A 72089-nucleotide genomic window follows, 5' to 3' on the forward strand; every position below is an offset into this window, starting at 1 on the left:
TATATATAGGTCTTGTTTTTTTTTTTTTCGCGTCCGTTCAGCCACTCTATATCTTTTGATTGGGGGATTAGGTCCATTTACATTTAAAGTAATTATTGACAGGTTTGTTCATTTGTCGTTTTGTTACTTCCGGTTGTTTTTCTAGTTCTTCTCTTTTTCTTTCTTTAAGTCTCTTCCCTATAGTTTAAGATTTTCTTAAGTATTATATTTACATTTCTTTATCTTTTTTGGGAGTACTTATTATAGGTTTTTGTTTGTGGTTAACATGGGATTCACATCTATCTATCTATGGCTCTATATATTGGCCCTCTAGTGCTTGTTTAAGTTGATAGTCACTTAGGTTCAAATACATTCTATTTTTTTTTAAATTTACAATATTGTATTGGTTTTGCCATATATCAACGTGAATCCACCACGGGTGTACATGTGTTCCCCATCCTGAACCCTCCTCCCACCCCCTTCCCCATACCATCCCTCTGGGTCATACCCAGTGCACCAGCCCTGAGCACCCTGTATCATGAATCGAACCTGGACTGGTGATTCATTTCATATATGATATTATACATGTTTCAATGCCATTCTCCCAAATCATCCCACCCTCTCCCTCTCCCACAGAGTCCAAAAGACTGTTCTATACATCTGTGTCTCTTTTGCTGTCTCACATACAGGGTTATCATTACCATGTTTCTAAATTCCATGTATATGCACTAGTATACTGTATTGGTGTTTTTCTTTCTGGCTTACTTCACTCTGTATAATAGGCTCCAGTTTCATCCACCTCACTAGAAATGATTCAAATGTATTCTTTTTAATGGCTGAGTAATACTCCATTGTGTATATGTACCACACTTTTCTTATCCAGTCATCCGCTGATGGACATCTAGGTTGCTTCCATGTTCTGGCTATTATAAACAGTGCTGCAATGAACATTGAGGTATAAATGTCTCTTTCAATTCTGGTTTCCTTGGTGTGTATGCTCAGCAGTGGAATTGCTGGGTCATATGGCAGGCAGTTCTATTTCCAGTTTTTTAAGGAATCTCCACACTGTTCTCCATAGTAGCTGTAATAGTTTGCATTCCCACCAACAGTGTAAGAGGGTTCCCTTTTCTCCACACCCTCTCCAGAATTTATTGCTTGTAGACTTTTGGATCGCAGCCATTCTGACTGGTGTGAAATGGTACCTCATCATGGTCTTCATTTGCATTTCTGTGATAATGAGTGATGTTGAGCATCTTTTCATGTGTTTGTTAGCCATCCGTATGTCTTCTTTGGAGAAATGTCTATTTAGTTCTTTGGCCCATTTTTTGATTGGGTCATTTATTTTTCTGGAATTGGGCTGCAGGAGTTGCTTGTATATTTTGGAGATTAGTTGTTTGTCAGTTGCTTCATTTGCTATTATTTTCTCCCATTCAGAAGGCTGTCTTTTCACCTTGCTTATAGTTTCCTTTGTTGTGCAGAAGCTTTTAATTTTAATTAGGTCCCATTTGCTTATTTTTGCTTTTATTTCCAATATCTGGGAGGTGGGTCATAGAGAATCCTGCTGTGATTTATGTCAGCAAATACATTCTAGAAGGACTTCATTTTCCCTCCTCAAGCCCTAGGTTTCTTATTTTTGATGTTATGTTTTACATATTTTTACTTTGTGTATTCATTAACTACTTACTGTAAAGTTGATTTATGATTTTGTCTTTTAATCTTCATGTTGGCTTTTAAATTGGTTGATCCACTCCCTTTACTGTATGTTTGTCTTTACCGGTGAGGTTTTTTTCTTTCATACATTTTTGTATTTCTGGTTATGACCTTTTCTTTTCCCTTTAACATCCTTGTAAGACCAGTAATGCAGTTTTATCATTTTTGTTTGTTTTGGAAACTCTCTCTCCCTCAATTTGGAATGATAGCCTTACTCAATTGTAACTTTTTTCATTTCAGCACTTTAGATACATTATGCTATTCCCTTATGGCATGCAGTTTCTACTTTAAAAGCAGCTGATAGCCTTACAAAGCTTCCCTTGTATGTGACTCACTTTTCTTCTCTTCAGTTCAGTTCAGTTCAGTTCATTTCAATCGCTCAATCGCGTCCGACTCTTTGTGACCCCATGAATCGCAGCACGCCAGGTCTCCCTGTCCATCACCAACTCCTGGAATTCACTCAAACTCACGTCCATCGAGTCGGTGATGCCATCCAGCCATCTCATCCTCTGTCATCCCCTCCTCCTCTTGCCTCCAATCCCTCCCAGCATCAGAGTCTTTTCCAATGAGTCAACTCTTTGCATGAGGTGGCCAAAGTACTGGAGTTTCAGCTTTAGCATCATTCCTTTCAAAGAACACCCAGGACTGATCTCCTTTAGAATGGACTAGTTGGATCTCCTTGCAGTCCAAGGGACTCTCAAGAGTATTCTCCAACACCACAGTTCAAAAGCATCAATTCTTTGGTGCTCAGCTTTCTTCACAGTCCAACTCTCACATCCATACATGACCACAGGAAAAACCATAGCATTGACTAGATGGACCTTTGTTGGCAAAGTAATATCTCTGCTTTTTAATATGCTGTCTAGGTTGGCCATAACTTTCCTTCCAAGGAGTAAGCTTCTTTTAATTTCTTCTCTTGCTGCCTTTCAAATTTTCTGTTTAAAATTTTCCATTTTAATTCTGAAATGCCTTGGTGTGGGTTTCTTTGGGTTCATTTTGTTTGGTGTTCTCTGTGATTTCTGGATGTGGATATTTGTTTCCTTCTTCAGTTTAGGGAAGTTTTCAGCCACTTTTTTTGGAGCTGCACAACATGACTTGTGTGATCTTAGTTCCCCTACCAGGGATTGAACCTGGGCCACATAAAAGTGAAAATGGTAAGTTGTAATCACTGGACTGCCAGGGAATTCTCATCAGCCACTATTTCTTCAAATAATTTTCTGGCCCTTTCTCTCTTCTCTTTCTGGGACTCCTATAATACAAATATTAGCATGTTTGATGTTGTCATGAGTTTCTGAAAGTATCTTCTTTTAAAATACTGTTCTTTTTATTGTTTTGATTGGATGATTCCCATCATTCTATCTTCCAGGTCACTTATACATTCTTATGTAGCATATAATCTCCTGTAAATTCCCTCTGCTGCTGCTGCTGCTCCTAAGTCGCTTCAGTCATGTCCCACTCTGTGCGACCCCATAGACGGGAGCCCACCAGGCTCCCCCGTCCCTGGAGTGGGTTGCCTTTTCCTTCTCCAATGCATGAAAGTGAAAAGTGAAAGTAAAGTCGCTCAGTCGTCCGACTCTTAGCGACCCCAGGACTGCAGCCAAACAGGCTCCTCCGTCCATGGGATTTTCCAGGCAAGAGTACTGGAGTGGGGTGCCACTGCCTTCTCCAGGTCAATTCCCTCTAGTATATTATTATTTATTTATTTTTTTACATTTCTGTATTCTTCAGCTCTGGTTGATTCTTTTCTCTATTTTCTAATTCTTTGTTGAAGTTTTCACTGTGCACTTTCATTTTTTCCCCAAGTTCTGTAGATCTTTATGACTGTGACTTTGAAGTCTTTATAATGTAAATTACTTATCTCTGTTTCATTAGGCTTTTTTCCCTCTGGGTGTTTTTGTCTTCTTTTAGAATAAACTCCTCTTTCTCCTCATTTTGTTTGATTTTCTGTGGTTGCTTCTATGAATTAGGTGAAATAGTTACCTCCTCTGGTCTTGAAGATGTAGTGTTGGGTTGGAGCATTCCCTATGTAGACTGTATGTGCTGGGGTCACTTTGGCAGGCCAACTGGGGCTGAGGCAGACATGGGTGAGGGGGAGAGTTGCAGGGTGCACTGGGTTGGATCAGGGTTACCTTGGTTGAATGACTAGAAATGGAGCAGGTTCAGGTTTGAGCTTTCCTAAGGCAGGCCGAAACTACTATCCTGGTGGGATGGCTGGAGCTGCAATGGGCACACTGTGTGCCTGGGCTGCTGCCTTGGAGGGACAGTTAGCACTGGAATGGGTGTAGGCTAGGAGCATGTTGGGCTGGTGGCTTTGGTGGACTAGCTAGAGTGCCAGGCACTTTCCAAACTCCTACCTGAGCTGGAACTTAGAGAGAATGAGTTTATGTGTGAGACCTTTGAAAGTAGAGTCTAGATTTCCTTCAGATCTCTGACCCTCCCAGACTTAAGCCCTATTGTTTTTCAAAGCCAGTTTTATGGGCTCATCTTCCCAGTGCTTGTCCCCAGAGCTGAGGTACCCTATGTGGGACTTGAACCCTTTGTTCCTTAGGGAGTACCTTTGCATTTGTGACATCTCCTTCTGCTTGTGGGTCACTATGCTGGGGTTTGGGTCCTGACTAGATTATGGGTCTACCCTTCCTACCTATCATGATAAAGAGAAACCCATTGTTTTTCTTTGTATCCTTAATTGTAGATGAGCTGTTCTGCTAGTCTTCAGGTCCTTTTCAGAGAGAGTTTTTCTAGAATTAATTAACTGACAGTAATTCTGTCAAAGCAATTGTCTAAATGTAACAGTTTTGGTGTCTGTGGAGGAGATAAGCTCAGGGTCTTCCTATTCTGCTGTCTTGATCCTGCCTCCTGATTCTCGATTCTTACCTTGTCTTCTGAGAAGCTGAATGGACTTTAGTCTAAAATGTGTGCATACAATCCATGCTTTTAGACTTCTTTTCAAGATTTCAATGTTCTCTATTTGGATGTGGGTGTCTGAACCAAATGGTCAGTGAAACTCTCAACTCTGTTGGTCCTGGATCTAGTTGTCAGCCTCAGATGATGTCTCAGTGACTACAGCAAACAAGATGACCTAGACAAGACTCCTGTTTTTGTAGGTGGATCTTGAGCAATTTCTGTCCCCAGGTGCCTGGCAGGAACATTGATTAAGACATCGTTGCATGTCTATTTGGAACCCAGGAGGTTGTGCTGACTGCCAACACTATACACTCATTTGGCTCCCATGGGTGTGGGAACTTCATGTTCTTGGCAGAGGACAGAGAAGCTTTGATTTTCCCTGCAAGTCACTTCTGCCACTAAGTGCAGGGTGCCTCTGCAAGGATGGGTTCCAGGTGGGGAGCTTTTCCTTCCATGTTCCACCTTTAACTATGGCAACCAGTTGTTGTAGGGGTCTGATAAGAGTTTTTCTCTCAACTTTTCTAGCTGTAGAGTGAGATTAATGAGAGTAGATCAGGTGTTGTGCTGATATGGGAAGAGTTGGAAAGAATCTTATGAATCATTATGTCCCACACAGACTTAGAGACAGTAAATGATAGTTCATGGCACAGCTGGGACTAAATCCAGGGCTCTAGATTCCTAGTCTAGGATTGTTTCTGTCTTGCTTTGATCTCTCCTAAGTAACTGTGTGCAGGCGGTGGTGGCGGCCGGCGCACTAAGCATGGCCAAGAGCTACCCTGCATCTGAGGCCAAGGCAGCGACCAGGAGGAGCAACCCCATGCCCAAGGAGTGGTGGCTGTGCGGGCACAGGAGGGCCTAGAGGAGCCATCCCAGTTGAAGGTCAGGAAGGGCGGCGGGAGGAGATACCCCTCATCCAAGATAAGGAGCAGTGGCTGTGCTTTGCTGGAGCATCCCTGAAGAGATACCCCATGCCCAAGGTAAGAGAAACCCAAGTAAGATGGTAGGTGTTGCAAGAGGGCATCAGAGGGCAGACACACTGAAACCATACTCACAGAAAACTAGTCATTCTAATCACATTAGGACCACAGCCTTGTCTAACTCAATGAAACTAAGCCATGCCCGTGGGGCAACCCAAGATGGGTGGGTCATGGTGGAGAGAGCTGAAAGAATGTGGTCCACTGGAGAAGGGAATGGCAAACCACTTCATTATTCTTGCCTTGAGAACCCCATGAACAGTATGAAAAGGCAAAATGGTAGGATACTGAAAGAGGTACTCCCCGGGTCAGTAGGTGCCCAATATGCTACTGGAGATCAGTGGAGAAATAACTTCAGAAAGAATGAAGGGATGGAGCCAAAGCAAAAACAATACCCAGCTGTGGATGTGACTGGTGATACAGGCAAGGTCCAGTGCTGTGAAGAGCAATATTGCATAGGAACCTGGAATGTCAGGTCCATGAATCAAGGCAAATTGGAAGTGGTCAAACAGGAGATGACAAGAGTGAACGTTAACATCCTAGGAATCAGCGAACTAAAATGGACTGGAATGGGTGAATTTAACTCAGATGACCATTATATCTACTACTGTGGGCAGGAATCCCTCAGAAGAAATGGAGTAGCCATCATGGTCGACTAAAGAGTCTGAAATGCAGTACTTGGATGCAATCTCAAAAACGACAGAATGATCTCTGTTCGTTTCCAAGGCAGACCATTCAATATCACAGTAATCCAAGTCTATGCCCCAACCAGTAATGCTGAAGAAGCTGAAGTTGAACGATTCTATGAAGACCTACAAGACCTTTTAGAACTAACACCCAAAAAAGATGTTCTTTTCATTCTAGGGGACTGGAATGCAAAAGTAGGAAGTCAAGAAACACCTGGAGTAACAGGCAAATTTGGCCTTGGAATGCGGAATGAAGCAGGGCAATGACTAATAGAGTTTTGCCAAGAAAATGCACTGGTCATAGCAAACACCCTCTTCCAACAACACAAGAGAAGACTCTACACATGGACATCACCAGACGGTCAACACCGAAATCAGATTGATTATATTCTCTGCACCAAAAGATGGAGAAGCTCTATACAGTCGACAAAAACAAGACTGGGAGGTGACTGTGGCTCAGATCATTAACTCCTTATTACCAAATTCAGACTCAAATTGAACAAAGCAGGGAAAACCGCTAGACCATTCAGGTATGACCTAAATCAAATCCCTTATGATTATACAGTGAAAGTGAGAAATAGATTTAAGGGCTTAGATCTGATAGAGTGCCTGATGAACTATGGAATGAGGTTCGTGACATTGTACAGGAGACAGAGATCAAGACTATCCCCATGGAAAAGAAATGCAAAAAAGCAAAATGGCTATCTGGGGAAGCCTTACAAATACCTGTGAAAAAAAGAGAAGTGAAAAGCAAGGAGAAAAGGAAAGATATAAGCATCTGAATGCAGAGTTCCAAAAATAGCAAGAAGAGATAAGAAAGCCTTCTTCAGTGATCAGTGCAAAGAAATAGAGGAAAAGAACAGAATGGGAAAGACTAGAGATCTCTTCAAGAAAATTAGAGATATCAAGGGAACATTTCATGCAAAGATGGGCTCGATAAAGGACAGATATGGTCTGGACCTAACAGAAGCAGAAGATATTAAGAAGAGATGGCAAGAATACACAGAAGAACTGTACAAAAAAGATCTTCACGAACCGGATAATCACAGTGATGTGATCACTCACCTAGAGCCAGACATCCTGGAGTGGGAAGTCAAGTGGGCCTTAGGAAGCATCACTACGAACAAAGCTAGTGGAGGTGATGGAATCCCAGTAGAGCTATTTCAAATCCTGAAAGATGATGCTGTGAAAGTGCTGCGCTCAATATGCCAACAAATTTGGAAAACTCAGCAGTGGCCACAGGACTAGAAAAGGTAAATTTTCATTCCAATCCCAAAGAAAGGCAATGCCAAAGAATGCTCAAACTACTGCACAATTGCACTCATCTCACACGTTAGTAAAGTAATGGTCAAAATTCTCCAAGCCAGGCTTCAACAGTATGTGAACCATGAACTTCCTGATGTTCAAGCTGGTTTTAGAAAAGGCAGAGAAACCAGAGATCAAATTGCCAACATCTGCTGGATCATGGAAAAAGCAAGAGAGTTCCAGAAAAACATCTATTTCTGCTTTATTGACTATGCCAAAGCCTTTGACTGTGTGGATCACAATAAACTGTGGAAAATTCTGAAAGAGATGGGAATACCAGACCACCTGACCTGCCTCCTGAGAAATCTGTATGCAGGCCAGGAAGCAACAGTTAGAACTGGACATGGAATGACAGACTGGTTCCAAATAGGAAAAGGAGTACATCAAGGCTGTATATTGTCACCCTGCTTATTTAACTTCTATGCAGAGTACATCATGAGAAACACTGGACTGGAAGAAACACAAGCTGGAATTAAGATTGCTGGGAGAAATATCAATAACCTCAGATATGCAGATGACACCACCCTTATGGCAGAAAGTGAAGAGGAACTAAAAAGTCTCTAGATGAAAGTAAAAGAGGAGAGTGAAAAAGTTGGCTTAAAGCTCAACATTTAGAAAATGAAGATCATGGCATCCAGTCCCATCACTTCATGGGAAATAGATAGGGAAACAGTGAAAACAGCATCAGACTTTATTTTTTTGGGCTCCAAAATCACTGCAGATGGTGATTGCAGCCATGAAATTAAAAGATGCTTACTCCTTGGAAGAAAAATTATGAGTAACCTAGATAGTATATTCAAAAGCAGAGACATTACTTTGCCGACTAAGGTCCGTCTAGTCAAGGCTGTGGTTTTTCCAGTGGTCATGTATGGGTGTGAGAGTTGGACTGTGAAGAAGGCTGAGCACCGAAGAATTGATGCTTTTGAACTGTGGTGTTGGAGAAGACTCTTGAGAGTCCCTTGGACTGAAAGAGATCCAACCACTGCATTCTGAAGATCAACCCTGGGATTTCTTTGGAAGGAATGATGCTAAAGCTGAAACTCCAGTACTTTGGCCACCTCATGTGAAGAGTTGACTCATTGGAAAAGACTTTGATGCTAGGAGGGATTGGGGGCAGGAGGAGAAGGGGACGACAGAGGATGAGATGGCTGAATGGCATCATTGACTCGATGGACGTGAGTCTGAGTGAACTCTGGGAGTTGGTGATGGACAGGGAGGCCTGGTGTGCTGCGATTTATGGGATCGCAAAGAGTTGGACATGACTGAACGACTGACCTGTACTGAAGTAACTGTATTCAGAAAAGTGGAAGCCAAAATAGAGCATGGACTGATTTATGAACTCAGAATCTTATGCTTTGCTCTATTATATATGCAACAACTTTCCAAACTGGTCTTTGTGTTTCCTTCCTCTATCTTTCTCTTTAGGCTATTTTCTAGCCATTTTGGGGATACGTTTTCAAATATTTCTGATGTAGAACCTCAGAATTCAGCTTACTTTTACTGTAATCTATTTCACATTTTTGAGTATATTTTCAGCATTATGGAGGTATTTGGTGGGGGAAAGATGAATAAGACCTAGCACCTGACCTGGAAGCATGTACAGTCTAGAAGAGCAAACAAGCATAAATATAACACAGGATGATAGTTGCCATAATAGAAATCTACTTAAAGTATTCAGCAGAGCAATTGTGCTGACTGAGTAGCTTCCGGGAATGGAGCATGGAAGGCACGGAGTTGGAAACTAAGTTGGAATTTGAAGAAAAACAGCAATTGGAATTGATAAACTAACCCACTTTTTAAAAATTGAAATATAATTGATTTACAACATTGCGTTAGTTTCAAGTGTACAGTAAAGTGATTCTGGATATATATATATATATATATATATATATATATATATATATATATATATATATAAAATTTTAAAAATTCTTTTTTCAAATTTTAAAAATTAACAATTTTAAATCACTTTGCTATACACTTGAAACTTTCATAACATTGTTACTCAACTATATTCCAATATAAAATAAAAAGTTTTTAAGAAAATGAAGAAAAAACGATTAAGAATGAAAAAAATACTTTTCCATTTTGGATTATTATGAGATATTGAATGCATTTCCCTATCCTAAACAGTAACTCTTTGTTATGTACCTATTTTATATATGGTACTGTGTTTACATTAATGCCATACTTCTAATTTTTCCCTGCTTCCCCTTTGGTAACCGTGTTTGTTTTCTATGCCTGTGAGTCTGATTCTGTTTCATAAATAAGTTTATTTGCACTATTTTTTAGTTTCTGTGTATTAGTGATATCATATGGTTTTGTTACTGACTTGCTTTTTAATTCATACTTCTACTCAAGTGCTACTTTATTTAGCATAACAAAAATCGTATCGCAAATGTTTCCGAAAGATAACATCCAGACTGGTACAAGTTGAAACTTAGGCTGCATGAAGAACAACTCACCAGGAAAGTTTAGGACTTGGCTCAGAAACTGTTTAAGTAACACATCATTATTTTTAAAAAAATTATTTAGTTTTTAATTGAAGGATAATTGCTTTACATAATTTTGTTGTTTCTGTCAAACATCAACATGAGTCAGCCATAGGTGTACCTATGTCCCCTCCGTCTTTAACCTCCCTCCCACCTCCCTCCCCATCCCATCCCTCTAAGTTGATATAAAGCACCTGTTTGAGTTTCCTGAGCCATACAGTAAATTCCTGTTGGCTATCTATTTTACATATGGTAATATGTTTCCACGTTACTCTCTCCATATATCTTACCCTCTCCTCCCCTCTCCCTGTGTCCATAAGTCTTTATGTCTCTCCATTGCTGCCTTGCAAATAAATTCATCAGTACCATCTTTCTAGATTCCATATATATGCATTAGTGTATGATATTTACCTTTCTCTTTCTGACTTACTTCACTCTGTATAATAGGCTCTAGGTTCATCCACCTCAGTAGAACTGACTCAAATGTGTTCTTTTATTGGCTGAGTAATATTCGATTGTGTATATGTACCACAGCTTTTTATCCATTCATCTCTTGATGGACATCTAGGTTGCTTCCACGTTCCAGCTATTGTAAATAATGCTGCAATGAACATTGGGGTACATGTGTCTTCTTCAATTTTGAAGTAACACACCAGTATTGATGAAGCTAAAGACAAGCACTGCTGTCCCTATAGCCAGAAAACAGGTAGATATGGCTCTTAAGGTTAAATCAGTAACAATTTTAATGTTTTTTGAGCATTTATTGTGTGTTGTACTTTGTGTCTGTTACAAGAACTATATTATTTAATTTTTACACTAATGATATAAAGCAGGCACCAGTATTTTTTACAGGTGAGAAAACAAAAGCTCAGAGAGGTAAAAAAGTAATTTTGCCCAAGGTCAGAGAGTAGAAAGTAGTGAGCCAGAATTTGAACTCAGGAGTGTCTCATTCCAGGGACTGAACACTTAACTCATAGGTATGTGTGCGTGTGTGTGTGTGTGTGTGTGTGTGTGTGCTCAGTTGTGTCCAACTCTTTGCTACCCCATAGACTGTAGTCTGCCAGATTCCTCTGTTCATGGGATTTTCCAGGCAAGAATACTAGAGTGGTTTGCCATTTCCTACTCCAGGAGTTCTTCCTGACCCAGAGATCAAACCTGCGTCTCTTTAATCTCCTGCACTGGCAGGTGGATTCTTGACAACTGCACCACCTCAGGGTTGTATCAATTTCCATCCCTCTAGCAATACATGAGATGCAACTTGCTTTTCTATGACAATACATAGAAATTTGCTACGTTCTTCTTGGTCCCCCCACAGAATGGCTGCCCCATAGTTTAAGTAATCTCTTATTGGTTGACATTTATTTTATTTCCAGATTTTCAGTATTACAAACAATGCATCCTTGAACATTTCATGTATCAGTTTCTGAGTCTCCTTCTAGGAAGTACCTACAAATGGAAACCCTGCTTCAAAGGCTATGCACGTGTAATTTTTGCCACTCTGACAGTTAGATGAAAATGAAAACAGGCTTTGAATGTTTATTTTTTCTGATATTATGTCTTCATATACTTACTGCCTGAAAGGAGTAGTCATTAAGAGCAAAGTCCTGGAATGAGATTGTCTGGATGTGTTCCCAATGTTCTCATTTGATGAGTCTTTGTAAGGAGCCATCTAAGGGCAGATTACTTAACTCTCTCTGCCTCACAGGGCTGTTAGGAGAGTTTCATGGGCCAATACTTGCAAGGTGCTTCTACCATAATTTATGTGATTCTCCAAATTAATTTAATGTCACTGAAGAGAATGTATATTTAGACAGTACATGTCCTGCTATTCATTTATGTGGTGACTTCTCTCATCTTTTCAGTTTCTTTTTAAATGCCCTTTACTTTTCTTTATTTATACTTTACACTTTTTTTTAACCTTACTCCTAAGCTTTTCTGATTACCAAAGAGAGCTGAATACATTATAGTTAAAGAATAAATAAATTTTTAATAAATTAATAAACATTCCTGATATTTAGTTGAGTCATTGTGTTGAGAGTTTATACAATATTACAGATTTCAGGTTTTTTTATTGTTACATTATATCCTAGCACTAGAGCCCACTATCAGTATAATTAGGTCTGGATTCAAATCCTAGTTCTGATTTTAATTAGTTTTTTAATGAGTTTTTTGACTATATAGTTTCACCCTTCTGGGCTAAGTTTCCTTACTAGAAGTAAGGGAATTAATTAGACTATGCTATTTTAAGCTCTCTTCTTACCCTAAAATTTTATTATTCTTTATATTCAAAAGACCTAATTGCCAGAGAGCCTGACCTGTAGGTTGGGGTCAAGTTACACAGTAAAGAATCCTCCTGCAATGCGGGAGACGTTGTTTGATCCCCGGGTTGGGAAGGTCTGGAGAAGGGAATGGCAGTACACTCCACTATTCTTGCCCGAGAAATCCCATGGACAGAGAAGCCTGGCAGGCTATGGTCCATGGGATCGCAAAGAATTGGACAGGACTGAGTGGCTAACACTAACAGTATCACAAGTTCTTTAGAAGGAAATCCTATGAATGTAGGGTACAGTGAATAAGAGATTAAAAATTCACCTTCTCCACAATTCTCCCTAATAGTATGTGTACTTTTTTTGGGGAAATGATTCCTTATTTTCTTCTACAAATTCATGACATACCTCAGAGAGCTAGTTCAAAGCCCTTCTCTGGAAGTGAAGTGAAAATTGCTCAGTAGTGACTCTTTGTGACCCCATGGACTATATAGTCCATGGAATTCTCCAGGCCAGAATACTGGAGTGGGTAACTGTTCCCTTCTCCAGGTGATCTTTCCAACCCAGGGATCAAACCCAGGTCTCCCACATTGCAGGCGGATTCTTTACCTGCTGAGACACAAGGAAAGCCTTCTGTGGAAGGCGCTTTTTATTGGCCTCCTTTGGTGAGGCAAATGCCACACTGAGGGAAAAAAAATCACTGTACACATTCCTATACAATAGAGTGTTGAAATTCATTGCTTTGGGGAAAGATATAGACTTTGATAGAGTTTTAGTCACAGGAAAAACTTGGAGGAGGCTGGAAATAAAATGCCACACTGTATGAAACTTGGGCCAATGACCTTTTTCTGGGGTTAGTTGGTCCAATAGCTACAAATATTAAGTTAACTCAAACTGAATTGAGCAAATGATCTTTAATAAAACTGGCACACTGGAACATCCTCAGATTACATTTATAATGTTGTTTGGATCTGTAAATGGCTACTGTGTAGGGACTGTGGTAGAGAGGCACATAGGAGGAGGAACTCTGGAGAGTAGTGATGAAGCAAGGGTGTGATCCCAAGGTGTATCCCCTACTTCAGAAGAAGAACCTTTGTGTCCCTGGGGAGGAGTAACAAAAAGTTAGTTTCTCTGAAGCTGGGATGTGTTTGGTTTGGCATTTGCCCTGGGCTGATATATTTTCTCTCCAGAGTGGTCTTCAAGCTAGGAAGTTGAGCAGATGGCAGGGACCCAATAAGGTGTCTGAGAGACAGAGAGAATGAAGAACAGAGGTAACAGAGCAAATAGGACCGGCAAGATGAGTCTGGAATGATAAGCCACACCTGCTGAGATGACAGAAGAATGAGGAAATAATAAAACAGCATGTTGGGTGGGACCCACATACTTTTCAATTAACTATATACATGCTTTTCTTGGAGTGGAGACTAGCTGTTAGGTAGTTAGTCAAGTTTTAACTGCAAGCTGGGCTTTCTCACTCCTGCTTATAACTTCCCCTCCCCCATTTATTCACTAAAACACTTCACATTTATATACCATTAGCAATGTATTGTTTAGTAAGATAGAGTCTGATCTTAAAGAGTTTATAGCCATATATTTAACCAACCAGAGCAGTATATAATTTTTCTTGTTATCATCTCTCCTTTCCAAACCCCACAACCTTGTTTATTTATTAAGCAAACTCTCATGTGTGTTGTGCCATGCTTCAGGTAGTTTTCCAGGCGTTACAGATGCCTACACATTTCACGTTCATAAAAACCCTATGGGGTAGGGGCAGCTACTATTCTCATTTTATCTATAAGGAAACTGTGGGCATGGAAGTTAAATAACTCTTCCAAAGTCATATAGCTAGTAAGTGGCAGAGCTGAGATTTGAACTGGTGACTCTGGCTCCAGAGTCTATAGTCTTAACAATTTTACCACATTGCATGGTCTTGATTTTGAATTGGTAGTTGTTCACAAAAAAGAAAAATATTTGAATGATGAACACAGGATCTAATTTTAACCAATTTCCTGTTGTAGAGGAAAAGAATTCATTTTCTTTTTTAAAATAAGAGCCAAAAAAAAAAAAAAAAGAGTCAGTTGCTTCTAAGTAGTTTTATAACCTACATCACTTTTTCACTATGCAAGAAATGACTTGAGAGAATAGGGTGCACTGAGGGAATGATTTAACTGTCCATTAGGGTTTCTTCCAAAGCTCAGGCTATTTCTATAAAGCCAAAAGAAAAGAGGCTGTCCTTGTGTTCACCGGGGCCAAAGTGATTGCCAAATCTGCTACCCTCCAGGTGGTTCTGCTCTTTTACTTATTAAACAGCTGCTAATGGGATTCCACTTATGTGCTGTTACTGGGCCAGATGAGATGGACATCCAGGGAAATACTGAGCTTAAAATTTAAACATGGAGACTAAACACACACACATCATCTTTAAATAACCTTCACAAATCTAGCAGCCTGTGAGCAAGCACTAAAATAAAGATTTCAGGGGTGAAGATCAGTGGGGAAACTTTATGGAAAGGCTGACTTTGAATAGATGGGGAGATGGAATATTAAACCTATATACTTCTGCAGATTCTCTTAGTCTTATCTTGTTCAAGGGCTTTGACCTCTTCCATCTGTCTTCTCTGCCTCAGCTGGGAGCCTGACAAAGTCTGTGGTCTTTGACATTCTATCACCCAAGACTGGCCAGCTCCATGCCTGGACTCTGGTTCCTTCCACAGTTTGAGACTTGTATGATACATCATGCTACTAAGCATGGGCTCTATCTGCCTAAGCAGCTCTTCAGGGGTCCAGAAGACACAACCTAGAAGAGAGTTGACTTGGGCAAAGAGCAATAAGAGCTGGAAAGAATTTGGGCAGGTAAGTACTCTTTCCTTTTCATCCTTCAATGGACTCATCCAAGATAGTTTGTCTGACCAGCCTGTCTGGAGACATTCTGGGTAGCTGAGTAGATGACCTGCTAAGTGACTGAGATTCTTCAAGCTCATAGTGAGGTAGAGGCCATTGCTGTTATGTTATCTTTTATTGCTTGTCATCGTTCCCTCTGTCCCTTTCTTTTTCCTTCACTTTTGTCCCACGATTGCATTTCCCTAAAGAAATATCCCATAATTTTTGCCACAGTTTCTGTTTTCTAGAAGTTTTGGAGTAAGACAGAAGAGATGAAAATCTCTGTAGAGTATAGGATATACAAAGGAATGATCTGGATTGAGAACATTTATGTTGGGAATGCTGCTGTTAAGTCGCTTCAGTCGTGTCCGACTCTGTGAGACCCCATAGACAGCAGCCGGCTCCACCGCCCTTGGGATTCTCCAGGCAAGAATACTGGAGTGGGTTGCCATTTCCTTCTCCAATGCATGAAAGTGAAACCTGAAAGTGAAGTCGCTCAGTCATGTCCGACTCTTTGCGACCCCATGGACGGCAGCCCACCAGGCTCCTCCATCTATGGGATTTGCCAGGCAAGAGTACTGGAGTGGGGTGCCATTGCCTTAGCCACGGTCAAATTTTAGAGGGCCATGATGAGAGACATATAGATTCTTGGAAAGCTTTTGAAAGAGGAGTGCCATAGTGGAAACTGGGGTTCAGGAAGGTAGCTCAGTTCAATTCAGTCACTGTTGTGTCTGACTCTTCACTACACCATGGACTGCAGCACGCCAGGCCTCCCTGTCCATCACCAACTCCTGGAGTTTACTCAGACTCATGCCCATTGAGTCAGTGATGTCATCCAACCAACTCATCGTCTGTCATCCCCTTCTCCTCCCACCTTCAATCTTTCCCAGCATCAGGGGCTTCTGCAATGAGTCAGTTCTTCATATAAGGTGGCCAAAGTATTGGAGTTTTAGCTTCAGCATCAGTCCTTCCAATGAATATTCAGGACTGATCTCCTTGAGGATAGATTGGTTGGATCTCCTTGCAGTCCAAGAGACTCTCAAGAGTCTTCTCCAACACCTTGTTCAAAGGCATCAATTCTTTGGTGCTCAGCTTTCTTCATAGTCCAACTCTCACATCATACAAGTGATGGGGGACTACTGGAAAAAATCATGAAGGTAGATGAGGTTGAAATAAAAACTGGGGTGGTGGGGGTGGGGAGAACTGGAGGCAAGAAGACTGTTTATGATTTAAATGTGAGGATGAATATAGGACCATACTGTAGAAATTAAATGGTGGATGAGGAACCTTAGGAAGGCTTTAAGCTATCTTAGTAAAATAAGAAGTCATTCAGTAGACATGAGTAAGAGGAAGGTACAATGAGAAGATTAAAGGAGGGGGAAATGCCAGTGAGTATGACACTCCTGAGGTCATGCTACTGAGCAGCCATGGTTTAGACTGGGTCATAGTGCGTTATGCTGAGCCTGACTATGTGGCTGTAGTTCTTCCTGCTCTCTGTCAATATACTTCTAGGGCACATATGGGAATTCTCATTTCATGATTAGTTTGTGTACTATAAAAAAAATTGCCAGAGTACTGATGAGATACTTACATGGTCTATTCAGTATGCATCTTGTTAATTTTGTTAATATTATAAATTAATTTTTTAACAGGTTAATATTAATATGTTAAAATTTTGCTAATTAAAATTACTACTATGGAAATTGTTATTTACAGTACTTTTTAAAGAACAAAGAGATGAACCCTGTGGTTGTATATCAGTTGGCTCTTCTTATAAAGCCAGTGTAACCACACAGCACTCATGTAGTCATGACTTCTGTCTAGATCTTGCTGTTCATGAGAAGGCAGAAGTGGATGGAGCAAACCATGTATTCATTCTGGATCTTAAATGCAAATGTGTAAGCTCCATTTTATTAATTTTGTGTAATCCTCAGCTACATTTAAAAATACTTCTGAATACTTTTTGAGTTGTCACGTACTTTATACATTGGCCAGTTATTGAACACTTGAGTTTGTGTCGAAGTTCCTGTGTCCAGGATTGTTTGTTTGCCTGGAAGAGAGAATAATTAATATTCCAAAGCATTACTTGAGGACCGTTTACATGCTGAGGCAGGTAGGCAGAGGTAAACTATATGGCTACCCAGACTCTGAGATAAGGCTAGCAAAGAATCTTTAAGTTAAAACAAACAAACCAAAAAGACTGAACACATGAAGTTTTTGATTTGTTGTGCATGATATTATGGTTTCCAGGGACCTGAAGTGTTGTCTGGCTGGTGACTCAGGAGTCTGCTTTTGACTCAGCTAGTCGGTCTTTCCGTGGTGGCACAGGTACCAAAGCACATCCTTTTTCAAGAGGTGATAATCCAGTAGAGGTGCCCCATTTGTCTTTATGAAAATGTGATCATCATGCTTATGATAGGATCTCGTTTCCTTTGAGCCGTCAAAATCTGTCTTGCAGAGATCAAGCCTGATCCAGAGGTGAGTGTCTCAGCTGCTTTTTTGACTGAGTTTATTGGTAGAGAGTCAGCTGTTAACTGACTACTGAGAATCAGTCATCAGTAACCAACTGGTTTCAGTTTCATCACAGGAAGATGTGAGCCAGAAACAACATTTAGAAATCAACCAAGGGCTTGTGGGAGTCTGACCAGTGTCGTAGGTAGAAGGCTGAACAGTGCTGAGGAAGTTTCAGAAATGGGGGGAATTTAAAAAGTGGAGGGAGTGTCACATTTTGAAGTGATGGGGGAGGGGCAAAAAGACCCAAACCATCTCGACAAGGAAGTGTGAGTACAAGGAACACGTGGAGGAAAGCTGAAGAAGACACAGACTTAAAAAAAAAACACCAAAAAACTGTTATCCTTAGGGGAAAAGATGTGCTATGAGTTAGCTCTGTTAACCACCAAGATCCTTATACCAGAAGATTTGAGCACTGCTTAAAACATTGCTATGAGGTCATGGAAACTCTCTTGGCTTACTTTCTGTCAAATCATTTCCAGTCTTTCTACACGTGAACTCACCTTGGTCCCCAGATGTGCTTGACTGTCTCGCCTTGTCTGGGCTTGGTGGCGTTTTGCTTTGGTCTATTTATCGTGGTTCTGACCTTTTAGCCTCACACAATGTTGCCTGCAATACATGTCTGTTGGCATCATGTGTCTTGTTCATAGGTTTGATGTTTCCTATATATGAGCTGTCCATTCCTCAGGACACAGATGTCCAGTATTTATTGCTCTATCTGGCCTGTTAAGAAAATTCTCTTTCTATGAAAAAAACACAAAAACAAAATAAAACAGAACTTGACCAATAAACTAATCAATCAGCCCATCTCCCCAAACCCCTAAAGATTCAGATGTCTGGAGAGTAATTGCAGGGACCCCAAAGCAAGCTGCCTAGATTCCCAAGGCAAATGCCCACTGAAGAGTCTCCCAGGCTGTAGTCATTGATCCCAACTTCAGCTGTGGGTGAGAAAGTGTGGCTGAACCAGCAGGCTGCTTCACAGATGCTCAGCTGGCCTCAGAGCCTTGCTGATGCCAGCTTTTCACATGACCTGATTATGTCTCTAAATGTACAGAACTGATATCTGAAGGTTGTCTGAGTTGCTCTGCAAAGTGCTGGTATATGCTTTGGGTTCAAGGATTTGCCCTTTTGTGTCTTTTTTTAATATAGGAGAATGAGACATGAAGAAATGTAGCTTCCACCAGCATCTCTTGACAGACAATCAGTGTTGTCCTTGCCAAATCCAATGGTGTTTAATTCTTTTCTAAACTCCTTCACTTTATCTTTCTATACTTTCTTCCTTGGAGACTAGGTTAATTTTGTTCCCAGCTTTCACTTCTGTGAAGAGAATGCTTGCCTCCTTTTCTTGAGCTCCAGATTTTCACCTGAACTCCTAGTACTTATTTATAGCTGCCTACTAGATGCCTTCAGTGTTATGAGATGATTTGGAAATCATTATGTTCCAGGTTAAAGTTACTTTCTTTAAAGTTTCCCCACAGAGAAAGACAAATATATCTCTTATATGTGGAATCTAAAAAAATGATACAAATGGACTTATTTACAAAACAGATATAGGCTCACAGATATAGAAAACAGACTTATGGTTACCAAAGGGGAAGAAGGCAAGAGAGATAAATTAGGAGTTTGGGATTTACAGATACACAGTACTACATATAAAATAGATAACCAACGAAGACCTACTATTATGTTGGTGCAAAAGTATTTGCGGTTTTGCATTGTTGAACTTTGCTGTTTGATATTGGAATGCATTCTTAGATAAATGCGGGTTATGTTATACACCATTTTAATGTGCATTTCTCACTTTATGCTTTTCTGTTACTGACTTATTATTTACTGTTTATTTTATGTTTATTTCAGACTAGGGAAATGATATTAGATGAAAAGCAAATTTGAGCAGTTTTCTTATTCATGTTTAAAATGGTCATAAAGTAGTGGAGACAACTCACAACATCAACAACACATTTGGCTTATGAACTGCTAGTAAATATACAGTGCAATGCTTGTTCAAGAATTTTGCAAAGGAGATGAGAACTTTGAAGATAAGAAGTGTAGTGGCCAGCTACTGGAAGTTGACAATGACAAATTGAGAGCCATCTGCGAAGCTGATCCTCTTACAGCTACATGAGAATTTGTTAAAGAACTCAATGTTGACCATTTTACAGCCGTTCAACATTTGAAGCAAATTGGAAAGGTAAAAAAGCTCAAAAATGGGTGCCTCATGAGCTGACCACAAATTTAAAAAATCATTACTTTAAAGTGTCATTTCTCTTATTCTATGCAACAACAATGAACCATTTTTGATTGGGGTTGTGACCTGCAATGAAAAGTGGATTTTTATACAACTGGTGATGACCAGCTCAGTGATTTGACTTAGAAGAAGCTCTACGTGCAAGGAAAGTGAAGTCGCTCAGTCGTGTCTGACTCTTTGCGACCCCTGGACAGTAGCCTGCACCAGGCTCCGCCATCCATGGGATTTTCTAGGCAAGAGTACTGGAGTGGGTTGCCATTTCCTTCTCCAGGGAATCTTCCAGACCCAGGGATCAAACCCAGGTCTCCTGCATTGTAGACAGAAGCTTTACCATCTGAGCCACCAGGGAAAAGCACTTCCCAAAGAAAACCTTGCGTAGGAAAAAATGTCATGGTCACTGTTTGGTGGTCTACTGCTGGTGTGATCCACTACAGCTTTCCTGGTGAAACCACTACATCTGAGAAGTATGCTCAGCAAATCAATGAGATGCACTGAAAACTGCAATGCCTGCAGCTGGCATTGGTCAACAAAAAGGGCCCAACTCTCCTCCATGACACTGCCTGACTGCACATCATACAAACACTGCTTCAAAAGTTGAATGAATTGGGCTATGAAGTTTTGCCTCATCAGCCATATTCACCTGACTTACCAACTGACTATACCACTTAGTCAAGCATCTCAGCAACTTTGTGCAGGGAAAACACTTCCACAAACAGCAGGAAGCATAAAACGCTTTCCAAATGTTCATCAAATCCTGAAGCATGGATTTTTATGCTACAGGAATAAAACAACTATATCTTGTTGGCAAAAATGTGCTTATTGTAATGGTTCCTATTTTCATTAATAAAGATGTGTTTGACAAGAAATGGTATTGACTTAATAGATGCAGAAGATATTAAGAAAAGGTGGCAAGAATACACAGAAAAACTAAGCAAAAAATATCTTCATGAGCCAGATAACCACGGTGGTGTGATCACTCACCTAGAGCCAGACATCCTGGGCCTTAGGAAACATCACTATGAACAAATCTAGTGGAGGTGATAGAATTCCAGCTGAGGTATTTCAAATCTTAAAAGATGATGCTGTGAAAGTGCTGCACTCAATATGTCAGCAAATCTGGAAAACTAAGCAGTGGCCACAGGATTGGAAAAGGTCAGTTTTCATCCCAATCCCAAAGAAAGGAAATGCCAAAGAATGTTCAAACTACTGCACAGTTGCACTCATCTCACACACCAGCAAACTAATGCTCAAAATTCTCTAAACTAGGCTTCAACAGTGCGTGAACTGAGAACTTCCAGATGTTTGAGCTAGTTTTAGAAAAGGTAGAGAAATCATAGATCAAATTGCCAACATCTGCTGGATCATCGAAAAAGCAAGAGAGCCTCAGAAAAAACATCTGCTTCATTGACTGCACTGAAGTATTTGACTGTGTGGATCACAATAAACTGTGGAAAAATTTTCAAGAGATGGAAATACCAGACCACCTTATCTGCCTCTTGAGAAATCTGTATGCAGGTTAAGAAGCAACATTTAGAACCAGACATGGAAAAATGGACTGGTTCCAAATTGAGAAAGGAGTATGTCAAGGCTGTATATTGTCACCTTGGTTATTTAACTTACATGCAGAGTATATCATGCGATGTGCCAGGCTGGATAAAGCACAAGTTGGAATCAAGATTGCTGGGAGAAATACCAATAACCTCAGATATGCAGATGACACCAACCTTATGGCAGAAAGTGAAGAGGAACTAAAGAGCCTCTTGATAAAAGTGAAACAGGAGAGTGAAAAAGCTGACTTAAAACTCAACATTCAAAAAATGAAGATCACGGCATCCAGTCCAATCACTTTATGGCAAATGGATGGGGAAACAATGGAAACAGTGACATATTTTCTTTTCCTGGGCTCCAAAATCACTGTGAATGGTGACTGCAGCCATGGAATTAAAAGATGCTTGCTCCTTGGAAGAAAAGCTGTGACAAACCTGCACAGCATATCAAAAAGCTGAGACATCACTTTGCTGACAAAGATTTGTCTAGTCAAAGCTATGGTTTTTCCAGTAGTCATGTATGGATATGAGTGTTGGACCATAAAGAAAGCTGAGTGCTGAAGAATTGATGCTTTTGAACTGTGGTGTTGGAGAAAACTTTTGAGATTCCCTTGAACTGTAAGAGCATCAAATCAGTCAATCCTAAAGGAAATCAGTCCTGAATATTCATTGGAAGGACTGATGCTAAAGCTGAAACTCCAATACTTTGGCCATCTAATGCGAAGAACTGACTCATTAGAAAAGACCCTGATGCTGGGAAAGATTGAAGACAGGAGGAGAAGGGGATGGCAGAGGATGAGATTGTTGGATGGCATCACCAACTCATTGAACATGAGTTTGAGCAAGCTCTGGGAGTTGGTGATGAACAGAGAAGCCTGGTGTGCTGCAGTCCATGGGGCTGCAAAGAGTGGGACATGACTGAGTTGACTGAACTGTACTGATAATGATTTAAAAATTGGAGTCCAAAACCACAATTATGTTTGCAGCAACCTAATATATAGCAAAAATAACTATATTCAATATTTTGTAATAACCTATAATAGAAAATAATCTGAAAAATGTATATAACTAAATCACTTTGCTTACCTCTGAGCCTAACACAACATTGCCTATCAGCTATATGTCAATTAAAGAAAAAACCTTTCTTAATTTGCTCCCAATTTTATATTTCTAAGTCTGGAACTGATAGATTATCTTTTAGTCCCTATAGACATTTAATACCTTGTTCTATCAAACCCTATTTTATATAGTTCTTTACTTTGTTTTCTTTCTCTTTAATTTTCATTGCCACCCTCCAAGTCTCATGTTCTTAAATAATAACCTCGACTAATCTTCCTACTGCTAGATGTATCCTCTTCAAACATCATCTTTACTGTGAAACTGTTGCTCTCCATAGCCTACAGTGCAAAGCAAGAACTCCTAGTTGAGTTTGCTCTAATGCAATCAACATACTTAACCTTAACTTTTCCTACTAGGTTTGGGAGAATCTGAATTTTGGGTAGGCTCACAGAAAGGTGGACTTGATAAGGAGGAGATGGAACATGTTGTAAAAGCAGCTGTCAGGTCACCAGTGCAAGTCTGTCAAATTCCATATTGAGTTGGAATATCAATATCACTGTCCTATCAATGTTGGGCATAAGAAATGAATTAGATACCTGGGTGAAGGAGCCTGGTGCAAATTGCAGATACATACTTGGTCTTTCTTGTGCTGATGCCAGATGAAATGAGAAGGCAGAAAATGGAAATGGGGTTATGGTACAGCAGGCTGGATTGGAGTTAGACAAAGAAGAGAAAAGTTACAGTAAATATTTGAATGCATTTAACTCTAGTAGAATTTTTCTGATGAAGATTGTATGTGCAGTAAACCAATGAAGGACTAAATATATTTGCAAATATAAATTCATACCTAAAGTATTGTGGAGAACTATATGCTTTCTGTTTAAGAGTAGACTTACAAAATTATTAGCTGACCAAGAGACTTGGGAGTAGCATGTGAAAGAGAATTCTGGGGCAGTTACTCTGAAAACTAGAGGAATGTGGTATCACTTTTACTCTTTCCCATGGTAGTTGCATTAGGTGTGACAAGTAAAGACTGCCTTCCAAACAGAGGTGGAGCATTTCCCAAAATCTAAGGAGATCAATCTCACAATGATTTCCTACAGGTTGATGTTCTTCCCCCCTTTATCCAGCTTTTAGAAAATGGCTTATAACTTTTGCCTTCAGAGATGTAATGTTTGCTTTCCATGAACAATAACCCGCTAGGCCAGGTTTGGCTTAACCTTCTGAAAGATTCCAGCTATAGCAGAGGTAGAATAGTCCACCACCTAAGGGCACATGAGGCTGCATCAGATTTGAAGAACAGAAGTCAGGAACAATCAATGGGCATGTAGATACTGGGGCAAAGTGCTGATTTGGAAACCAACTTATATGTGGGTGTTCCTGGCCTGGTATAAAGACAGGCCTCCTGGGACAAATTTCATCCTTTTGTCTTTGAAATAAACTATGAGAGAGGCTCTGTGGGTAGCTTCCTTTCCAGACAAAGAGAAGCTGGTAGAAGTTGGGTAGATGACTCTTATGGCCAAAGAGGCCGACAAGTCTGGGTACATGAGTGATGCGAGATGAGGAAAAGCAGGTGCTTCACACACTGAACATCTTAACTCTCAGCATGGGATCAGTAGCTACCTTTGAACCTTTGTCTCTTCCAAATCAAATACTAGCAATTTCACTTTGATTACAAGAATAATTACTTTCTCTTACTATAATCTTTTAAGTATTCAACTAGACTATGTAAAACTGCCATTAACAATCTGTGAGGTCAGTTTGCTGATGCTCAAAGTCTATATATGTGTTCTAGTTTCTAGTTGTTGGATAAGTTGGAACTGATGATAAACTATAAACTGAAATAAACTATTTTCATCCCATTTGACATTTTAAAGATGTCCATTTATCATTCCTACATTATTAAAGTAAGTAGTTTAATGGGGTCACACAGAGTCAGACACGACTGAAGCTACTTAGCAGCAGCAGCAGCAGTTTAATGAGAGGGCAAGATGGGGTCTACAGTAATGCATAGTTTTTTGACTAAGGAAGAAGCCAGCAGTTGATTTCCTCTCATATTTTTATCCTTATGGTATATGATGAAGCAATACATGTTGTGAAATTGATGTGATAAAAACTGGGACACTGTAACATATTTTGAGTGTCTTATATGGATCTGGGTCTAACCCAGGCACAATTTGAATCAAAGATAATAATGTTATATTCTTACTCATCCCCAACCCTCAACTATTCCTTTTTATTGTAACAGAGATTTTTTTTATTTAATAAAAATATTTATTAAACCTCATTTTGATTTTGGGGTTTAACAGCAATTATTGTAGATTTTTTAAAATCCAAAAGCAGGACTCACTTAAATGAGTTAATATATATTTGTTTTTCTCTTTCTGACTTTGTATGATAGTCTCTAGATCCATTCACATCTCTTCAAATGACACAATGTCTTTCCTTTTTATGGCTGGATAATATTCCATTGTATATATGTATCACATTTACTTTTATCCATTCCTCTCTATTCATGGAATGTAGAAAAACAATATAGATGAACTTATTTGCAAAGCAGAAATAGAGGCATAGATGTAGAAAACAAATGTATGGATACCAAGGGAGGAGGAAGAGTGGGATGGATTGGGAGATCGGGATTTGCATGTATACAGTGCTATGTATGAAACAGACAACTAGTAAGAACCTGCTATATAGCGTAAGAACTGCTCACTGCTCTGTGGTGACCTAGATGGGAAGTGAATCCAAGGAAGAGGGGATATGTGTATATGTGTGGTGGATTCACTTTGCTGTACAGCAGAAACTGACACAACATTGTAAAGCAACTATACTCCAATTAAAAAAGAGTTGGATTCACTTGCTTGAACCTGGAATCCTAGGTCAAACTATACCCACTATGTTTTCCATGGAGCAGTCCCTGGGCAGCTGTGCCAAACGAATTCATTTGTTTTACCAAGAATGGAAATGACCCAGAATTGACCAAAGTTTGGACTTGCCAGTCTAGAGGAGGACCAATCTCTGTTAATGCAGAATCTCGTCTCTTTGGCTTTGCTGGTTCTATGATGTTGGGAGAATTTATGAATCTGAGAAAAGAATTATGTTATCCTAGAAAGAATTGAACTTGTTCTTAACCTGCCTCATTAGTATTCCATTCATCAGAAGGTTATATATTTCTCCAAGGCAGGGTGGGAAAAGTTTTCTGAAGGCAGGATGAGAAAGAAACTGGGCGAATGAAGGAAGCAGAGTTTGTAGAGGTAAAAGGAGAAGGACTAACATGCGAGCTGTCTTCAAGAGGAACGAATGCAAAGTATTAGCTTTCTCTGTTGTTTGTGTTTTTCCTTGCAGATACCTCGACTATGAATATTGGTTTCAATAAGGAAGCACAATGAATTCTGACAGGAAGGTTGGGAGCTGTGACTGGCAGAAGAAAAATGAAGCCACACAGCATGGAGGTGTGTCGCTCTTACTCACCGCTGGGTTTTACCTTGATCTACACTCAGTTATCAACATCTTTTCAAAATGCTTGGCACTCATTCGTGAAATAGGACACATGTCCTGACATTGAAGTAATTGATGAGCTTTCAGGTACATTGTATTGAAATAAGCCTCTCGCCTTTTCTTTCCACACTGTGAATTCATTAGTATATCTGTCCATTCAAGAGTCATCCACTGAGAGCTCATTATGTGATAGGCACAGTGGTAAGCACTATAGATTATCAAACACCTAGGTCCTAGAAATGTTATAACAGTAAACAATTTGCTTTTTTAAAAATTTGCTTTTGTTCTAAAATTTGTTTTGGTTTTATGACTCATGCTAAAGGTTTCAAACTAAGAATCCCCAAATGAATAAAGAAGGTGGAGATATTTGTGATGATTTATAGCTTTTTAGATCTGCATTACATTGAACTCATAAAGGCACTACCTTATTCATTGTTTAAAATATTGCAAGCCAGTTATGAGTAAGATAGGCTCCTGACTGACTTCAGAGGTGCCCTAGTTGTTGCTCAGAAGTCAAAGTACTAGCCTTTTTTGTTCTCTCTGTGTTATCCTGTATAACATTTACAGCAAATGAACCCTTGTATTTGTCAGTATGAATTTTATGCTTATTACTATTTATGGTGTAATGCTACAGTAATACCTGCATAAACTCACAGGCATGGATTCAGGAAATGTGAAGGGAAGAGGAGACCATGAATCAAAAAAGAAACCTTGAAATAACACAGAAAAAAACTGACAAAAACAAGAAGTACACATCCTTCGGTGGGAGGATGGAAGAGAAACAAAATTGTAATTATCATTTAAAGGACTCATGAATAAGTTACCCTTTTCATGGTCACAGTGAAAGAAATACAGATGATGAGGGCTTCCAGTGGAAAGGAAGAATTGCAAGGAAGGGTTAGTAGGTGATTTGTCTCCCTCCTGAGAAGGAGGAAGAAGTGAAAACTTGAGCAATGGCAGTCAATGTCAGTGTTAGTAGAGAGAAGAGTTGGTGGTATAGCTATGAGGCTTGAGGAGGATTCTCTGACCACCTTCAAGGCTGAGTGTATGCCATGCAGGAGGGTATTTTATGGAAAGAGTGGGCCAGCTACCAGTGAAGATGTGGCAAATACAAATGTGGGAGGTGTTGGGGATTCAGACTTAATGTCTGATTTCTGTGATAGTTTGGAATTTTAATTAAACACCTTAGCAAAACTTCCTGGTAGGAGGATTTGTCCCATATTTCAAATGTTTCACAAGTGCTGGGAAATGGAAGTTTCCAACTGGCAGCATTTCATAGTTCTGATAACCTGGGGAAATTAGTATAGCAAGTATAGGTTTCATTCTTGAATCACACACTCCCCTTCCCCTGAAAATAGTTTAATCATATGGTTACTTGAGGTGTTAGTTTCAGAGAAGGTTGAGCTGCAGCATAGCCTGTATAGGAATGATGCATTTTGAAGAAATCTAATGTGTGCTCCTATACTCAAGTTCAGAGAATCAAAATAAGGACCTCTTCATTTGTAATAAATAATCAAATCTCAAATGAAGTCTATAGCTGTTTGAAAAACATTCTGCTGTCCTTTCTTCAGAGGTTCATGCTAATAGAGGCCTTGGACCCTCTCTTGACTATGGGTGTCCAATGGTCTTGGAATGAATGGTAATAATAACTCAGCCAATCAGTGCTTTTCTGAACAGTCTCCTGAGAATAGGTACTGTGAAATACAGAAAGCGAGGAAGACTGGGTTGTGAAGAAGGATGAATTTACTGTTAGGAGTAGTTGAATTTGGACAAATACAAGACAAAAAAGAAAGGTCATTCACCTATTCCAGTGATGGGAGAAGAAAAAAGCAAAGTGGGGAAGTGAGGGAAAAAAAACCCAATTACCAAATTGACAAAAAAAACCCATCTAACAAAAACTAGACTGATGAATGACCTTTAGCTGTGGAAAGATACTCTTCTGTTGAAACATGAACTGAAAGGATTTCTTTTGAGGGCTAATTTACATTTTTTCTTTTTCAGTCTTCAACTTATTTGAGTAGATGCGTGGTTCTGCATGGTTAGTATGTTTGTCTCTCTGAAAAAGAAAAATGGATCAGCTTGATGTAGCTTGGTGTAAGCAGTCAGTCAGGTGATCCCTGTGAGAGACATGACTAAAGCCAGACTAGGTCTCGTTAGAAGAGGGGACATTTGGGGGCTTGCCTTGAGGTGGCATTTTATTGATACAATTTATGGAGGGATTTTCCTTCCCAGCTGACTATGCCTGACACTGGTCTTGTTTCAGGGAAACAGGACCCTTCTAAGAGGTGCTGAGGGCATAGGCCCAATATAGTCCAGTGGTACCTGAAGACATTTGTGGTGGGCAAAAAGATCTCCCCAAAGATAGCCTTATCTGAAAACTGTGGATTATACTACTTTACCCGTTGCATATGTGATTAAGATAAGGATCTTGACATGAAAGATTAAGCTAGATTATCTAGGAGGTCCAATCTAATCACACATGTCTTTAAAAGTTGAGAAACTCTCATAGTTGGGTCAGAGAGAGATGTGATGATAGAACAAGGATCAGACTAATATACTGTGAGAAGGACCCATCCACTGTTGCTGGCTTTGAAAATGGAGGAAGAGGTCTGTGAGCCAGGGAATGTGGGCGGCCTTTAGAGACGGAAAAGTCCAAGGAAATGGAGCTTCCAGAAAGAAACATGGCTGATCTCTAAAACAGTGAGAAAATAATTTATGTTGTTTTAAGGCACTAAGTTCACAGTAATTTATTTTAGCAGCAAAAGAAAACCATCTCTTTGTTGTCTCTTGCTAGTTCATTTCATGGATTCTGTCTAAATAATAAAGTGCTGTGTTAGGCTAGCTCCCTAAGGAGAATTTTGACCATAGAATATGATTTTAAAAGCTGAATTAGGTAAATAGGTCTTCCAGTAGATACTTTAATAAGGTAATATAGTCACTCTTTTTACTCATAAATACTTTTTGAGCCCTAATTATCAGCCAAGCATTTTATTAGGTTCTGGGAGTAAAATCTGACTGAAGATAGGCTCTATCCTGCTCTTGAGGAGGAGCTTATGGATTTGTTGGAGAAGACTGACTATCAAACCAGAAATTCCAATGTGTAGAGTGGATAAACTTACTTTTCTTTGTTGTCCTCACTATGGGAATTTAGAGTTCACCTTCCTCTACTAAGTTAAACTAGTCACCACTCCTTCATCCAATTTTCATCTTCTGCAAATTTGTTTAAATCAGGTTTATTGCCATTTCTCTGGTTATTTTTATCTGTTTTTAGGGGGTTATGAGGCTTATATCTTGTGTGTATTATTGGCCTTGATTTTTCCCTCAGGAACTGGTGCAGCATGACCTTGCATTATCCCTCTGGAAAAATAAACCATAAAGCAATTCCTCCTTGCACTAGTGCTGAAGTAGGAGAAAAAAAGAAAAAAACAAATAAGGCTACAGCCTCGATTTTAGGAGGTGAGAGAGGTACACATAGAACTTGCAAATAATTTAGCATTTCTTTCTGCTGAGCTGGTTCAGAATAAGTTGGAACAAATGATGAGCAGGAGTTATTTTATGAGTAAAATAATTCAGGTCATGGTTGTTTGTTGCTACCAATTATTTTCTAAAATTAGAAATCCTAAAGGTGTTGGCAGGTTCTTCTGGTGAAGGCATATCAAGCCACTGGTGATCAGCTCCCTAATTTTGACAGATACATCTGCCCAGGCAAGTACCTGGACCAAGAATAACTAGGTTAGTTTTTCTTCTCGCCTCTCATGCCCCTCCTTTTGTTAACTCTACCAACAAAGGGAAGATATCAGGCAAAGGGAACGATACATCTATTACTAAGCAAAAATGTTTGGAAGACTTATAGATGTAGAGTTCTCTGCCTGTTACCATCTAGTCAGATATTTTCATCTGAAAGAATGGTCTAAACCCTTTCTGTGCTTTAAGGTGATGCCCTTTTAAAAACATGGCCCTGATTCATACAGATTAGTGTTCAAATTGGCCAGAAAAAGAAAATAATAAATGGGTGTTCTTATTTGTTTCTGTTGGTCCTTTATTCATATTTCAGACATTGTGCTTCTGTGGCAAGTCTAGTCTCTGGCCTCTGCAGGAAGGGGACAGTGACCCTGGAAGGGAGTATGCAAAAGTGGCAGATGAAGGAGGGACAAATTACGTTGAGTTAAATCCTTTCAGGGAGGTGATCTGTGACTGTGTGATAAAATGTACAGAGGTTAATTGCTCTTCCTCTTCTCACACATGGTTGCCTTGCTGTCCAATCCTGTCTGTATGTGCCTGCAGAGAGCAAACTATAGCTGTTACAAATTGGAGGTACGGAGAGGGTGTAGTGTGAGAACAAAGGTGTTGGGAGTGGGCATGTGACAAATTGAGAGAAGAGCAGGTGACAAGCCTGGGCAGAGACAAAAAGCAGCATTCAGGCTGTGCTGTGCTTAGTCACTCAGTTGTGTCTGACTGTTTGTGACTACATGCGGCAGATAACCAGAGCCTGAGAATATCACAAAGCTTCAAAGTCAAGGCTGTGAATTGATAAGGAATTTCTCTGTCTTCCATTTTACACATGAAGAAATCATCTTACTTATTCTATAGATTCAGGAGTCTAACGAAAAATTCCATTTGGGTGGGAAAAATGCCAGAATTCTTCCCCACCCTCTACCAGATTTGTTCACAGCAATTTTTATACCAAGGCAATGTATCAGGTTTGGCGCAGATGACCTGGGTCACCTAGGGAGAAATTATTCTCATGATTCAGCCATGCCTGACACATTCAAAATTTATATATATAAAAGTAATAAGGAGCCTGCATGGATATTTAACAGGCAAAAACAGTGGAGTCAAAGAAAAATCATGAAAACAGGTCTCTCATAAAAGACAGGGAAGAGAATTTCATGGAGTGAACTGTGGACTCATGGGGAAAATAGCATAAAAGTGTGAAAAGATGTATCTCCTGGATTTGGAAACATGAACCAGAAGGAAGTCAGGTTAGAATGGGTTTTTCATTAACTAATTCTTGATGTCCACACACATTTTTTTGAGGACTTACTATGTAACATACATTATTCACTGGGTGTTTGAGGACTCATGGATGAGAAAACAGACCTGATGTCTACTTTCGTGGTAACTTATGGAGGGAGGCAAATAAAAAATAAAGCAACAATTGCAAAGGCATGGATGACCTTGGAATATTGGAGGAAGAGAAAAAAGATCATTTCCTCTGAGGCATAGTGATTGAATGGGCTTCCTTGGTAGCTCAGCTGGTATAGAGTCTGCTTGCAATGCAGGAGATTCAGGTTCAGTTCCTGGATCAGGAAGATCCCCTGGAAAAGGGATAGGGTACCTACTCCAGTATTCTTGGGCTTCCCTGGTGGTTCAGATGGTAAAGAATCTGCCTGCAATGTGGGAGGCCTGTGTTTGATCCCTGGGTTGGGAAGATCCCTTGGAGGAGGGTAATGGCAACCCACTCCAGTTTTCTTGCCTGGAGAATTCCATGGACAGAGGAGCCTGGAGTCACAAAGAGTTGGGCACAACTAAATGACTGAGCACAGCACAGCACACAGTGACTTAACAGAAGGGAAGGATTAAGAGAAAACATGAGATGACCAGGGGCCAGATCACAAGGGGAAAGTCTGCTAGATTACATGGTAAGGGACTAAAAGTTTATCACACATGCAGTGGGAAGACTTTAGAGAAGTTTTTACATGGGTGCAATGCTATTTGATTTTAAGAGTGAATGAGAGGTGAGAAAGTGAAGACTATAAGTAGAGTCAACTTCTTCAAGATATCCTGCTGGGTAGTAGTGACTAACACTTATTTAGTGCTTGTCATGACCCAGTCAATATTTTAACTATTTTTATCATCACTAATTTACTATTACCTACTCTTATGATGTACAAAGCTAGTGGGGGTGATGGAATTCCAGTTGAGCTATTTCAAATCCTAAAAGATGATACTGTGAAAGTGCTGCACTCAATATGCCAGCAAATCTGGAAAACTCAGCAGTGGCCACAGGACTGGGAAAGGTCAGTTTTCATTCTAATCCCAAAGAAAGAAAATGCCAAAGAATGTTCAAACTACCACACAATTGAACTCATCTCACACACTAGAAAAGCGTAATGCTCAAAATTCTCCAAGCTGGGCTTCAACAATATGTGAACCGTGAACTTTCAAATATTCAAGCTGGATTTAGAAAAGGCAGAGAAACCAGAGATCAGATTGACGACCTCCACTGGATCATCGAAAAAGCAAGAGAATTCCAGAAAAACATCTACTTCTGCTTTATTGACTACATCAAAGCCTTTGACTGTGTGGATCACAACAAACTGTGGAAAATTCTTAAAGAGATGGGAATACCAGACCACCTGACTTGCCTCCTGAGAAATCTGTACGCAGGTCAGGAGCAACAGTTAGAACTGGATATGGAACAACAGACTGGTTTCAAATTGGAAAAGGAGTACATCAAAGCTGTGTATTGTCACCCTGCTTATTTAACTTATATGCAGAGTACATCATGAGAAATGCTGGGCTGGACGAAACACGAGCTGCAATCAAGATTGCTGGGAGAAATATCAATAACCTCAGATATGCAGATGACACCACCCATAAGGCAGAAAGTGAAGAACTAAAGAGCCTCTTGGTGAAAGCGAAAGAGGAGAGTGAAAAAGTTGGCTTAAAACTCAACATTCAGAAAACTAAGACCATGGCATCTGGCCCCATCTCTTCATGGCAAATAGATGGGGAAACAGTGGAAACAGTGACAAACTTAATTTTTTTGGGCTCAAAAATCACTGCAGATGGTGATTGCAACCATGAAATTAAAAGATGCTTGCTCCTTGGGAGAAAAGCCATGACAAATGTAGACAGCATATTAAAAAGCAGAGACATTACTTTACCAACAAAGGTCCATCCAGTGAAAGCTATAGTTTTCCAGTAGTCGTGGATGGATGTGAGAGTTGGACTATAAAGAAAGCTGAGTGTTGAAAAATTGATGCTTTTGAACTGTGGTGTTGGAGAAGACTTTTGAGAGTCCCTTGGACTGCAAGGAGATCCAATTAGTCCATCCAGAGGGAAATCAGTCCTGAATGTTCATTGGAAGGACTGATGTTGAAGCTGAAACTCCAGTACTTTAGCCACCTTATGTGAAGAACTGACTCATTGGAAAAGACCCTTATGCTGGGAAAGATTGAAGGTGGGAGGAGAAGGGGACGACATGGTACATGAGAGGGAGGGCTGGCCCGACTCGGCTTATGGGGTGTCCAGTCTTATCGAGAATCCTGGCCGGGCTCCTGGAGAAGAGGAAAGCCAACAGGATTCTGCTGAACGTGTGCTGCCCCCGGGTGGGTGAAGATGGACTTGGGGGGTGCTCATGCCTCCAGGAGGGTGGAGGAGAGGGCTGAGACTCCCGTCTACCTGGCCCTCCTGCCGCCAGATGCCAACGAGCCCCATGGTCAGCTATTTTGTGACAAAGTTGTCCAAAACTGGTGAATGCCTGCTGCGGCCCTCGAGGCTTAATAAATGTCTGGGGAGTGAATGAAAAAAAAAAAAAAAGGATGAGATGGTTGGATGGCATCACCAACACGATGGATATGAGTTTCAGCAAGCTCTGGGAGTTGGTGATGGACAGGGAGGCCTGGTGTGCTGCAGCCCATGGGGTTGCAAAGAGTTGGACACGACTGAGCAACTGAACTGAAATGAACTGAACTGAACTCCTATGATGAAGCCGGAGCTATTACTAGTCTTACTTTGCTTACAGGTGAGGAAACTGAAGCATAAAGAGAGGACTCAGAATAAAAGTGGAGTTTTCATTTTTATTGCTTGGTTTTCTTTTGAGAGGGCAGAGGTAGAGGTATCTCATTTTATTTTAATGAGAGAGAAAATGGAAAGTATGAACGTAAATTCAGGTAGTTTTATTGTTCGACAGATGTTATGAGTCCTCCCCCTGATGGTGTCAATTTTCTCAGTGTTCATCAGCTGAGGAAGGAGTTTCCAGGAGGTGCAGGATAAAAAGTGACCAGGGAGGAGAGGTGGATATCAATGTGCTGGGAAATGTTTAACAACTTATTTTCTTATTTTCCTCTAAAAGCTTATCTTTTACACTGAGATCAATAATCTGTATAGTTAACTTTTTAGTGTGACATGAGGTAAGGATCACAATGCATTAGTTTTCAGATGGCAATCCAATTTGCCCAGTACTGCTTATTGAAATGACTATCCTTATCCTCTTCACTAAATTGCAGTGTCACCCTTGTCAATTAGTTTATCTTGTATGTCTGGATCTGCTTCTGGACCCTTAAATCTCCCAACTCCACGGGTCAGTTGAAAACCTGCATTTTTTCACCAACATTTTCAGTCTCTACAATGAAGGTTTAAATAAGATCTCTTGGGTTTGCTTTTACAACTACCAGGAATTTTATTGGGGTCAAGTATGAATATCTACATGTGAAATACAAGGTCCTCCCATTACCTTCTCCAAATACAATATGAGGTAGATAAGAAGAATATGATGCATTACTCAGATTCTCCTATGGGGCAGAAAATTTTATTTATGTAACTGCTGGGAATGCTGTCAACATTCAGCCCTTAGGTGCCAGTCCTCCTCAAGATCACTATATACAATCACCTTGCCCAAAGTCACAGCCTCTTCCTGGGGCGGCCCACATCAAATGGCTGCTCTTATTGACTGCCAATATCATGGAATGTGAAGCTAAAGGGCCCAGGAGGTGGAGGCACTATGGAGATTAATGGGGCTTTACCTGTGTCTGCTGGTGGAGATGTTCCTCCTTGAGGAACTGAGACCTCTAACTCTAAAGAGCCCTGAGTTGCAACAACAGGAAGCTTCTCTGAAAACTTGGGGAAACTCCCCAAGTGGGTCACCAGGAGTGATGGTAAGTGGGACCATGTCTACTTCCACTGCTGAGTTCCTGGACTCATGTTTTCAACCTATTAGTGATCTGTTAGAAATCATATAAAGGTCAATGGTTTTTGAAGTACAATATTCTAAAGGATGGGATTCCTATCCTTGCAAGGTATTGCCTCTGATCTGTCATTTTATTTATTTATTTATTCATTTTTTTTAGATTTCAGTGTTTTTATTTTATTTTATTTTTTTTAATTTTCTTTTCTTTTTATTTATTTATTTATTTTTTAATTTTAAAATCTTTAATTCTTACATGTGTTCCCAAACATGAACCCCCCTCCCACCTCCCTCCCCATAACATCTCTCTGGGTCATCCCCATGCACCAGCCCCAAGCATGCTGTATCCTGCGTCAGACATAGACTGGCGATTTAATTCTTACATGATAGTATACATGTTAGAATGCCATTCTCCCAAATCATCCCACCCTCTCCCTCTCCCTCTGAGTCCAAAAGTCCGTTATACACAGCTGTGTCTTTTTTCCTGTCTTGCATACAGGGTCGTCATTGCCATCTTTCTAAATTCCATATATATATATGTGTTAGTATACTGTATTGGTGTTTTTCTTTCTGGCTTACTTCACTCTGTATAATCGGCTCCAGTTTCATCCATCTCATCAGAACTGATTCAAATGAATTCTTTTTAACAGCTGAGTAATACTCCATTGTGTATATGTACCACAGCTTTCTTATCCATTCATCTGCTGATGGACATCTAGGTTGTTTCCATGTCCTGGCTATTATAAACAGTGCTGCGATGAACATTGGGGTACATGTGTCTCTTTCAATTCTGGTTTCCTCGGTGTGTATGCCCAGCAGTGGGATTGCTGGGTCATAAGGTAGTTCTATTTGCAATTTTTTTAAGGAATCTCCACACTGTTCTCCATAGTGGCTGTACTAGTTTGCATTCCCACCAACAATTTTAGTGAGTTCTCCTTGGTACAGTATGAGCTGAGATTTTGCAATCATGTGCCAACTCCTGTATTTCCTTTGCTGTTATTCTCTTGATATGAGGTGATATAATGTGGGATGCTGGGACAGTGAGTCAAATACCTTCTAAGGTTTCAGCCTGCAAATAGAAACCAATCCTTACCTTGAGTAGTTGCATATTAGTGTCAGAATGAATTGTTACCTTTTCCAAGGTAGAAGGAGTCTAATGCAGTCCACTTGCCACCAGCTGGCTGGTTGGTCTTTATTATTGTATAATAAACCACTCCATAACTTAGTGACTTAAAATAATTCTATTTTGCTCTTGATATCCTGGTTTAAGAAGTCAGGAAGGACTCACCTGGCTAGTATGTTTCTAATCCATATGGCTTCAGCAGGATTATCTGAGGCTAGAGGATTCACTTCTAAGGTGGCTTTTTCCTCATAAGTCTGATGTCTCCAGGTACCTTGGTCTGTCTCTCTCTTTTTGGACATGGTGTCTCATTATTCAGGTCTCTGTAGATGGCTTGGTATTCTCACAGCATAGTTGTCTCAAGGTAGATATCTCCAGCTGCTTGTTGGGCAGATGGTTTCTCTCAAAAAAAAGTTCTAGGAAAGAGCATTCTGAGAGGTCCAGTAACAGTTGTAAGGCTTCTTACCCTTAGCTTTGAAAGTTACAGAATGTCTGTATTTCTACTGGTGAGTCATTAAAGCTCAGCTTGGATCTGTGATAAAGGAGGAATGGATTCTACCAATGGATGGGGGGATGGCATGTGCATACAGGGAAGAGAGGAACTGAAGGTGGCCACACTAGAGACAAACTACCACAGTCTCATTGAGTCCTGTAACAGTGATTTAGGGTTGACAGGTAGGAGATCTAGCAGCAGTAGTAGCTGGATCAACTTTGATAAGTGGGAGCCCATGCTTTTCAGCTCATACAAGGCCTCCATTTCTGCCACCAAGGCTACTTTTTCCATGTGTTCAGTGCAAGGAATGGCCAATGCAAACTAACGTATGTCAACTGTCAAATAATTTTGTCTACCTGTGCATTACTGATTTTTCTATCATAGATTCTCTTTAGGGATTATATGCAATATAAAACCTTTAGACTTTAATCTATTTCCATATGTCAATCCACATCTCATGTTCCTTCTATAGATTTTCTTGACCCAAATCTTTTAGTATTTCTCCTTCTAAAACCTTGATCAGCTGTGCTAAGTCATTTTGTACTGGTCACTTTTTTTTTTTTAATCGCAATCAGATACATATCTCCCAAAGCTTGGCCCAATGGGAAGATTTCCTCTCACCATTCTCTTTCACAGTCACCATTGAATAGGAATATAATTCAAGCTCGGTCTTCTTAGGCTTACACCCACATACTGAGCTGGCCGATCCATGGACCAAGCTTAATCATTTTGCCTTCACAAATATAGTCAATGTTCTCCAGAGAAACAGAACCAAGAGGGGATATATGTGTGTATTTAGGCCAGAAGTTGTTGTAGAACCAGAAAGAGTGGATGCCTTAGCTTGAAGGCCAACAGGCAGGAGCATTCTCATATTCAAGGGAGGATCAACCTTTTGTTCTATTCCAGTCTTGGTTGGTTGCATGAGGCCCACTCACATTCTGGTTGGCAATCTGCTTTACTCAGTCTACCAGTTTAAATGTTAATCTCATCTAAAACTACCCTCACAGAAACACGCAAATAATGGTTGATCAAATATCTGGGCACCCTGTGGTCCACTCAAATTGCCACATAAACTAATCATCATGGTAAGCTAGTCTTAAAGTAGATGCTATGTGGCCATATGTTTGAACTGGTGCAACAGTGGTTGATGACGATGACATGCTGATCTAGCTGCCTCCTCATGGAGCTTGCTTGAACCCTCCAGACCTTTTCATGCTCAATCTCAGATGTTCCAGTTGCATCTCATGATAGCCTATTGCTGGGTCTTCAGACCTTATTGTGATTTTGTAGGTCTGACAGCTTTATGATCAGCAGTTCTAGCTGGTGGTTCACATGATGTTCCAGGAACTAGCTCTCTATCTCTACTATGGTTCAGTAGAACAGCAGAATTTGTTGTTCATCAGATATATGATTTTCCATTGCAGGGGATGTGGTCATAAGATTCAAGAATCAGGGCCACTTGTACCACAGGCTTCGTCTGCTAGCTTTCTCTTCCCTGCTTTGGGCCCTACAGAAGCCCAAGAATACTGAAGTAGATAGCCTATCCCTTCTCCAGAGGATCTTCCTGAACCAGGAATTGAACTGGGGTCTCCTGCATTGGAGGTGGATTCTTTACCAGCTGAGCCACCAGGGAAGCCTGGTAATATCCCAGGTATGGAATATAGTCCCTTCAGAACTTGAAGAAGCCCTTAAGTGTTGTATTTCTTGATGAGAAATACAAAGTAAAATAATCAATCCTTTTCTTTGGAGGAAATGTCCAACATGCTCCAGACCACTAAACCTCTAAGAATTTTGATACGTCAGTCCCCTGAATAGTTGTAGAATTTATCTCCCACTTTCTTCTGTTCTGAGAGATGCCCAGGTGGTCCAGGCAAATACATACGGTTAACAACTACTGTTGTCCATTTCTAAGTGAATGTGAATTTTTTTTTTGGGTGATTGGAAAATAATGCATTTGCCAGATCAATTGTCCCAACATTTGTGGACTATTCCTTAATTTTACTACTTTTTAAAGATGTTAGTTCATATATGCATGAGTTGGATTGGGATGTCCAACTCTGTGACACCATGGACAGTAGCCAGCCAGGCTATTCTGTCCATGGAATTCTCCAGGCAAGAACACTGGAGTGGGTAGCCATTCCATTCTCTAGGGGATCTTCCCAAGCCAAGGATCAAACTCAGGACTCCTGTATTGAAGACAGATTCTTTACCATCTGAGCCACCAGGGAAGCCCATAGGTCCTAGAAGTTTTAAATTGAAAATTTGATTTAAAAAAACCCCAAATATAAGATATTCAGATTTCCTATTTGTTTTGTTAGTTTTTTAAAAGCTTTTTCCTTAAAAAGTTATTTTTTCTTTTATTTTTTTGCCATACTGCACAGCGCATGGAATCTTAATTCTCCAAGTGAGGATCCAATCTGTGCCCTAGTGGAAGAACAGAGTACTAATCACTGGACCACCAGTGAATTCACTTGTTTTGTCATTTTTGATAAGTTATGTTGTTATGTTCTCCCAACCTACTGATGGTGATGTTCTTGTCTGGGAGTCCCTAAAGCACTCGCCCAGCCTTACAACCTTACAGAACCCTCCCCTATCCTTACTAATATTGTGGCTGGCCTGGCCCTTGTGGTTCTGTTATGAATGCTGGATGCACTTCAGCAAGAAAGGATTAGGGAACTTTTAAGAACAAGATCTATTACTCACAGGTCCTAGAGTGTACACAGCGTGCCTGAAAGCCACACAGCAAGGTCTTAGAGACACAGAGAGAGAAAACCTGGAGCTCTGCCTTTATTAGGGTCCAAGAGTAAAGTTTCTAGGGCATTGTGAGTTTACTGTTTATTGGTAAATTTAAAGCATAAGTGTGGGAATTCAATAAATGCAGGAGTCACTAAAGTGGTTAGTTAACTAGGTTACCCAGGGCTTTGTAAAAGGAGTATTTCATGTGTAGGAGTGGACTAGTCCCTTATCTAGTTGTTTTGTTCTGTCATACAGCAGGCGGTACATTTATTTGAGATGGATATCTTTGAAATGGATGCCTCAGCAATCAAAAGCTCAATGTCAGGCACTTACGTTGTAATTAAAACTTAATGTCAGGTCTGTTCATGACATGTTTTTCAAGATATATGTGTATTTCATGTAAGTTGTGCTATTTATTGGCAAAAAGTTGTTCAAAATAGCACTTTTACATTACTTTTAATATCTATAGGATCTTTTATCCAGGTCATTAAGAACTTTTCTGTACAGTTCTGTATATACGTGCCACCTCCTCAATCTACTTCTGTTAGGTTCCTGTGTTTCTGTCCTTTGTGCCCATCTTTACATGAAATGTTCCCTTGGTATAGCTAATTTTATTGAAGAGATCTCTAGCCTTTCGCATTCTATTGTTTTTCTCTATTTCATTGCATTGATCACTGAGGAAGACTTTCTTATCTTTCCTTGCTAGTCTCTGGAAAGCTGCATTCATTTGGGTGTATCTTTCCCTTTCTTCTTTGCTTTTCATGTCTCTTCTTTTCTCAGCTATTTTTAAGGCCTCCTCAGACAACCACTTTGCCTTCTTTTTCCTGGGGATGGTTTTGGTCACCATCTCCTATACAATGTTAAAAACCTCCATCCATAGTTCTTGAGGCATTCTGTCTACTAGATCTAATCCTTTGAATCTATTCATCACCTCCACTATGTAATCATGAGGAATTTGACTTAGGTCATACCTGAATGGCCTCTTGTTTTTCTCTACTTTCTTCAATTTGAGCCTGAATTTTGCAACAAGGAGCTGATGATCTGAGTCACAGCCAGCTCCAGGTCTTGTTTTTGCTGACTGTATAGAGCTTTTCCATCTTCAGCTACAAAGATTATAATCAATCTGATTTCAGTATTGACCATTTCATGATGTCCATGTGTAGAGTCATTTCTTGTGTTGTTGGAAGAAAGTGTTTGCTATGACCAGTGTGTTCTCTTGGCAAAACTCTGTTAGATTTTGTCTTGCTTCATTTTATACTCCAAGGCCAAACTTGCCTGTTACTCCAGGTATCTCTTGACTTCCTTCTTTTTCATTTCAGGCCCCTATGATGAAAAGGTTACCTTTTTGGTGTTAGTTCTAGAAGGTCTTGTAGGTCTTCATAGAATCCAGCTTCTTTGACATTGGTGGTTAGGGCATAGACTTGGATTATTTTGATGCTGAATGGTTTGCCTTGGAAGCAAACTGAGATCATTCTGTCGTTTTGAGATTGCATCCAACTACTGCATTTCAGACTCTTTTGTTGACTATGAGAACTACACCATTCCTTCTAAAGGATTCTTGCCCTCAGTAGTAGACATAATGGTCATCTGAATTAAATTCGCCCATTCCTGTACATTTTAATTTGGTCAGTTCAGTCACTCAGTCATGTCCAACTCTTTGTGACCCCATGAACTGCAGCACACCAGGCCTCCCTCTCCACCACCAACTTCTGGAGTCCACCCAAACTCATGTCCATTGAGTCGGTGATGCCATCCAACTATCTCATCCTCTGCTGTACCCTTCTCCTCCTGCTCTCAATCTTTCCCAGCATCAGGGTCTTTTCAAATGAGTCAGCTCTTCGCATCAGGTGGCCAAAGTATCAGAGTTTCAGCTTCAGCATCAGTCCTTCCAATGAGCATTCAGGAATGATTTCCTTTAGGGTGGACTGGTTGGATCTCCTTGCTGTCCAAGGGACTCTCAAGAGTCTTCTCCAACACCACAGTTCAAAAGCATCAATTCTTTGGCACTCAGCTTTCTTTATAGTCCAACTCTCACATCCATTCATGACTACTGGAAAAACCATAGCTTTGACTAGACGGACCTTTGTTGACAAAGTAATGTCTCTGCTTTTCAACGTGCTGTCTAGATTGGTCATAACTTTCCTTCCAAGGAGTAAGTGTCTTTTAATTTCATGGCTGCAATCACCATCTGCAGTGATTTTGGAGCCCAAAAAAATAAAGTCAGCCACTGTTTCCACTGTTTCCCCATCTATTTGCCATGAAGTGATGGGACCAGATGCCACGATCTTAGTTTTCTGGATGTTGAGCTTTAAGCCAACTTTTTCACTCTCCTCTTTCACTTTCATCAAGAGGCTCTTTAGTTCTTCTTCACTTTCTGCCATAAGGGTGGTGTCATCTGCTTATCTGAGGTTATTGATATTTCTCTGATTAGTTCACTGATTCCTAAAATGTCAATGTTCACTCTTGCCATTTCCTGTTTGGCCACTTCCAGTTCACCTTGATTCATGGACCTAACATTCCAGTTTCCTATGCAATATTGTTCTTTATAGCATCAGACTTTACTTTTACCACCAGACACATCCACAACTGGGTGTTCTTTCCTCTTCAGTTCAGCTTTTTCATTCTTTCTCGAGCTATTTCTTTGCTCTTCTCCAGTAGCTTATTGGACAGCTACCAACCTGGGGGGCTCATCTTTCAGTGTAATATATGTATATATTTGCCTTTTTATACTGTTCATGGGGTTCTCAAGGCAAGAATACTGAAGTGGTTTGCCATTCCCTTCTCCAGTGGACCATGTTTTGTCAGGCCCCGACTAGCAGGGACATGCCCTTCAGCTGCTCCACATAGGCAGAGGACACGTCCGGTGCCCTGGTTGTCCCATTGCTTGTCTTGACTGTGTAAAACCTTCAGTTGCTGCCTAGGGGCCTGGGAAAAGGCCCTTCTGGATAACCATGATCGTGTGGTCACTCACCTAGAGCCAGACATCCTGGAATGTGAAGTCAAGTGGGCCTAGGAAAGCATTACTACAAACAAAGCTAATGGAGGGGATGGAATTCCAGCTAAGGTATTTCAAATCCTAAAAAATGATGCTGTAAAAGTGCTGCACTCAATATGCCAGCAAATCTGGAAAAGTCAGCAGTGGCCACAGGACTGGAAAAGGTCAGTTTTCATTCCAATCTCAAAGAAAGGCAATTCCAAATAATATTCAGATTACTGTACAATTGCACTCATTTACTAGCTAGCAAGATTATGCTCAAAATACTTCAAGCAAGGCTTCAGCAGTATGTAAACCTAGAGCTTCCAGATGTCCAAGCTGGATTTAGAAAAGGCAGAGGAACCAGGGATCAAATTGCCAACATCTACTGGATCATAGAAAAAGCAAAGAAATTAAAAAAAGATCTACTTATGCTTCATTGACTACACTAAGGCCCTTCACCGTGTGAATCACAACGAACTGTGGAAAATTCTTAAAGAGGTGGGAATACCCTACCACCTTATCTGCCTCCTGAGAAACATGTGTGAAGGTCAAGAAGCAACAGTTAGAACCAGACATGGAACAATGGATTGGTTCAAAATTGGGAAAGGAGTATGTCAAAGCTGTATATTGTCACCCTGGTTACTTAACTTCTATGCAGAGTACATCATGTGAAATGCCAGGCTGGATAAACCCCAAGATGGAATCGAGATTGCAGGAGAAATATCAATAATCTCAGAGATGCAGATGATGCCACTTTAAAGGCAGAAAGCAAAGAGGAACTGAAAAGCCTCTTGATAAAGGTGAAAGAAGAGAGTGAAAAAGCTAGCTTCAAATGCAACATTCAAGAAACTAAGATCATGGCATCTGGTCCTATCACTTCATGGCCAATAGATGGAAAAAGTGGAAACAGTGACATTTTATTTTCTTCCGTTCCAAAATCATGGTGAATGATGACTGCAGCCATGAAATTAAAAGACATTTGCTCTTTGGAGGAAAAACTATGACAAACCTAGACAGTGTGTTAAAAGCAGAGACTTCACTTTGCTGACAAAGGTCCATATACTCAATGGTATAGTTTTCCAGTAGTCATGTACGGATGTGAGAGTTGGACCATAAAGAAGACTGAGAACAAAAGAATTGATGCTTTCAAACTGTGGTGCTGGAGAAGACTCCTGAGAACTTCTTGAACAGCAAGGAGATCAAACCAGTCAATCCTAAAGGAAATCAACCCTAAATATTCATTGGAAGGACTGATGCTAGAGTTGAAGCTTCAGTACCTTGGCCACCAGACCCTGATGCTGGGCAATACTGAGGGCAAGAGGAGAAGGTAGCAACAGATGATAAGATGGTTGGATGGCATCTCCAACTTTATGGACATGCTGCTGCTGCTGCTAAGTTGCTTTGGTCGTGTCTGACTCTGTGCAACCCCATCGATGGAAGCCCACCAGGCTCTCCCGTCCCTGGGATTCTCCAGGCAAGAACACCGGAGTGGGTTGCCATTTCCTTCTCCAATGTATGAAAGTGAAAAGTGAAAGTGAAGTCACTCAGTCGTGTCCGAGTTTAAGCAAACTCAGGGAGATAGTGAAGGACTGGGATGCCTGGTGTGGTGGAGTTCATGGGGTCTCAGAAAGTTGGACATGACTTGGCAACTGAACAACAGCAACAGGATCTTTAGTAATATTCCTTGTTTCTTTTCTAATATTTGGACATTATATATTCTTCCTTTTTCTTAATCTCTCTTGCTAGAGATTATTGATTCTATTAATCTTGACTTGTTAATTTTTTCTAATGTTTTGCCATTTTCTGCCTTTTCCCCTACTCTTATTTTTTATTTCTTTTCTTTTAGTTATTTTGAATTTTCTTTTTTTCTCTCTTTCTGTCTTTTTTTTTTTTTTAAACTAGCATCTTTGGGCTTCCCTGATGGCTCAGACAGTAAAGAATCCACCTGCAGTTCAGAAGACCAGGGTTCAATCCCTGGGCTGGGAAGATCCCCTGGAGGAGGAGGGGGACATGGCAACCCACTCCAGTGTTCTTACATGGAGAATCTCCATGGACAGAGGAGTCTGGTGGGTTACAGTCCATAGGGGTTTCAGAGTCAGGCATGACTGAGTGACTAAGCACAGCACAGCATCTTAAGGTGGATATAGATTTTTATACCTTCCTTTTTTTCTGTATAGTACAGAAAATAGCACATTTTTAATTAAGGTTCATTGAAAAAGTTGGCTTAAAACTCAATATTCAGAAAACAAAGATCATGGCATCTGGTCCCATTACTGCATGGCAAATAGAGGGGGAAACAGTGACAGACTTTATTTTTTGTGGCTCCAAAATCACTTCAGATGGTGACTGCAGCCATGAAATTAAAAGATGCTTGCTCCTTGGAAGAAAAGTTATGACCAACCTAGACAGCATATTATAAAGCAGAGATACTACTTTGCCAACCTTTGTTGTCAAAGTTAAAGTCAAAGTCTGTCTAGTCAAGGGTATGGTTTTTCCAGCAGTCATATATGGATGTGAGAGTTGGACTATAAAGAAAGCTGAGTGCCAAAGAATTGATGCTTTTGAACTGTGGTGTTGGAGAAGATCTTAAGAGTCCTTTGGACTGCAAGGAGATCTAACCAGTCCATCCTGAAAGAAATCAGTCCTAAATATTCATTGGAAGGACCAATGCTGAAACTCTAAAACTTTGGCCACCTGATGTAAAGAACTGACTCATTTGAAAAGATCCTGATGCTGGGAAAGATTGAAGGCAGGAGAACGGGATGACAGAAGATGAGATGGTTGGATGGCATCACCAAGTTGATGGACATGAGTTTGAATAAGCTCCGGGAGTTGGTGATGGCAGGGAAGCCTGGCGTGCTGCAGTCCATGGGGCCACAAAGAGTTGGACACAACTGAGGGACTGAACTGAACTGAATTAAGGTTCTAAGTTTATTTACTGCTAATATCATTATAAATCTCTTAGGCTTGATGCTATCAACTTGTGTTTTTGTTCTATTTTCCTTTTATGATCTATTTTCTTTTTCCCTTTTTATATCTCTTCTCCTAAGTTGAATATCTTTAGTATTCCATTTTACCTCTGCTACTGACTTTAATATATTATTGCTGATTTTCAAAAAATGTTCTTCTACTTCTCAAATTTTCTTAAAACTTTATAGTTTTCACTCCTGCTTTTTTTTTGCTTTTGTATTATATGTTTTATTTATACATAGACACTAAAGGCTACAATAGCATATTATTTTTAACAATCAAGCCTATTAAAGAGATTTAAAAATATCTGTATGAATAATCTTTTAAAAAGTAATATGTTTTCCAAAATTTTTACTGTTTTTGGTGTTTTTCTTTCTTCTTGCTGAACTGGATTTCTATTTGGAATCGTTTCCTTTCAGTCTGAGAAATTTCTTTTAGCATATCTTGTAATTCAGGTGTGCAGGTGAAACATTCAAGTACTGCGTGTCAAAAAATGTCTTTGTCTTTATTTCACTTTCACTTTTGATGAATAGTTTTTCTGGTCATAGAATGCTAAATTAACTTGTTTCTTTTAACATTAAAAAAAATTCCATTGTCCTGTGGATTCCATTATCCTGGGTGGAAAATCACCATTATTGATTATCTGCCCTCCTAGCCTGAATATTGATAATTACTTTCAGTTTAGTGATTTTTTTTTTTTCTGGTGTGTCCATTCTGCTGATAAGCCTATTGAAAAATATCTTTATTTTTCTAATTTTATTTTTTATTTATAGGATTTCCACTAGCTTTTAAAAATTGTTTTTAATTAGAGTATAGTTGATTTACAATGTTGTGTTAGTTTCAGGTGTAGGTCAAAAGTGTATCAGTTATACATATACATGTATCCAATAGGTCAATACAGAGCGTTGAGAGTTCCCTGTGCTATACATTAGGTCTTTATTAGTTATCTATTTTATATATAGTAGTGTGTATATGTCAATTCAACTCTCCCAATTTATCTCCCTTGTTCCCACTTCCCCCCCAGTAACCGTTAGTTTGTTTTCTATATCTGTGACTCTGTTTTGTAAATAAGTTCATTTGTACCATAGTTTTTAACATAATTTTCATATGTCTACTGAAATTCCCTGTCTGTACATGTATGCTGTCCTCCTTTTTCTTTGGATCTTGTAATATGTTCATTATAGTTACTTTAAAATCCCTGTATAATAATTTGAATCTCTGATTTATATCTGGATCTGATTTTATTGAGTGTTTTCTCTCCATATTAGTCAGCTCAGCTGCAAACACAAACCACAGACTTAAATAACAGACATTCATTTTCTCATAGTTTTGGAGGCTGGAAGCCCAAGTTCAGGGTGCTGGCAGAGTTGGTCTCCAGTGAGTCTTCTCTTCCTTGCTTGCAGGTGGCCACCTTCTCATGGTGTTCTCACATGGTGACTTTCCTCCCTAAGCATGGAGAGAAAGTAAGGTGTCTGGTGTCTCCCCTCTTCTTATGAGGATACAGATCTTATCAGAGTAGAGCTTGACCATTATGAAGTTGTTTAACCTTAATTATCTTCTTAAAAGCTCTCTCTCCAAATATTAATACAATTATGTTAGGTTAGGGCTTCAATATATGAGGTTTTTTTTGTGTGTGTGAGGCAGGAATGGGGGACACAATTCAATTCAGAACACTTTCCCAGGGATAAGTTATATGATCTTACCTCATTATCTGTCTAATAAATTTTGACTGAATTTTAAACTCTTAAGTGTAAAGAACACTGGGCTTCCCTGGTGGGTCAGTGGTAAAGAATCCTCCTGCCAATGCAGAAGATGCGAGTTCAGTCATTGGGTTGGGAAGATCCCCTGGAGAAGGAGATGGCAACCCACTCCAGTATTCTTGCCTGGGAAATCCCATGGACCGAAGAGACTGGTGAGTTACAGTCGATGGAGTTGCAAAGAATCAGACATGACTTAGCAACTAACAACACTCAGACAAAGAGTATTAGATCTTAAAGTAAATAATATTTTTGCCCAGTAAAGTCATATCTCTTCTTTTGTCAGGCCACCGGGAGACTGAGTTAATCTTGTTTGGCATTTAGTGGTTAGTTGGATTCAGTTCACAATGGCTTTGAAGTATTTGAAGGTGAGATAAGGATCTTTCCTGTAGCAAGCTTGGGATCTATGTGCCTGTATCGTTCCTTGTTCGTGACATTTAGCAGCCCTACATGCCTGCATGTCAGGGAGTCTTTCTCATTTATATTGTTTTCCCAATGACAGGTTGCTGCTGCTGAGGCCCAAAGTGGCCACAGAGTGTTTTTCTCAGTTCTTTAGCCCTGACATCAAACTTGATCAAACCCCTTGTATCTGAATCTCAAAGGAGCCTCTCTCAGTTGTTCTGTCCATTTTTCAGTGTTACGCTTTTATTGCCTTGCACTCAGTGTAAGGAACATTTCTTTTAGTTTTCCTGTTCTCAGACTTCACATGCTCACTTCATAGCAGGCCTCTCATGTGCTTGCACAGCGTGGTTCCCTCGGGTCTTTTGCCACATTCCAGCTACAGGCGACCCTGTTTTCATACTTAATGAAGGCCTAGAGTTGGTGATGGACAGGGAGGCCTGGCATGTCGCGGTTCATGGGGTCGCAAAGAGTCGGACACGACTAGCGACTGAACTGAACTGAATTGAGAGTGCCTGGAGGATTTCTGTTAGTCCTTCAGACACCAATGTCCCTTCTGCCTAGGCCTCAGTATTCTTTCTCAGTGCCTCTGATCTCATTCTAGTCTTTCCTGTGAATGTATAGAGAAGGCCTATGGACAAAGATTGGCAGATGGGTGGAGATTCTCTCTGTGTCTGGGCATTTTAGAGATTAAAGCTTTATTTAAACAAAGTTCAGCTGTTTTTTTTCCTCCCATGTCAAAGGAAGCCTCCTTTTTCTTCTGCTCTGCCAGGGATGACAGCAGACATAGAACCATTCATTTCTAGGAGTGTGAGCTAAAACAAAGAATCAGATTGTCAAACAGGCTCATAAGAATCAGAAATTATTAGCCAGTATCAAATTTTACTAGTGATTTCAGTTAGAAATGATAAAGAGTCTCAGACAGAGCAGCAAGAGATCTGAGATGCTAAGGGTGGCTGTCAGAATTTTTCCTTCTACATCAAACACATGCTGTCTAGTTCAGAGTAGACAAGATCTCTGAGTGAAGTGTTGGGACATTATCTCCTGGAGTGGAAGTATTTAATCTAAAATACACCTCCATTTAATACTCTGGTTTATGTGACATTTTCTAGAGGCATGGCTCATAAATCTATAGATTCTAGCTTTATTATCTTTGTTTTATAACTGACACATAACATTAGATTCAGATATACAGCATAATGCTTCAATGTATGTATACACTGTGAAATGATCATCGTAATGTCTAGTTGACAATCATTACCATCCTTGGCTGTAATTTTTCCCCTTGTGATTAGAACTTTAAAGATCTATCCCCTGCCTCTAGCAACCACTAATCACTTCTCTGTATCTGTGAGGTTTTTGTTTTGTTTTGTTTTTGGATTCCAGATATAAGTGAGGTCAGGTAGTATTTGCTTTTGTTTGTCTGACTCATTTCACTTAGCATAATGCCCTCAAGGTCCATCCATGTTGTTATAAGTGGCAGAATTTCCTTTTTTAATGACAATAATATTCTATTATATATCATATTATTTATCTGTTCATCCATCTATAGACCCTTAAGTGAGCATACAGTGAATAAAAGGGTACTGATTTTTTGGGGGCCTGTATTTTTATTTTCTTTAGCTAAATACCCAGAAGTGGGATTGTTGGATCATATGGTAGTTCTATTTCAGATTTTTGAGGAACCTCCATACTGTTTTCCAGTGGCTAGACCAATTTGTAGTCCCAACAATAGTGCAGGAATGTCCCCTTTTTTCCACATCCTCGCCGACGCTTGTTATTTTTGTCTTCTTGATGATCGCTATTCTGACAGGTGTGAGGTAGTATCTCATTGCATTTTTGACTTGCATTTCCCTGATGATTAATATTTCATCCAGCTTGCTGACTCTATTTCCCAAAGAATTACTTTGTGCCACCTAAACAATCTGGTAGGCTCCAGATGAGCATTTTCTGGACCCTGTATAATCCCTCTGTTATATAGCTCCCTCTCAGCAGTCATTAAAACCAATGAAGCTGCTATGAAGAAAGTATTCATTTGTTACTTTAGGGGGAAAGAGGATATTGATTATGAAACTTGCCCTTGCTACATTATATATTTGATTTTCCACTTGATAACTATGTCAGCTTTTTTGGGCAGGCTCATCTGCTGTCTTTTAAAAATATAACTGTTATATAAAACAGAGTATTGACAGTAATAGAAAACAGCTTCTAAAGAGGAAATGATTACAGGAAAGAGGAAGTTCATGGGCATCAAATAATGGTGTCAGCAATTTCATGCAAGAGTAGTATAATTAATGTCTTAAACTTCTGAAGTCACAAAGAATTCAAGAGAGAAAACCCCTCATCTATTCTTCCTCTTCCCCAGCTGGACAAAAAATAATTTGGGAGCATTACGCCATAGTTTTGTGGCTTAGGTTAGAGGTTGGGGTAGGGTACAGACTCTCAGTTATCATTTACTGTAACCATGTTCAGAAAAAAAATTCTAAACAGTATTGCTGCCCCTGAAACTGCTGGAATTTCTGAGTTAAATAAAGTCTGATTATTTCAGGAATTTATTCTACCCACAAATTAAAATATACCTAAGAAAATAATTCTGGTATTTTCCTTCCTGGAGAAGATAAGATGGTAAATCACAAAGATCTGCTACTCTTTCCAAGAGGAAGAGTTTTGCTAAAGTAAAAATAAAAATGACTAGCTCTTTTCTCTTTTTATTTTTCTAATTTATTAAAAAAATTTTTTTTGGACGTGGACTATTTTTTTTTTTTAAGTCTTTACTGACTGGACCACTAAGAAAGTCTCCTCCCTTCTGACTCCATGAACTGTAGCTCACCAGTCTCCTCTGTCCATGGAATTTTCCAGGCAAGAATATTGGAGTGGGTTGCCATTTCCTACTCTAGGGGATCTTCCTGACCCAGGGATGAAACCCATTTCTCTTGCGTCTCCTGCATTGGGAGGCAGACTCTTACCACTAGTGCCACCTGGGAAGCCCTTTTAGTAACTAGTACATATTAAGTGACAAATCCAATAGGTGACCAAAGCAAAAAACCCAAACAGATGAAACACAAAACATTTAGTGAAGAAAGTGAAAGTGAAAGTCGCTCAATCGTGTCCAACTCTTTGGGAACCCATGGACTACACAGTCCATGGAATTTTCCAGGCCAGAATACTGGAGTGGGTAGCCATTCCCTTTTTCAGTGGATCTTCCCAACCCAGGGATTGAACCCAGGTCTCTCACACTGCAGGTGGATTCTTTACCAGCTGAGCCACGAGGGAAGCCCAAACTTATTTAGGTTGTACCCTAAACAAGATTTCATGTCATCTGCATAACATTTTTAGCCAGGAAGAAACTAAAGGCTGGCATTTTACTGAAATGTAAAGCTTCTGGGACCAGAAGCATGGCTGTTTATCTTGGAATCCTTAGAATCTTGCACAATGTTTGGAATATAGTAAGTTTTTAAATGAATGTTTGAATAAACTGATGGTTGAATAAACCAGAAGAAAGTCAGGAACTGACTTATAAGGTAGCATGCTGCCATAGGGACACGATGACCATAGTCATCATGGTCAAGTGAGCATCTGATGATTTTGATTCTGGCAAAGCCCAGTTCATTGTTCCCAGGCAGTTGCCACCAGCTCCACCCACCAGTGGGACAAAGATTACATAATCTAACTTTAGCTTGCCCTTCCAGCTTTATCTCTCAGTATCCTGTATATGAATTCTCTCCTTTGGTCAAACTCTTCTAATCATTCTCTGAACATTTCATACTCTCATGCTTCTCTATGTCTTTGTTCACATGGAACATGGAATCTATTCCCCTGCATCTTGGCTTACAAATTCGTACCTATTCTTCCAGGTCTTATCTTAAACACAAAATACTTCAAGAAGATATCCCACCCCTTGCCCCCGCCTGTCATCCTCAGTCTAAGCAAAACGGCTTTAAAGCACGTTATCTCTTCAACCGAACACATCATTTACATATTCCTTCACTGAAATTATTTGAGAGATCAAGTAATCCACTTCATAAGTCATTTTCTCCCTTTATAAGGCATTAAAGTTTGATGAGTTGACTGATTAATTTGGCATTATATACTTATTGATTACTTACATATTTATTAAGCAGTAGGGGTCAGAGGCAGAAAAAGGAGTCTGATAAGTAAGTAGAGAGATTGTTTTGTAGATGTGGGAGGAACCCTGAAAGAATGCTATATCATAAAGAAAACAGAGGAGGAGACTCTTAGGAAAGGATGATTTGTTATGTTAAATGTTGCAGAGTTATAAAGGTGAAAGAGGATTTGGTTTGTTACTACATGATCAGATAATGCTGTCTGAGATAGTCTAGTTTCAGACTATACTATAGTGTGTAAATTAATACAGGATAGAACTGGACATGGAACAATAGACTGGTTCCAAATAGGAAAAGGAGTCCGTCAAGGCTGTATATTGTCACCCTGCTTATTTAACTTATATGCAGAGTACATCATGAGAAACGCTGGACTGGAAGAAACACAAGCTGGAATCAAGATTGCTGGGAGAAATATCAATAACCTCAGATATGCAGATGACACCACCCTTATGGCAGAAAGTGAAGAGGAACTAAAAAGCCTCTTGATGAAAGTGAAAGAGGAGAGTAAAAAAGTTGGCTTAAAGCTCAACATTCAGAAAACGAAGATCATGGCATCCGGTCACATCACTTCATGGGAAATCAATGGGGAAACAGTGGAAACAATGTCAGACTTACTTTTTTTGGGCTCCAAAATCACTGCAGATGGTGAACTGCAGCCATGAAATTAAAAGACGCTTACTTCTTGGAAGAAAAGTTACGACCAACCTAGATAGCATATTCAAAAGCAGAGACATTACTTTGCCGACTAAGGTCCATCTAGTCAAGGCTATGGTTTTTCCTGTGGTCATGTATGGATGTGAGAGTTAGACTGTGAAGAAGGCTGAGTGCCGAAGAATTGATACTTTTGAACTGTGGTGTTGGAGAAGACTCTTGAGAGTCCCTTGGACTGCAAGGAGATCCAACCAGTCCATTCTGAAGGAGATCAGTCCTGGGATTTCTTTGGAAGGAATGATGCTAAAGCTGAAACTCCAGTTCTTTGGCCACCTCATGCGAAAAGTTGACTCATTGACTCAAGACTCTGATGCTGGGAGGGATTGGGGGCAGGAGGAGAAGGGGACGACAGAGGATGAGATGGCTGGATAACATCACTGACTCGATGGACGTGAGTCTGAGTGAACTCTGGGAGTTGATGATGGACAGGGAGGCCTGGTGTGCTCCGATTCATGGGGTCGCAAAGAGTCGGACACGACTGAGAGACTGAACTGAACTGAACTGAACTGAAAAGCCAGATTATAAGGATTTTGGAATGAGTAGAGGATGAGGAAATAGAGGTTGCAAACATTTGGAAAAGTTTAATGATGAGAAAGAGAAACACAGGATAGCATCTCAGGAAAGGAAGAAGATTTCCTTCCTTTTTAAAAAAAATTGTTGTGATGGTGGTAGCTTTGTTTTGAGAACAAAGAAACTATTGACAGGTTTAACTGAAGGTGAAGATGGAGGAGAGGAGAGTCATTTGAACAGTGCTCTCCAAGAGTTGCCTCATGAGGAAATTTCTATGACTATCCATCACCAAACTATCATGACAGCAAGTCTTTCAGACTTTTGCATTATGAAATAGAATGCTTAATAGTAGTACCTGAACATCTTGTTTGTAAAAAGAGAAATTAGAAGGTGACATCACTCACCTTGTAAAGGGATTACAAAATGATTGTTGGGTTGTTTTAAGTGCTAATTTTTCAAGTATTTTCTACAGGTCATTAAATGTTCAGCAATGGTAAAAACTAAAAACTATAGTGTTCTAAACCAATGCTGATTAAGTATCACCAGAAATTAATATTAAAATAATGCTTTTTAGCATTATTTAAAGATATTATTCAGAGATACTTACATTTCTGGTTTAAATTTTTTTACTCCACCAAAAAGGAAGCTAAGTTATGATTCTGTCCTGTTAAATATAAAGTACTTGGGTCTCTGATGATGGGAATGATTGAAGGCAGGAGAAGGGGATGACAGAGGATGAGTTGGTTGGATGGCATTACTGATTCAATGGACATGAGTTTGAGCATGGGAGATAGCAAAGGATAGGGAAGCCTGGTATGCTACAGTCCATTGCATTGCAGAGTCAGAAATGACTGAGCCACTGAACAACAGCAACAATCTGGGTCCCTGAATGGGATCCTTAATTGTTTTTTGTCTTGTGGGAAAGTCCTATCAGAAAAGTCATTTGAACCACTTAGGTGGGCTGGAACATGATCAAGGAATGGGCAAGGAGATGACTCATCATACTAGGAAGTCTGAATGCACATGACCTTCTAGAAAACTAATTATTACACTTATAGTCAAGATTTTATTATGAGAAGTGCTGTATGAGATAAAAATGAAAATCTTTATGTTCTATAACATTTTTTAGACCATCAAAGGTGATATAGCACCTACTTAGGGAAAGTACTCTGATTTTAACTACTGTACACACTGATGAAAGAGCCTTAAGGATTATGGCAGTATAGTGCTGAGATATTTGACAGGGGCAAGACAATTCTTGGGTTCCTTAGAATGAAAGTATTTTCAGATACTTGAATCCTGCAGAGCTGCAGAAGGACCTGTTGAAGTATTTATTTGTGTTCTGACCAGCACTTACATTTGAAAAAGTATTCAGACTTGGGGGGAAAAAGCACTGAAAAGGAGTAGAGGGAACAGTGCCCAGTACTCACACTGGGCTAGGAATAATGTGTTCCCATTAGACTGTAAAATGTCATAATTCACAGGTGGGGTACTTAGACATTCCTGCTTCTTTAGTGAGAAATAATTAGATTTAAAATAAACACAGCTCTGGTCTTGCCTAACAGATTTTAAGAGCAAGATCTAAAATGATCAAACTGTTTCAGAATAACTTAACTGCATCGTAGAACAAAGCTCAGTAGTATTTTTAGAATATCAAAATGCTCAGTATTCAACAAGACAAAATTCATAATGTCTGGCACCCCATCAAAAATTATTAGGCATGCAAAGGAGTAGGGAAATATGACCCACAATGGTGAGAAAAGTCAATCAAAACCAATCCTTAACTGGTACAGATGTTAGAATTAGCAGATAAACATTTAGACTGTTATAACTATATTATATATGTTCAATAAAATTAGAACATAGAATACATAGAGCCCCAGATCAACTTCTAGAGATTAAAATGACAATACCTGAGATAATAAATACAGATAGAATTAATGGCAGATTAGACATCACAGTTTCTTTGGCATTACTGGTTGGGCCATAGACTTGGATTACCGTGATACTGAACGGTTTGCTTTGGAAGTGAACAGAGATCATTGTGTCGTTTTTAAGACTGCATCCAAGTACTGCATTTCAGACTCTTTTGTTGGCAATGATGGCTACTCCATTTCTTATAAGGGATTCTTGCTCACAGTAGTAGCTATAATGGTCATCTGAGTTAAATTCACCCATTCCAGTCCATTTTAGTTCACTGATTCCTAAAATGTCGACGTTCATTCTTGCCACCTCCTGTTTGACTACTTCCAATTTGCCTTGATTCATGGACCTAACTTCCAGGTTCTTATGCAATACTATTCTTTACAGCATAGGACCTTGCTTCCATCGCCAGTCACATACACAACTGGGTGATGATTTTTTTTATTTTTTGCTTCTGTCTCTTCATTCTTTCTAGAGTTATTTCTCCACTGATCTCCAGTAGCATATTGGGCACCTAATGACCTGGGAAGTTCATCTTTCAGTGTCCTATCTTTTTGCCTTTTCATACTGTTCAAGGGGTTCTCAAGGCCAGAGTACTGAAGTGGTTTGCCATTCCCTACTCCAGTGGACAACATTTTGTCAGAACTCTCTACCATGACCCATCCATCTTCGGTGGCCCTAAATGGCATAGCTATTTCATTGAGTTAGACAAGGCTGTGGTCCATGTGATTAGATGGGTTAGTTTCTTTGATTGTGGTTTCAGTCTGTTTGCCCTCTGAAGTCCTCCCTCAGCACCTACTGTCTTACTGGGGTTTCTCTTACCTTGGATGTAGAATATCTCTTCTCAGCGGCTACAGCACTTCTCCCATTTTCATTATAGGGGACTGGAATGCAAAAGTAGGAAGTCAAGAAACACCTGGAGTAACAGGCGAATTTGGCCTTGAGGTACAGAATGAAGGAAGGCAAAGGCTAATAAAGTTTTGCAAAGAGAATGCACTGGCCATAGCAAGCACCCTCTTCCAACAACACAAGAGAAGACTCTACACATAGACATCACTAGATGGTCAACACTGAAATCAGGTTGATTATATTCTTTGCAGCCAAAGATGGAGAAGCTCTATACAGTCAGCAAAAACAAGACTGGGAGCTGACTGTGGCTCAGATCATGAACTCCTTATTGCCAAATTCAGACTTAAATTGAAGAATGTAGGGAAAACCACTAAACCATTCAGGTGTGACCTAAATCAAATCCCTTATGATTACACAGTGGAAGTGAGAAATAGATTTAAGGCACTAGATGTGATAGAGTGCCTGATGAATTATGGATGGAGGTTCATGACATTGTACAGGAGACAGGGATCAAGACCATCCCCAAGAAAAAGACATGCAAAAAAACACAAAATGACTGTCTGAGGAGGCCTTTCAAATAGCTGTGAAAAGAAGAGAAGTGAAAAGCAAAGGAGAAAGGAAAGATATACCTATTTGAATGCAGAGTTCCAAAGAACAGCAAGAAGAGAGAAGAAAGCCTTCCTCAGTGATCAGTGCAAAGAAATAGAGGAAAACAATAGAATGGGAAAGACTAGAGATCTTTTCAAGAAAATTAGAGATACCAAGGGAACATTTCATGCAAAGATGGACTCAATAAAGGACAGAAATGGTATGAACCTAACAGAGGCAGAAGATGTTAATAAGAGGTGGCAAAAATACCCCAAAAACTGTACAAAAAAGATCTTCATGGCCCAGATAATCACAATGGTGTGATTACTCACCTAGAGTCAGACATCCTGGAATGTGAAGTCAAGTGGGCCTTAGGAAGCGTCACTATGAACAAAGCTAGTGGAGGTGATGGAATTCCAGTAGAGCTATTTCAAATCCTAAAAGATGATGCTGTGAAAGTGCTACACTCAATATGCCAGCAAATTTGGAAAACTCAGCAGGGGCCACAGGACTGGAAAAGGTAAATTTTCATTCCAATCCCAAAGAAAGGCAATGCCAAAGAATGCTCAAACTACTGCACAATTGCACTCATCTCACACGCTAGTAAAGTAAAGCTCAAAATTCTCCAAGCCAGGCTTCAATAATACATGAAGTGTGAACTTTCAGATGTTCAAGCTGGATTTAGAAAAGGCAGAGGAATCAGAGATCAAATTGCCAACATCCGCTGGATCATTGAAAAAGCGAGAGTTCCAGAAAATCATCTGCTTTATTGACTTTACCAAAGCCTTTGACTGTGTAGATCACAATAAACTATGGAAAATTCTGAAAGAGGTGGGAATACCAGACCACCTGACTTGCCTCTTGAGAAATCTGTATGCAGGTCAGGAAGCAACAGTTAGAACTGGACATGGAACAACAGACTGGTTCCAAATAGGAAAAGGAGTATGTCAAGGCTGTATATTGTCACCCTGCTTATTTAACTTATACGCAGAGTACATCATGAGAAACACTGGGCTGGATGAAGCACAAGCTGGAATCAAGATTGTGGGAGAATATTAATAACTTCAGATATGCATATGACACCACCCTTATGGCAGAAAGTGAAGAGGAACTAAAAAGCCTCTTGATGAAAGTGAAAGAGGAGAGTGAAAAAGCTGGCTTAAAGCTCAACATTCAGAAAATGAAGATCATGGCATCTGATCCCATCACTTCATTGCAAATAGATGGGGAAACAATGGAAACTGTGGCAGACTTTTTTTTGGGGGGGCACCAAAACCACTGCAGATGGTGATTGCAGCCATGAAATTAAAAGATGCTTTTTCTTTGGAAGAAAAGTTGTGACTGACCTAGATAGGTTATTAAAAAGCAGAGACATTACTTTGCCAGCAAAGGTCTGTCTAGTCAAGGCTATGGTTTTTTCAGTAGTCATGTATAGATGTAAGAGTTGGATTATGAAGAAAGCTGAGTGCTGAAGAATTGATGCTTTTGAACTGTGATGTTGGAGGAGACTCTTGAGAGTCCCTTGGACTGCAAGGAGATCTAATCAGTCCATCCTAATGGAGATCAGTCCCGGGTGTTTATTGGAAGGACTGATGTTGAAGCTGAAACTCCAATCCTTTGGCCACCTGATGTGAAGAGCTGACTCATTTGAAAAGACCATGATGCTGGGAAAGATTGAAGGGAGGAGGAGAAGGGGAAAACAGAGGATGAGATGGTTGGATGGCATTGCTTACTCAATGGACCTTAGTTTGGGTAAACTCTGGGAGTTGGTGATGACAGGGAGGTCTGGCGTTCTTCAGTCCATGGGGTCACAAGGAGTCGGACACGACTGAGCAATTGAGCTGAACTGAACTAGACATCACCAAAAAAATAGTAAATTTGAAGACACATCAATAGAAGCAATCCAAAATGAAATACACACTGAAAAAAGGAATAAAAAGTGAATAGCATCAGTGAGCTTTCAGACAACTTGAAGCAGATTAATGTAGATATAATACAAGTTCCTGAAAAATGGAATACAGAGAAGTATTTGAAGAAATAATAGTTGAAGTTTTTCCAAATTTAGTGAAAATTATAAACCTACAGATTAAAGAAGTATATTGAAATGTAAACAGAAGCAACTTGAAGAAAACAATACCAAAACATATTATTATCAAACTGTTAGAAAATGATAGAGAAAAATCTTATAAATGGTAAAGAAATGATATAGTATGTATAGAGGAACAAAGATAATGATGATAACAGATTTTTTCATCAGAAACAATGCAACTGAGAAGACAATGACTCATCTTGATGTATATATGAAAAATAAAAAACTGTTATCAACAATCGCCTGACCTGTAAAGATATATCTTAGAAGTGAAGTGGTCGTTCAGTCGTGTCCGACTCTTAGCAACCCCATGGACTGTAGCCTAGTGGGCTTCTCCATCCATGGGATTTTCCAGGCATGAATACTGGAGTGGGTTGCCATTTCCTTCTCCAGGGGAGCTTCCCGACCCAGGGATCGAACCCGGGTCTGTCTGAGATGAAGGGAAGACCTATATTTGAGAAATATAAGTGAAATAAGAATTTTTAGACATGCAAAAGCCTAAAGAATTCATGAGCAGAGGTATACAACAGGAAATGTTGAAAAAACTTGTTCAGTCAGAAGGAAAAAGATAGCAGACAGAAATATGGATGCTCACAAAGAAATGAAGAGCACTAGACATACTAACTACATTGGTAAATATACAAGATCAGTTCAGTTCAGTTCAGTTGCTTAGTCATGTCTGACTCTTTGCTACCCCATGGACTGCAGCACGCCAGGCTTCCCTGTCCATCACCAACTCCTGGAATTTACTCAAACTCATGACCATTGAGTCAGTGATGCCATCCAACCATCTCATCATCTGTTGTCCTCTTCTCCCCCTGCCTAATGAGTCAGCTCTTCACATCAGGTGGTGAAAATACTGGAGTTTCAGCTTCAGCATCAGTCTTTGCAATTTAATATTCAGGACTGATCTCCTTTAGGATGGACTGGTTGGATCTCCTTGCAGTCCAAGGGACTCTCAAGACTCTTCTCCAACACCACAGTTCAAAAGCATCAATTCTTCGGTGCTCAGCCTTCTTCACAGTCCAACTCTCACATCCATACATGACCACAGGAAAAGCCATAGCCTTGACTAGACAGACCTTTATTGGCAAAGTAATGTCTCTTCCTTTTAATATGCTGTCTAGGTTGGTCATAACTCTTCTTCTAAAGAGCAAGCATCTTTTAATTTCATAGCTGCAGTTACCATCTGCAGTGATTTTGGAGCCCCCCCCCCAAATAAAATTTGTCAGTTTCCACTGTTTCCCCATCTATTTGCCATGCAATGATGGGACCAAACGCCATGATCTTCATTTTCTGAATGTTGAGGTTTAAGCCAACTTTTTCACTCTCCTCTTTCACTTTCATTAAGAGGCTCTTTAGTTTTTGCTCACTTTCTGCCATAAGGGTGGTGTCATCTGCATATCTGAGGTTATTGATATTTCTCCTGGCAATCTTGATTCCAGCTTGTGTTTCTTCCAGCCCAGCGTTTCTCATGATGTACTCTGCATAGAAGTTAAATAAGCAGGGTGACAATATACAGCCTTGACCTACTCCTTTTCCTATTTGGACCCAGTCTATTGTTCCACATCCAGTTCTAACTGTTGCTTCCTGACCTGCATACAGATTCTCAAGAGGCAAGTCACATGGTCTGGTATTCCCATCTCTTTAAGAATTTTCCAGATATTTTTCTTATTTAAATATTTTGAAAGAAAATTAAATATTATAAAGATAATAACAATGTGATGTGTGATTTATAACACATTGTGTTAGGGAGAATTTTAAAAAATTGTCCCCCAATAACCATGCTGTAATCTCTGATACATTTGAATATTATATCATTATCATTGTGTTATATTCTAATGTTATTCCAATGTTATATTTTGCAGGATAGTTGACCTTGTGATAGGAAGGTTTTCCAATTGTACCTACCTATTCATAAGTGTACTTTTAAAAACAAGACATTTTTCTCCATCTGGTGGTTGAGAGGAAGATGCAGAGATTGAAAGCACAAAAAGATTTAATGTCCTGGTGCTGGCTTTGTAGATGGAGGTGTTCTTGTACAGAGATTGGAGAGTAGTCACAAGGAGCTGAGAATGACTCCTTGTGTACCATCAACATGGTGGTTTGGAGCTGAGGACTTCAGCTCTAAAATCACAAGGAATGGAATTGTCAGTAAGAGGAATGAGATCGAGAAGAGACTCCATACAGATGAGAGTGCACTGGGCTTATATCTTGATTTCTGCCTGTGAGACCTCAAGTTGAAAATCTAGCCAGGTCATCCCAGACTTCTTATAGAATTGTGAGATAATAAATGGGTATAGTGTTAAGCTTCTAGTGCGTGAAGTCACTTTGGTTGTGTCTGACTCTTTGCCACCCTACAGACCCTAGCCTGCCAAGCTCCTCTGTCCCTGGGATTTTCTAGGCAAGGATACTGAAGTGGTTTGCCATGCCGTCTTTCAGGGGATCTTCCCCATCCAAGGATCGAACCTGTGTCTCTTATATCTCTTGTAGTGGCAGGCAGACTTTTTACCACTAGCCCCACCCATCATCTAGGAGTTCATAGTAATTTGTTATGCAGAAAACTAGAAAATCAATATACATATGTAGAAAGTAATATACATATGTAGAAATAAAATATATGACAAAACACAGAAACTGAAATGGGCAAATGAATGTGTACCTTTGAAACAGAAGTTTTAGTTAATACTGTCAACAAAGGAGATAAATTTCAGTTATTGAAGATATTCAGTTAATTTAGAAAGACAGAAAATAAAAAAAGAACAAATATCATGAGACAGATAGAAAAAAGAAGTGAGATGATAGGCTTAAACCTAACCATATCTATAGTTACATTAATTGTAAATAGACTAAACCCCCAGATAAAAGGTAGAAATTTTGCATTTGACTAAAAGGAAGCTCTAACTATATGATATCTACAAGAAATGCACTTTAAATACAAAGACACAGGAAAATAAAAAATAAAAGATTGAAAAATAATATGTTAACATTAGTCAAAAGAAAAATGAAGTGGTTATAGAGTATATTAATAACATAAAGCAGATTTTAGAGCAAAGACAATTACTTGGGATAAAGGAGGTCATTACACAATAATAGAGGTGTCAATTTATCAGGAAGAAATAACATTCCTGAGGGCTCATGCTTTCAGTAAAAGAGCAGAGAGCTTTGCTTCAAAATATATGGAACAAAAACAGAACTGTAAGGAGATGTAGACAAATCCACAATTATAATCAGATATTTTAATATAATTATCTCAATAGTTGATAAAACAAGTAGACAGAAAACTAGTTAAAGTGTGTACCTTGAAAGACAATTAACCAGCATTTAACTAACTGGCATTTATAGAATACTTCATCAATTCTAGCAGTTTATTTTCAGATGCAGACATTTATTTTCAAGTGCATGTTGAGTATTTACAAAGATCATATTCTGGGCCCCAGAAGTCTTAGTATCTTTAAAAAGATAGTAGTCATCTGATGCGTGTTCTCTGGCCACTAAGTTAGAAATCAATAACAGAAAGATCTCTGGAAAATGACCAAATAGTTGGAAACCAAATGACACATTTCTAAATTACTCATGAGTCAAAGGAGAAATCAAAAGGGAAATTAGAAAGTACTGTGAACTGATGAAAATAAAATCACAACATATGAAAATCTATCTATTGGATGCTACTAAATTAGTAGTTATAACAAAATTTACAGCACAAACCAAAGGAGAAAAAAGACATTCAGCTTGGAAAAGAAGAAATAAAACTTTTTATTTGCAGACAACTACTTAGAGAATTCAGTGCCTTAAAAAAGCTACTGGATCTAATAAATGAGTTAGCAAGGTTTCAAGATGCTTCCCATGAACTGCTAATTATAAAGAACTTGTCTACCAATGCAGGAGACATAAGAGACGTGGGTTTGACCTTGGGTCAGGAAGAGCCTCTGGAGAAGGAAATGGCAACTCACGCCAGTATTCTTGCCTGGAGAATCCCAAGGACAGAGGAGTCTGGTGGGGTACAGTCCGTAGGGTTACAAAGAGTCAGACATGACCGAAGTGACTTAGTACATAGAAAAAATTGTATAAGCTAGTAATGAACAATCAGAAATTGAAAAAAAAATAAAAAAATATGAAAATACTTAGAGTTATATTTGACAAAAGATAAGACCTGTATTCACTGAAATGTGCCAAACATCATTGAGAAGAACTTAATAATGGAGAGATATACAGTGTTCATAGGACAGGAGAATCAATGCTGCCATGATGTCATCTCTCTTCAAAATAAGCTAGAAATTCAATATAATCCCAGTCAAAATCCCCACACTTATACATTGCAATATAATTATAAAATTCAAATAAAAAAATGAAGACCCAAAATAACCAAGACAACTTAGAAAAGAATAATATTGGAGGATTAACATTATCTGCTTCCAAGTCTTATAAATTAATATAATCAAGACAGTGTGCTAATGGTACACAGATGGACAAATAGGTAAATATAATAGGTCAAATACTGTGAAGATAAATTCACACATATATGGACAACTATTGTCACAAGGCAATTCAGTGGAGAAAGGCTGGGCTTTTCAACCAGTGGTGCTAGAACAATTGGATATTTATAAGCAAAGCAAAGGACTTTAATTCTTATCTTACACTACATATAAAGCTGAATTCAAAATGGACCATAGACTTAAATATAAGAACTAAAACTATAAGATGTCTAGAAGAAAATACAAGAGAAAATCTTTTTGACTTTACATCAGGCAAAGATTTTTTTAGACATGGCAACAAGGCCCAGTTTATAAAAGAAAAAAATTATAAATTGAACCTAATCAAAATGAAAAACTTCAGTATTTTGAAAGACTCTGTTAAGAGAACAAATAGAAAAGCCACAGACTGGCATAAAATATTTGCAAATAATATCTAATAACAATTTCATATTCAGAATATATAAACTACTCTTAAAATCCAACAATAAAAACACAAACCCAATTTAAAAAATGGAAAAAACTTGAAAAAACACTTCACCTAAGAAAATTTACTAATGGCAAAGAAATACATGAAAAGATGTTCAACATCATCTGTTATTTAAGATGTGTGTTTGTGCTTAGTTGCTCAGTTGTGTCCGACCCTGCGACCCCATGGACTATACCCGCCAGTCTCCTCTGTCCATGGGGATTCTCCAGGCAAGAATACTGGAATGGGTTGCCATGCACTCCTCCAGGGGATCTTCCCAACCCAGGGATCCAACCCAGGTCTCTGGCTTTGTAGGCAGATTCTTTACTGTCTGAGCCACCAGGGAAGCCCATTATTCAAGAAGTGCAAATTAAAAGGACAATGAGATTTTAATGTGAACCTGTTAGAATGGTTAAGATTAAAATGTCTAACAAGTGTTGATAAGGATGTGTGGGGGCTGTAATCCCTTATCCCGCTGTTGCAGATGTAACATGATACAACCTCTTTGGAAGACAGATTGGTAGGTTGAATAATGGCTACTCAGAGATGTTCATATCTTAATGCCCAGAACCTGTGAGTAGATTTCATCATAAAGAAACTTTGTAGATGTGACTAAGTGAAAGATCTTAGAGATCCAGGAGATTATCATATCCACATGAGTATAATATAATCACAAAGGTGTCCTTATAAGAGAGAGTCAGGAGAATAAGAGTCAGTAGTAAGATGTGTGATCACAGAACTAGGAACTTAAGAGTCCTGAGAAAGAGGCCAAGAACCTGGGGAACACAAGCAGATGAGCAGTTAACAAAGGAAGGCAACTAAATTTTCCCACGAATCTTCCAGTAGGAACAGTCTGGCTAACACTTTAACTTCGAAATTTTGACCTCTAGAGCTATGAGATAAATTTGTGTTGTTTTTAAGCCACTCATTTTTTTTTTCCCCCTTTGGTAATTTGTTACAGACACAATACGATGTGCAGAGCCTTTAATGTTAAGCATATATCTAACCTAGAGGTAACCTAGTCTTTCCTCCCCTAGATATTTACGCAAGAGAAATTAAAGCACATACTCATCCAAAAACCTATATGTGAGTGTTTAAACTGCTTTATTGAGTGCAGCACTTTCACAGCATCATCTTTTAGGATTTGAAATAGCTCAACTGGGATTCCATCATCTCCACTAGCTTTGTTTGTAGTGATGATTTCCAAGGCCCACTTGACTTCACATTCCAGGATGTCTGGCTCTAGGTGAGTGATCACACCATCATGATTATCTGGGTCATGAAGATCTTTTTTGTACAGTTCTTCTGTGTATTCTTGCCACCTCTTAATATCTTCTGCTTCTGTTAGGTCCATACGACTTCTGTCCTTTATCGAGCCCATCTTTGCATGAAATGTTCCCTTGGTATCTCTAATTTTCTTGAAGAGATCTCTAGTCTTTCCAGTTCTGTTGTTTCCCTCTATTTCTTTGCACTATTCACTGAGGAAGGCTTTCTTTTCTCTCCTTGCTATTCTTTGGAACTCTGCATTCAAATGGGTATATCTTTTCTTTTTTCCTTTGCTTTTTACTTCTCTTCTTTTCACAGCTACTTGAAAGGCCTCCTCAGACAGCCATTTTGTTTTTTCTGCATGTCTTTTTCTTGGGGATGGTCTTCATCCCTGTCTCCTGTACAATGTCATGAACCTCCATACATAGTTCATCAGGCATTCTGTCTATCAGATCTAGTCCCTTAAATCTATTTCTCACTTCCACTGTATAATCATAAGGGATTTGATTTAGGTCATACCTGAATGGCCTAGTGGTTTTCCCTACTTTCTTCAATTTAAGTCTGAATTTGGCAATAAGGAGTTCATGATCTGAGCCACAGTCAGCTCCCAGTCTTGTTTTTGCTGACTGTATAGAACTTCTCCATCTTTGGCTGCAGAGAATATAATCAATCTGATTTCAGGGTTGACCATCTGGTGATGTCCATGTGTAGAGTCTTCTCTTGTGTTGTTGGAAGAGGGTGTTTGCTATGACCAGTGCGTTCTCTTGGCAAAACTCTATTAGTCTTTGCCCTGCTTCATTCCATACTCCAAGGTCAAATTTGCCTGTTACTCCAGGTGTTTCCTGACTTCCAACTTTTGCATTCCAGCCCCTTATAATGAAAAGGACATCTTTTTTGGGTGTTAGTTCTAAAAGGTCTTGAAGGTCTTCATAGAACCATTTAACTTCAGCTTCTTCAGCATTACTGGTTGGGGCATAGGTTTGGATCACTGTGATATTGAATGGTTTGCCTTGGAAATGAACAGAGATCATTTTGTCATTTTTGAGATTGCATCCAAGTACTGCATTTTGGACTCTTTAGTTGACCATGATGGCTACTCCATTTCTCCTAAAGGATTCCTGTCCACAGTAGTAGATATAATGGTCATCTGAGTTAAATTCACCCATTCCAGTCCATTTTAGTTAGTTGATTCCTAGAATGTCGGCATTCACTCTTGTCATCTCCTGTTTGACCACTTCCAATTTGCCTTGATTCATGGACCTAACATTCCAGGTTCCTATGCAATATTCCTATTTACAGCATGGGACCTTGCTTCTATCACCAGTCACATCCACAACTGGGTATTGGTTTTGTTTTGGCTCCATCCCTCATTCTTTCTGGAGTTATTTCTCCACTGATCTCCAGTAGCATATCGGGCACTTATGACCTGGGGAGTTCCTCTTTCAGTATCCTATCATTTTGCCTTTTCATACTGTTCATGGGGTTCTCAAGGCAAGAATACTGAAGTGGTTTGCCATTACCTTCTCCAGTGATCACATTCTGTCAGACCTCTCCACCATGACCCGCCCATCTTGGGTGGCCCACCCGGCATGGCTTTGTTCATTGAGTTAGACAAGGCTGTGGTCCGTGTGACCAGATTGGCTAGCTTTCTGTGACTATGGTTTCAGTGTGTCTGCCCTCTGATGCCCTCTCACAACACCTACCAACTTACTTGGGTTTCTCTTACCTTGGACGAGGGGTATCTCCTCATGGCCACTCCTCCTGACCTGGAACGTGGAGTAGCTCCTCTCGGCTCCCCTGTGCCAGCACTCAGTATGCCAGCAAATTTGGAAAACTCAGCAGAGGCCACAGGACTGGAAAAGTTCCATTTTCATTCCAATCCCAAAGAAAGGCAATGCCAAAGAATGTTAAAACTACTGCAAAATTGCACTCATCTCACATGCTAGTAAAGTAATGCTCAAAATTCTCCAAGCCAGGCTTCAGCAATGAATGAAGCATGACCTTCCAGATGTTCAAGCTGGTTTTAGAAAAGGCAGAGGAACCAGAGATCAAATTGCCAACATCTGCTGGATCATTGAAAAAGCAAGAGAGTTCCAGAAAAACATCTATTTCTGTTTTATTGACTATGCCAAAGCCTTTGACTGTGTGGATCACAATGAACTGCAGAAAATTCTGAAAGAGATGGGACTACCAGACCGCCTGACCTGCCTCTTGAGAAACCTATATGCAGGTCAGGAAGCAACAGTTAGAACTGGATATGGAACAACAGACTGGTTCCAAATAGGAAAAGGAGTACATCAAGGCTGTATATTGTCATCCTGCTTATTTAACATATATGCAGAGTACATCATGAGAAACGCTGGGCTGGATGAAGCACAAGCTGGAATCCAGATTGCCGGGAGAAATATCAATAACCTCAGATATGCAGATGACACCACCCTTATGGCAGAAAGTGAAGAGGAGCTAAAGAGCCTCTTGATGAAAGTGAAATAGGAGAGTGAAAAAGTTGGCTTAAAGCTCAACATTCACAAAACGAAGATCATGGCATCTGGTCCCATTACTTCATGGAAACTAGATGGGGAAACAGTGGAAACGGTGTCAGACTTCATTTTTTGGGGCTCCAAAATCACTGCAGATGGTGATTGCAGCTATGAAATTAAAAGATGCTTACTCCTTGGAAGGAAAATTTTGACCAACCTAGATAGCATATTAAAGGGCAGAGACTTTGTCAACAAAATCTGACTAGTCAAGGCTATGGTTTTTCCAGTGGTTATGTATGGATGTGAGAGTTGGACTGTGAAGAAAGCTGAGTGCTGAAGAATTGATGCTTTTGATCTGTGATGTTGGAGAAGAGTCTTGAGAGTCCCTTGGACTGCAAGGAGATCCAACCAGTTCATCCTAAAGAAGATCAGTACTGGGTGTTCTTTGGAAGGACTGATATGAAGCGGTAACTCCAATACTTTGGCCACCTCATGTGAAGACTTGACTCATTGGAAAAGACCCTGATGCTGGGAGGGATTGGGGGCAGGAGGAGAAGGGGACGGCAGAGGATGAGATGGCTGGATGGCATCACCGACTCAATAGACATGAGTTTGAGTAAACTCCAGGAGTTGGTGATGGACAGGGAGGCCTGGCATGCTGCAGTTCTTGGGGTCGCAAAGAGTTGGAGATGACTGAGTGACTGAATTGAACTGAACTGAACTGGTTTATAAATGATAGACAAAACCTGGAAAAATGGTCAATTATGAAAGGTAAATGAAAAAACGGATCATGGTAATCCAGATAATGGAATGTGGAGCTAAGCAGTGAAGGTTAAAACAAAGAAACAAACAACTGTTGACAATTTTCCCAAATGGATGAATCTCAGAATAATTATGATGAATAAAAAAGTCAGGAAAACAGTGTACTTATGAAAAGATGCCATTTAAAAAAATTCTAGAAAGCTCAAGCTAATCTATAATAATCAGTATTTGCTTGAATGGTAAGGAGGGAGAAAACCGGGAGGAGTGAAAGGGAGAGATTATAAAAGGTCATGAGGAAACTTTTGGACCGATGGATATTTTCATTGTCTTGGTTATGATGATGGTTTCAGGGGAATATATATCATTAAAACATATCAAAATTTTCTTTAAATATAGCTTATTATTGTGTGGGAATTACACCTAAATCAGAGCAGCAACAGCATCAAGAAAATACACCTCAGAGGGTTGTTGTGAAGCTTAAATGAGAAGCTATGCATATCACTTGCTGTAACTTCTGGCACATAGTAAGAACTCAGTAAATTTTTGCCATTATTATTTTTTTACTTCAGAGGATGGAATGGTAGAACAATAATTGATTGTGAATTAACAAGAATCTTTTGAAATAAATATCAAGGCCAACTTTCTCACAGTTGTTACTGGAGAGTAAATTGAGGATGAGACTTATTAAGTGTAGCATTTTATTAAATACCCTGTACAAAATTATGATGAAATCGGGATGTGGCTTGATAGCAGTTTTTTTTTTTTTCAAGTAAGAGCTGTGGAATCCTTTCTTATTCTTGATTTATAAACTTTACTTAGTAACTGGCAAAGGGTTCTATTGTTTTATGAGGTTTATAGTAGTTGCTTAACAAATATCTGTCAGATTGAATTAATGAATTAATCATTAATTAACTGAATTAATCATCATCTCATCTCTGTAATTCAGGAACTTGAAATTCATGGCCATGTGTACTTTGTAAGTTAATTAACTTCAATGCAATCTGGGGGATTCCTTGCCTCAGGGTACTTAGTCTTCCCTGATGTGAAATATTTAGGTGACATAGACAGGAAGCAGTGACTTATGAGGAAAGCATGCCTGGGGAACTCCAGAAAGTGTCAGGGGAGTGTCTAGGAGAGGTGGAGCTGCGTTGGGCCAGGGCTGACAGTGTACTTTCATTTCCCATGGTTTCCACATGTCCTTTCCTGAGTAGAGAAGACTCTTCAAAAAATAGATTCTTATGTTTTCTTCCCTAGTTCTTGTTCTTGCGGATTAAGAGCTGAGTTCTTCTGGGTGGCATGAGAATTCTTTCTTCTATATTATGTCTATCCCTGAAGTTAGTGAAGTCGCTCAGTCGTGTCCGACTCTTTGCGACGCTGTGGACTGTAGCCTACCAGGCTTCTCTGTCCATGGGATGCTCCAGGAAAGAATACTGGAGTGGGTTACCATTTCCTTCTCCAGGCAAGAATACTGGAGTGGGTTACCATTTCCTTCTCCAGGCAAGAATACTGGAATGGGTTACCGTTTGCTTCTCCAGGGGAACTTCCCAACCCAGGGATCAAACCCAGGACTCCTGTATTGGAGGCAGACGCTTTAACCTCTGAGCCACCAGGGAAGCTAATCTGTCTCTAAATATGGCACTGAGCTGGTTACATGGATAGATTCCATACAGAACTATTTTTATAAATCATCATAGTCATGAGAGTATATTACTTAGTCAAACCCCAAAGTAGAAGAGTTTTTGACACTGGTTAAGTTTAACATCTAAGTGAGGATAGGAATTTAGATTTTAGTCTTCTTTAGGGTTGAGTGAAAACCTTTTCTATACTGACAATAGCTATGGTATGGTATAGAGTATGGTAGGTATGGTAGGCTATGGTATAGAGTATAATCTTAAAAAAAGGCAATTTTCTGATCATAAAGGTACTACAAGAACAGGATACTTTTCATATATAATTAGCATATGAAAGATGTCCATTATCATTAATAATCAGGGAGATGAAAATCAAAATCCCAGTGAGTTACCATAGCACTGACAAATTTCAATCCAACAATTTCAAGTGTCACTGAGGGTGTAGAACAACAAGAACTTTCACATCCTGCAGGTAAGAGTGTATGTGAACTGATGGCAATCTCTCTCTCTCTTTTTCTAATTGTCTGCAATTCAGGAGACCCAGGTTTGATCCCTGGGTTGGGAAGATCCCCTGTAGAAGAGAATGGCACCCCACTCCAGAATTCTCACCTGGAGAGTTCCATAGACAGAGGAGCCTGGTGGACTATAGTCCATGGGGTTGCAAAGAGTTGGACATGATTGAGTGACTAACACACATAGTTGATTTGCAATGTTGTGTTAGTTTCAGGTGTATAGCAACATGATTTATACACACATACACATGCATATTTTTTCCAGATTTTTTCTTATAGGTTATTATAAAATATTGAATATAGTTCCCTGTGCTATTCAGTAGTTCCTTATTGGTATCTATATACAATAAATATATAGTAGTGTGAAGATATGTGTACCCCAGTGTTCAATGCAGCACTATTTATAATAACCAAGACATAGAAGCAAAATCGACAGATGAATGGATAAAGGAGATGTAGTATAGTAAAAGAGAATGAAACAGTGCCATTTGCAGCAACCTAAGTGGACCTGGAGAGTATCATACTAAGTGAAGTCAGGCAGAGAAAGATAAATACCATATGATATTGTTAATATGTAGAATCTAAAAAAAAAGGATACAAATGAAGTTACAGAGGGATAATTTAGGAGTTTGCAGCAACCACTTTGAAAACAGTTTGGTATTGTTGAGTAAAGTTGAATTTGTGTGACCTCTGTGACATAGCCATATCATTCCTAGCTTCATAATCCAGGGAAACTCTTTTTTTGTATGTGTTTACCAGGATGTAATGAGAAATAGCAAACTCCCTCACTGAAAGAATCCAAAAATTCATCTCAAGAAAAATGGAGAAATAAATTGAAGTATGTTCAAACAGCAGAATACTACACAGCAGTGAAAATAAGTGAACTATAGTGGCATGCATCAACATGAGTAAACCTCCAGAACATAAAGTTGAGGGCAAGAAGAAGGTCATGGAAGAACACATAAGTAGAGGCAGCATTCCTTTTTTGGACATGTTAAATGTGAAGTGCTGACTGAAGGTACTGGTGGAAATATCCAGATTATGGGTGGAAATGCATATTTGAAGCTCAATATGCAGGTAGCATGTTTAGGTGAAAGCTAATCCATTAGCGAGAATAACAGTGGAGAGAGTAAGGTTGGTGATGGGAACTGTTATAAAAAACTGAATTTAGTGAGTAGAATAATGAAATCAAAAAGGCAGGTTAGAGATGTAGGAAAAAGAAAATGTAGTGTCTGAAGCTAAAGGAAGAGTCAAGACAAGCTACATAATTAGTAGGGCTTAGTGGAAAATGAAATTATGGGACTCCTGTTAAAAAAGTGTTGAGAATTTAAAAACAGAGACAAAAAAGTCCTAAACTGCATGCAGAGTCTTTCCAAGTATGGGACACTGAGTGACTGCACAGATTGCATGTCTCAGAGGCCAATCCTGGGAAAAACTCTTGGGACTTGCAATCAATATGATGAAGAACATGAGGACTGAGAAAGAAGAATGAGAAAAAAAATATATTTAAATCCTTTTTTGCTTTTCTGATTTTGAAAGTAATACTCATTAAAGCATATTTGTAAAAGCATGGTATGTGAAGTCGCTCAGTCGTGTCTGACTCTTTGTGACCCCATGGACTGTAGCCTACCAGGCTCCTCCCTCCATGGGATTCTCCAGGCAAGAGTACTGGAGTGGGTTGCCATTTCCTTCTTCCGGGGATCTTCCCGATCCAGGGATTGAACCCGGGTCTCCCGCATTCCAGGCAGATGCTTTAACCTCTGAGCCACCAGGGAAGCCTGAAAAATATGTAAAAAGTATTTATAATTTGACTTATTTATCAGTAATCTTTCATCTGATAACTTCTAACATTTTGGTAGTTTTTTTTCCCCACTTACTTTCTGAACAGACATACACATTAACATGCTTGTTAGTGTTAGTGTTAGTGTTAGTCACTCAGTCATGTCTGACTCTTTGCAACCCCACGGACTGCAGCCCACTAGGCTTCTCTGTCCATGAAATTCTCCAGGCAAGAATACTGGAGTGGGTTGCCAGTTCCTGCTCCAGAGGATCTTCCCGACCCATGTCAACACTTTAAATAACACAAATTGAGACCATATTCTATAATTTCGTTACTTAAAAATTTTTAACATTCTATCATGGGAATTTTCTCATGTCTTTGAGTGTTCTTTGAGAAAATGATTATTAATAAAAAAGATTATTTGACTAAGCTGGTCACTGTTGACCTTGGCGAGGTTCAGTTCAGTTCAGTCGCTCAGTCGTGTCTGACTCTTTGCGACC

The sequence above is a fragment of the Capricornis sumatraensis genome, chromosome 1, assembly GCF_032405125.1.
Source record: "Capricornis sumatraensis isolate serow.1 chromosome 1, serow.2, whole genome shotgun sequence".
Lineage (NCBI taxonomy): Eukaryota > Metazoa > Chordata > Mammalia > Artiodactyla > Bovidae > Capricornis > Capricornis sumatraensis.